The following is a 72089-nucleotide window of genomic DNA, read 5'->3' on the forward strand; positions in this document are numbered from 1 at the left end:
TAATAGCTAACATTGGGAGAAGTTCAGTGGATTGAGAGTCAGACCTAGAGGTCCTGGCCTCAAACACTTCCTCCTTGTGTGACCCTGGACAATTCACTTAACTTCTACCACTCTTCTGCCTTGGAACAAATATTCAGGTTGATTCTAAGATGGAAAGTAAGGGTTTTTGAAAAAATAAATAATAGCTAACATTTATAAAGTATTTTGTGTGCATTAGACAGACATACAGAAGGATAGATAAGCAGATAGAGAAGATAAATAGCTAAAGCACTTATTAAACACAATGTGCAGAAACTGTACTAAATGCTTGGGATATAAACACAAATAAGCAAGACAATCCTTGCCCTCAATGAGCTTACAGTCTAATGGAAGAAGACAACACACAAAGAGGAGCTAGAAAGTGGGTGAAGAAGAGATTTATACTTTTTTGACATCATGTGGAAATGTCTGAGTCGTGATGTGGAGGTTCTGGGCAAAATATCACATTGGAGACTGAAAATGAAAGCAACCAGGCAATATATTTTTTTGGAAACATCTCCTTTTTTTGTGTCTTTTCATTTTAGATTATATTCATGTCCAAATATATCCTTCCCCTTCTCCTAATGTGTAAATAGAATTAGCTCTAGCCATTCATAGCTAAACTCTTACTTAACCTAGGCATAGAAATGATGTCATTCTCACCTTCCTTAGTGGGGAGGGGAGATGAGTTACCCACACATGACAATAAGTAACAAATCAAGAACAAGGGACTGCCCTTTGGGTAGTCCAAATCAATGTAGAGGCTGCCATTTGTCCACTTGAATTAGAGGTGGACCCATGTGAAGTGACGAAAGACACTATCTCTTCAAGTATGTTGGTTACTTCCTGTGGAGGCAGTTCCCTCCTTGAACTTGGTGCTGAAGAAGCTCCTGAGACCACAGACAGCTTCTACTCTGTATTGTCACGTGGGTAAGTTAGGCTGACTTCCTTGGCCTACCTAGGCCGCTTCCAAACTCTGCCTTAAGTAGGCACTAGCCTATCTGGTTGCTAGGCCTTGAGGCTTGCAGCCTAATTTATTTAGCCTTTTAACCTTCTCTCTCGTCCAGGCCTCTGCAGGCCTGGACTAGCCTCTCCCTTTCTCTTTATTCCTATACCTTTACCTTCCTAATTGAAATATAAAACTGCCTTAACCCAATGCTGACTTGGGTCTGATTTAATTACGGAATCAATCTGAATTGTTGATTCCTGGCAGCCACACTTTAAATACATATCTATAAATACCTAAATTTCCCTCTTACACTAATAAGGAAATCATCTCATTTAACATAAGTACAAAAAAGGAAGAGAAAAAAAAGTTGAGCACAAACTAGCATATCTACTGAGTTTGACAGTATATATGATATTTCACTTCCATAGCCAGCCACCTCTACAATGAAGAGAGGGAGAGAAATTTTCAACTCTTCTCCAGGATCAAGTTTGGTCATTAAAATGGTGTGGCATTCATTTTTATTGTTTTTATTTCCATTTACAATTTTGTTGTCATTGTGCATATTGTTTTCCTGCATTTGTTTATTTTCATTCCATTAAATTTGCTTTCCTGTACTATGAATTCTTCATATTAATAATTCTTCATTTTCATAGTAACATCCAATTACATTCATGCAATTTATTTAGGATTTGGCACAGTAGATAGAGCACAATAAGGAAGACTTATCTTCATGAGATCAAATTCTGCCTCAGACACTTCTTAACTAGGTGACCCTGGGCAAGTCACTTCACCCTATTTGCCTCACTTTCTTTACCTGTGAAATGAGCTAGAGAAGGAAATAGCAAGAAGTTCCAGTAACTTTGCCAAGAAAACTACAAAAAGAGTCACAAAGAGTTCTACAAGTCTTAACAACTACATTTGATGGGGCAGCTGGGTAGCTCAGTGGATTGAGAAGCCAGACCTAGAGATGGGAGGTCCTAGGTTCAAATCTGACCTCAGACACTTCCCAGCTGTGTGACCCTGGGCAAGTCACTTGACCCCCATTGCCTAGCTCTCACCACTCTTCTGCCTTGGAGCCAATAAACAGTATTGATTCCAAGAGGGAAGGGAAGGGTTTAAAACAAACAAACAACAACAACAACAACAACAACAAAAACCTACACTTGATGAGCAACTATTTTGTTTCAAGTTCTTTACTACCACACAAAAAAAGCTATTTCTAATTTGTCTTTGACCTCCTTGAGGTATGTTCCAAAGAATGAGACCTCTGGGTCAAAGATTATGAACAGATTATATTACAAAGTGGTCACAATAACATTTCAAAATGGACATACAGGTCTTGTTATTGTCCTCACATTACAGATTCAGAAACTGAGCAGCAAAAAAGCAAAATGACCTGCCTGTGATTATACAAGACATGTTAGTATTGAAGTCAGAATTTGAAAGTGCCCTTTGGGGCAGGTGGCTCGTACAGTGGATAGAGCCCTAAATTTAGAGTCTGGAGGAGCTGGGTTCCAATCTGGTCTCAGATACTTCCTAGCTCTCTGTCCCTGGACAAGTCACTTAATCCCATTGGTTTAGTCCTTGCCCTTCACTCTTAGAGTGTTTTACTAAGTTATATAGTAAGCTTTTCAAAATGAAAAGAAAGTATCCCTCAATGCTAGGCAACTGCCTACTGAGTCCAAATATAAGTTTCAGCTATGAGAAACTGCCATTAGGATGCCACAGTCTTTATTTTGTTTATTGACAACAGGATGGGCCAAATGCAGTCTTTTAAAATTATTACTGCTGCAAAGATGTTGTTTCCCTGAGAGATGTGAATGGTTCTGAACAGAGAGGTATTTAAGTACCCAACTTCAGTGAATCATCTCTTCTGTCCTCAGCTCCCAGATGACTAATTATGCATGGTTTTAAAAGCAATCAATTACACTATGAACTAATACAAATCCTTTGACTCTACCGTGGTGTGCTGTGCAAACACTGTACACAGCCAGGGCTAAAGCTTTGGAAAGTTTCTCCATGTTGAATAAATGGACTGAATAAAATGTTTGCGACATTGGCAGAAGTGTTGTGTTCATGAGACTAATGCCATATGCCAGGTAGCAGCTTGGGAATCTTTTTCTTTCTTTTTGGCTGAGTTCCAGGCCTGTTGAATGGGTATTTATAATTAGAGTGTCATCTCAGCCTTAATTATAGCAGTATAGCCCAGTGATAATGTTCCTGTTGTTGTCAACTCTGTCTTTCATCCCCTTATTACATCATTTCCCCCAAACATTTATTTAACCTATATAAATCTGTGTTTACCATGAGTTTTATGGTTATTAAATAAGAGGAAAAAGAAACAGGGGGCAGCTGGGTAGCTCAGTGGATTGAGAGCTAGGCCTAGAGACAGGAGGTCCTAGGTTCAAATCTGGCCTCAGACACTTCCCAGCTGTGTGACCCTGGGCAAGTCACTTGACCCCCATTGCCTACCCTTACCAATCTTCCACCTATAAGTCAATACACAGAAGTTAAGGGTTTAAAATAAAAAAAAAAGAAACATTATTCTGAGCCATAGAGTTGGAAAAGGGATTCTAGAAGTTACTTGCTCTAATTCCCTCATATTAAAGAGGGGAAACTGAGGCAGAGATCAAGTATCTTGCCAAAGTCATGCCACCATTTAGCTTTTCAAAGGGGATTAGAACTCTATTTTTCGGTTATTCATGTTTCCTAGAGTTAATTCACATTGTTTCAAATACTAAATGTACCTCTGATATTATTAGTACCCAAGATCTCATGGGAAATCATACAATAACAAATTTGTTTTACTTAGTCAATAAACTTTACAAATTTTTCCATCATAAAAAACCTTTTAAAATAGAGTATTCTTTTTTTGGATGAAATGATTTGTTTTATTCAATTTGACATTGAGTTTGTAAAACTTGGACAGTTATTTTAATTCTTTATCATGAAAACACATCGCATTGGTTGATAAATATACTTTTGTCAAACCTGAGAACCAGCTGTAAAATATACTGGGTGAGTGACCCTATGCAAGTCATTTAATTTCACAGTGTTCTAGGCAATTCTTTAAGACTAAAACTTATAGAGCAGGTGCTAACCTCCATTCATAGCAGGTCTCTTCTCATCTGGGAGTTTTCTATAGCAATGAAGTCTCAAGTTTCTAAATCTATCCTTTTGACAAATTGTTCATTTAAAAACCCTAGCCTTGATTATAGAACCTGGTTTTAATGAAGTTTAAATGAGATGAATTCCCAGGACATCAAGGAATATTTGCTTTTCAGTACATCAATTTATTTTTCACAGTTTATCATTTTCTCAGTGGGGACCAGATCTCCAGATTAAATAAAAAGAACAAATTTTCCTCAAATTTTATGGGTATTTTTACAGTCTGATGAATAATAATTCTTAGCTTTTATATAACATATTAATGTCTAGAAAATTATTCATATATGCTCTCTTATTGGATGCTTGCAACAACTCTGTGAGGTAGTTACTATCACTTCTACTTTACAGACAAAAAAAACTCAGGCTGAAAGTCAGATAACTAATACATTACTGAATAAGTATTTGAGCTAAAGTTCAGTTCAGAACTACCTACTTTATGTCCACTTCTCTATCTACTATATCACTGAAGTTTGTTGTATATCCATATATGTTATATGTAACTTACCTGGACTTCTTCTTACAACAGTTATTGTGTGCTGATCAAAGAAAACAGAATTTTCATGAGTAAAAATAGCTTTTTTTCCATTCTTTAGTACTCCAGTCTTTGTAATGTCTTGCCCATGATGCCCATTAAAAAAATTGTTGTTGATGCTCTTCCATCTTCAAGTAATCTGCACCACACTGTAATCAGTAATAAATATCTCCACCAATTTCTAGGTCCCTCTAAAGGTCTTTATTTGCTTCCTGAGAATTAATTATGCTGTTTTACAGCAATAGTTTGTCGATTCTTATCAGTTTCCTTTGTATTTTGGTGTGATTCATCTTGTTAAATCATAGGCTTGAGAGATCCTTGAAATGTTTGACTTCTGCATACCAGTAGATGATGCACTATCTCTAATACTCACTTAAGTAAGCTATTTAGAAATTGTATCTTTAGCACATTTCCTTGGAGCAATAGCTATTCTTAAAATCCACAGTATTAAATACATAATAAAAAAGTATAATGAAACTATGAATGTATAAAATCGAACACTCAGTTGATAGTGAACTAACTAAAGGCAGAGAAACCAATTCAAATTGGTTTTGTGTGATTGTTAGATATTCCTAGCATAGAATTGGTTGAAGCACACATGCATTGCTTGTATACTACTGTCACAAAATGAAACCATATCAAAAGTATTGTTTGTCTTAAGTCAACAGCACTGTTCTGCACGTAAATCTTAGGGAGATGCTTGAGATGTGCAGATTTTTAGTGAGTTGCCCAGTTAATAACTGTCAGAAGCATGATTTGAAACCAAATTATCCTGACTCCAAGGTCATCCATCATATTATCTACTAAAGCAATGATGTCAGACTCAAAGAGTAGATTGATTTAGAAAACTACAAATTAACATTATCTATGTTATATATTATATACTTATTTCTTAACATTTCCCTTTTCCATTTTAATCTGGTTCTGGCTAGTTTTGCAGGCTGAAAGTTTGATACTGACAACTCTGCACTGTATCATACTGCTTCTGTAAGTCAAATTTAATAATTTAAAAATATCTTGTTGAAGGGGACTAAGAGATAAGGAACAAAACACCAGATATGGAGGTGGGAAAGGAAAAATATAGAGTGGAGATAGTCTGTAATTCTGTGTTCCTTCAGAGTAGTTTACTGAGGCTGACAACATTCTGGCAGGCACTTAATAAAGTCCTTGACAACTTGTTATTTTCCAGGGTTATAGTGTTGTTTTTCATGAGCTGCTCAGAACTCTTCTAGGAATAGATTATTGCATTATTGCCTTATAGATTATTGCATAATAACATTACTTCATTGACTGCCTAGAAAAACAAACTGAAGCTAGGAAAGAATATATATGCATATATATATATATATATTTCATTGTCTGAGATTATATGGAGTAGATCATTAAGGAATATATGCTTCTTTTTTGTTATAAAACATGTGGACTAATGCCATGCATTCAGGCAGTACATTTTGACCATGCTTTGGGAACCTGATTTTCCTCATTTGTAATATAATGAATTGGAGCAGATCTCTTCTGAGATTCCTTCCACCAGTAGATCTATTATTCTGTGAGTAGGGATCATATGGCAATTGGATAGATTAGGCCTTTAGTTTCAGTGCTATATTTTACTCCTGGATGATGAAATTTCTTCCAAAGCAGGTTGATACCTTTTTTGCAATTTATATTCTTAGATAATTGAGTGTCAAACTCAATGGGGATGAGTATGTTCTGAAACAGATTAAAATGTATTTAATTAAGAAATGTTTATCAAAATAAATAAAAATACAATACAATATAGATAATGCTAATTTGTAGTTTTCCAAATCAATATATGGTACCTTCAACCATCCATTCTACTTGAGTTTGGTATCATTGCTCTAATACATGGAAAGCTTTAGTAATTTGCCCAGAGTCTCACTGCCAGTATATATCAGAGGTAGGGCTCTAACACAGACCTTCTGGGCTTCCTGGTGAGCTCTTTATCCATGAGGCCATGTTGCCTCTATGAATGAAAAGTACTATTATCCCCATTTCACAAAAAAGGAAATAATAACAGAAAGGTAAAAGGAGGACTAAAGTAATCTTGGGTAGAGCTTGGTTTGAACCCACTGTGTCCTGACACCAGATCTAGTTATCTTTCTATCATATCTTGCTGGAAAGATGAACCATAAAATCCCTTAGGGAATGAATTGCAGACTTGTATAAGTAAGCTTTGATAATAACACTGTCTTGACGCAAAGAATGTAAGATAACTAACTGGTTTCTGATTCTTTGGCTAACTTATTCTTCTCAGAGGGTTTCTTAAGAAAATAAAACAAAACAAAATAAACCTAGACTTATATTTATTTTCCATGATAGGCTAGACCTCCATGGAATAGACCTATTATTTTAACTCTCCATGGACACCTGGGTTAAAATACCAGAAGTCTCCAATGTTTACTTTTCTCTGTCACATTACTCTTTAAAGACTTAGTATGTGCCCAGTTTTCTTGGCCAAATGTTTTGAAAGTTCTAGCTGATTCTAACTTTTGTGTAAAAAAAAAACAGCTGGAAAAACTGAATATGATTCAAATACCTCAAGAAGATATCACTTCTGGGTGTGAATAGCAGAGGGAAAGCCAAGGTTTGGAGCATTGTGACTCTAAGCCTAATGATGGTGAATATGCATAGTATCTGTAGGAAAAATATGCTTAATCCTTAAGTAAAGAGGTAGTAAAGCATATGTATAGGATACATTTCTGACTCCTGGTACATTAAAATATTTTTTCTAGATTACATATCTATATAATTTTTTTTATTCACGGAATTTATTTCCCACTATCACATCTTTCTCCTCCCCACATTAATGAAGGCATCATCTGGTAAACAGATCTGTGTGTGTGTGTATATATCTATATCTATATCTATATCTATATCTATATCTATATCTATATCTATATAATGCTTATCATGTTTCTTTTCAGTTCTTTTTCTGGGGGTGAAGATTCACAAATTATTCTTCAAATATTAAATCAGTAGCTGTATATAATGTTCTCTTGGTTCAACTTATTTCACTCTTCATTATCTAATGTAGTTCTTCTGGCACAGAAGTATTCCATCACTATCATATGCCACAATTTGTTTATCCATTTCCCCAGTTGATGGACATTTCCAGGTTTTTACCACCACAAAGAGAGAGATCTACCATACATATTTTTGAACATTTAGATTCTTTTCCTTTTTCCCAGATCTTCTTGGGAAACAGATCCAGCAATAATATTACACAGATTTATAACTCTCTGGGTTTATTCCAAATTGCTCTCCAAAACAGTTGAATCAGTTCATATTGCCACCAACTGTGTATTAGTGTCTTCATTTTTCTACATCCCTTTCAACATTTGTCATTTTTCCCTTTTGTCATTTTAGCCAGTCTGGTGGGTGTGAGATGATACTTCAGATTTGGTTTGGTTTGCACTTTTCTAATGAGTAGTTATTTAGATAATTTTTTCCTTTATATTATATAAGGTTTTGATTTTTTATCCAAAAACTGTATGTTCATATCTTTTGCCCATTTATTAATTGGAGGATCCTCTTATTCCCATAAATTTGACAAAGTTCTGTATATATTTTAGGCACGAGATCTTTATCTGAGATACCATCTGAAAAAATTCCCCCAATTTTCTGCTTTCCTTCTAATCTTGGCAGCATTTGTTTTATTTGTACATTTAATTTAATATATTAAAATTATTCATTTTATATCTCACAGTGCTCTCCATCTTTTGATTCCTCAAATGCTTTTTCCATCAATAAATCTGATAGGTAATATGTTCCCTGGTCTTCTAATTTGTTTATCTTATCTTCATTTATTTCTAGATCATGTATCCATTTTGATCTTATTTTGTAAGTTGTACAAAATATTGGTCTGTAGAGCAATATCTAATTCCTACCAAACCACTTTCTTGGTCTTCCAGAAATTTTTACCAAATAGTTCTTATTCCAGTAGTTTGGATCTATATTTATATCAAATACAAGATTACCATAACCTTTTACTACTGCCTGTTGTATGTTTGAACTGTTCTAACTTTTCAAACTATTGATTTACCTTTCTCTTTTGTATCTAGTATAAGATAGTTTTGCTAATTACTACTTTATAAATATAGTTAAAAGTCTAGTACTGCTAGACTTTCTTTCTTTACATTTTTTAACCAATTCTTTCAATATTTTGTTATTCTAAATGAATTTTGCTAGTTTTTTTTATCTCAATAAGATAATTTTATGGTAATTTTATTGGAATGGCATTAAATAGATTAGTTTAGATAGGATTGTCATTTTAATTATATTGGCTCTGCCCATCCATGAAAAATTAATATTTTTCCAATTATTTAGATCTGACTTAATTTTGTAAAAAATGTTCTCTAATTATGTTCATTTAGTTCAGTGTTTCCCAAAGTGGGTGCCACCACCCCCTGGTGGGTGCTGCAGCAATCCAGGAGGGCGGTGATGGCCACAGGTGCATTTGGGGGCAATGAATAACTGTAAGGGGGCAGTGATAGTATGTGACAGGGGGTGCTAAGTAATATTTTTTCTGGAAAGGGGGCAGTAGGCCAAAAAAGTTTGGGAACCACTGATTTAGTTCCTTGGTTTGTTTTGGCAGGTATACTCCCAGGTATTTTATTCTAGCTGTGATTATTTTAAATGGGCTATTTCTTTTCTATCTCTGCTATAAGGACCTTTAAAGTTATATATAAAAATGATTATGATTTATGTGAATTTATTTTATATCTTCATACTTTGCTAAAATTATTGATAGTTTCAACTAATGTTTTAATCAAAGCTCTATGATTTTCCAAATATGCCATCATATTGCCACCAAAAAGAGAGTTTTATTACCTCTCTGTTCATTATGATTCTTTCAATTTCTTTTTCTTTTTTTATTACTATTGCTAGCATTTCTAAGACTACATTAAATAATATTAGTGATAATTGGTTTTCTTGTTTCATTCATGATCTTATCGGGGAATGTAGTGTTCTAGCTTTTCCTCATTACAAATAGTACTTACTGATGGTTTTAGGTAAATGCTTCATATCACTTTAAGAAAAATTCCATTTATACTTATGCTTTCCAGTGTTTTTAATAGGAATGAGTATTGTTTTTATCACAGGTTTTTTTTAATGAATCTTTTGATATAATCACATGATTCTGATTTCTTTTGTTATTAATATGATAAATTATGTTGATAGTTTTCCTTACATTAAACCATCTCTGCATTTCTGGTATAAATCCTGTTTGGTTACAATGTATAATCTTTGTTTATATTGTTGTAGTCTTCTTGCTAGCATTTTATTTAGAATTTTTCATCCATATTCACTAATGAAATTGGTCTATAATTTTCTACATACAACTTAAATTTAAAAAATTATTTTAAATATTCATTTCTTTTTAAATTTTGAGTTTTAAATTTTCTCCCTCCCTCCCATACCTTCCCCTTCCACTGAGAAGGTGAGCAAAATGATATCAATTATACATGTGAAATCATGTGAAATACATCTCTATATTAATTACTTTTTTTAAAGCAAGAAAAATAAAGTGAGAAAATTGTATTTCAACTCACATATAGAGTTCATCAGGTCTCTCTATGGGTAAGGATAGCATTTTTTCATCGTGAGTACTTTGGAATTGTTTGTAATCATTGTACTGATTGGAATAGCCAAATCTTTCAAAGTTGATCATGTTTTCCTGAAACCACTCTTCTCATTTGAGATGCCTCGACTCGTTTAGTCATTCCTCAAGTGATGAGGATGCCCTCAATTTCCAACTCTTAGTTACCACAAAAAAGAGCTGCTATAAATATTTTTGTACATATAAATCCTTTTCTTTTTTCTTCAATCTCTTTGGTATACAACCTTAGTAGTGCCATTGTTAGGTCAAAGGGTATGCAACAGATTTATAGCAATTTGGACATAGTTCCAAATTGTTTTCCAGAATAGTTGAACTAGTTTACTACTCCACCAAAAGCATATTAGTATACCCATTCCCCCCCCCCCACCTTGTCCCTTCTAACATTTGTCATTTCTCTTGGGTGTGAAGTGATACTTCAAAGTTTTTTTTAAGTTTTCTTTTGTGTAATCATTAGTAAAACATTTTTTTCATCTGACTATAGGTGGTGTTTATTTGTTTTCTTCTGAAAACTACCTGTTCATATTCTTTGGCCATTTATCAGTTGGGAAATGGCTCTATATAAATTTGACTCAATTCTCTGTCCATACAACTTTCAAAAATTGTTTTTTGACATTCTTCAATCCGTGTTTCTGCCTAGCATCACATAGCTAGGAAGTGTCTGAGGCCACGTTTGACTCCGGGCCTGGTACTCTATCCACTGAGTCACCTAGCTGCCCCAATTTAATAAAATATTAACACCTTGTATATTTATTCTAAACCTTCTGTGACTACATCAATTGAGTTGGCAATTGGAACCCCTCTTCTTGCCTTTGGTTTCCAGGCACTGTCCAATCATATCCTTGTTATCCTGATTATTTCTAATGCATAAAGGCAGATAAGAGAAGGCTAGTACAGTTGTTGTTTGATTCTGTGAGTCACTGTTTTCACCTGCTTAGTGTTGCTGCTGCCAGTGAGTTCTTGCTGTGGGAATGGCATCTTGGAGCCAATTTAGATCCCAATCGATGACACTAGACTACGCCTGACATGGCATCTTCTTCCTCCCCCTCATCACTTGCTTTCCTTTACTGGCACACCCTACCTAGGAGCTTTTTTGCTTTTGTGCTCTAGTGTTAACAGTGCAGGATTTTTCTCAGAAGCCAAAATCACCCATCCTAATTCTGCTACTGATTGCTTGTGTGACTTTGGGAACTCAATCATCCAGTCAATCAATATGCATTTATTAAGCACTTACTGTGTGACAGGCACCAGAGATACCAAAATAAAAATGAAACATTCAGATCCCTAAAGGAATGTATATTCTAATTGAGGAGATGATATTTATTGAAGTATATTCAAAATATGTATGTAGTATGTGTGTGGTATTAATTAGCTGCAGTGTAGCCATGGCACCCAACATGGTACTCTGCTTCCTTTTACTCTCTCTGAGATGGCTCATTCACATTAAGCTGCCTTCATAGTGGCAGATCTTGGGATGAGCATTCTCAAAGGGAGATAGCCACGACCCACGTTGCTACAATTTACTCTTAGAATTCTAGGAGTACCCAGCTGTGTGACCCTGGGCAAGTCACTTGACCCCCATTGCCCACCCTTACCAATCTTCCACTTATGAGACAATACACCGAAGTACAAGGGTTAAAAAAAAAAAGAATTCTAGGAGTAATCCTAGAATTGGGAATACATGCATCTACTCTTATGGCCACAGCTCCTGATTCCCCACCAGTGTGCTTCCTGCTTTCACAAACCAATCAACATTGATTTTTAAATGTGAAATATTTACTAAATGAGAAAACGGAAAAAACCAGAAGTAATTATGATATTTATTCAATAGATGGAAAAATAATGAATAATCAAAAATATAAAACAGCCTATATGTTCAGATGAGTCATACTCTACCATCAATGTATATAGAGTCTCCACTCAAATGTGATATTTTTAAATTACTTAGCATAGTTTCTGGAAAATGATAAGTACTTAATAAATGCTTGTTCCCTTTTCTTCCTCTTTCCTGGCAGAAATCTAGCAATGAGACATATGAGCATGGAAGTCCATGTGCTTTGGGAAACTTATGACTCCACACTGAAAGCCTGGATGTTTGTGGTTTCACGTGTGGAATAATCTATATTGCATTTTAACTCCATTTAAAAAAACTTTTCTCTCCAGCTGACCAAAGTTTCTTTCCTGCTATCTTTTCGTCTTGGATGCAGTGTTCTATTTTTCCTTTTAGTAAAGCAGCAGGATTGAAGTCGTTCAGTGAAACAGAAGGCTGTCTGGAGTCTATAGATTTCTAGGTCTGTATCCTAGATTATTTCTCTTAAGCTGGAGAATTGGGAAGCTCAAAGCTGCTCTCTGGGCCCTAAGGAATTTACTTACTTCAACCCATAAGTGGTGCTACAGAGCAGCACAGAGAAGCCCAGTCAGCTCTTTACATAGCAGAAATATTCTTTCATCAATGAGCTCCCATCAATTTTTTTTAAACCCTTAACTTCTGTGTATTGGCTCATGGGTGGAAGTGTGGTAAGGGTGGGCAATGGGGGTCAAGTGACTTGCCCAGGGTCACAAAGCAGGATAGTGTCTGAGACTGGATTTGAACCTAGGACCTCCCATCTCTAGGCCTGACTCTCAATCCACTAAGCTACCCAGCTGCCCCCCTCCCATTAATTTTTAAAAATCTCCCACACTAGTTATAGACATTGTTTGCCCTTGATAACTCTCAAGTTGTAGGTGGCACTTAATAACAGTATAGAAAAGCCTGGTCAGTTCTTCTCACAGTGGCATTCTGTTTTCTTCAATGAGTTCTCCATAACAATTAGATAGATCCTGTCAAGGGACAGTTATGGGGCACAGTCTGGGTCAGCTGCTCTAGTTTTCTGATTTTCTACCACTCTCTTTCCAGCAGCAGGAAGCAATCTCCATTCTCTCCTCTCTCTCTCTCCCTCTCTCCCCCTCTCTCCTTTTCCTATCACCTCCCCCCCTCTCTTTCTCTCTCTCTGTCTGTCTCTGTCTCTGTTGTCCCCTCTCTCCTGGTTTCCTTATTTTTCTGATATCTGGCTCTCTATCCTCTCATCTGGCTTTTCATTGTAAATGGTCAGTAAATTGCTTATGGAATCATTTATTGTGATTCATGGAATAGTGGGGGCAGGCTTGCCCAGCTCTTTGGAGACACACCAAGAAAGACCACAGTGTCAGCAAGTGGGGAGTAATGTTTCAATTGTCCTTCAATAAAGCACATTGAGTACAGAGGAAAAAGGCTTGGAAGGTTTAGGGCAGAGGTTACTGAGGTAAATGGTATGAGGACAGGGAATTAAGTGGTAGAGGGAGGCAAGCAGACAGCATGGGGAAGAAAAGGAGAGAGGGAGAAGCACAGGGGACCACTAAAATAACCATGGACCAAAGCTTAGAATGTGTGGACCCACAATAGGTGGAAGAGTACTTAATGGGGAGGGGAGGCAGGAGTTTGGGGTCTCATTTTTATAAGAGGACAGACTAATTTATTCTTCTTTAGGATTAGTTCGTTAACATATCCAATTTTCTCAAAATTACCAGCAACAGCATAGTGTTAGTTCATTAATATTATGGGGGCTTTCAAAACCAAACAGAATTTTATTTTAGATTCTGGAGGCAACAGAGAACCGCAAAACTTGATTGAACAGAGTTTTGTACAGGAGATTTGTGTGAAAGCTATACCTAAGGCAAAATCAACATTATGTAGCATATCTGTATCATCTCATTGTTATCAACAATTTCTAATGTTCTGCTGGTCTTTCTGCAGATATCTATAGTTTATCTGAGGCTTACAGACCATGAGCAGCTAACAGGATGGAGGGGCTCTTATTGTAAGAAAGGCTGAGCTGGTTTCCCCAGATTTTGTATATAATTTAAAGATGTACTTTTAGTTAATTTATGAAAGAGTTTGCAAGTAACTTTTATGCTCCCTCAAACTGAGACAGGTTCCAAGTGTCTCCTAGGTTTCCCATTGCAATTGTTCTTCCTGTTATTGCTATTTAATACTGACTACTTACCATACTAGCCAGAAGGGGTGATAAATATGGGTACCAGAACAAGATACAATTTTAACACAGTCAGGGCCTCCATCTGAGGAGTGACTCATCTCTAAATTAGGTTGAGGAACCAAAAATCCCAAATTCAATCCCTATGATATGAACCAAAAACAGTTTTAGTTTTCAAGCATGTCTTCAAATTTATAGTTTTTCATCTATATTCTTTAAATTGATGGAAAAATATACATTGCAGCCATTCCCACTTTCATTCAGTACTTTGAGGGGCATGCTTTCACTCATATCTTCTCAAATTGAGTATGCCCCTCCTTAAATATTTGTATCTAAGAGACCTTGTTACTCAGTTGTTTTTATCCATGTTCCTCATGCAGTGGGCTTTCACCACTGCTTTTGCTCAATAAAATGTCCATACACAAAAGGAGAAATATTATATATGTACAAAATGATTGTAAAGTCATTTATATGTGTGTGTGTAAGTGTAGGACAACTAATAACTACAGACGTCAGAAAAGGAAGCTTTAGGTTGAAGAGGACACATCAGAAAAAATTTTCTAAGTATTCTCATATGCCATGAGAATATATTTCAAGCATGGGGGATAACCAGTATAAAATTGCAGTACTGGGAAATGAAGTGTCACTTGTAAAGAATAGTAAGAAGGTCCTTAGACAATAGAGTACAAAAAGAGTATTAATATAGAATAAGACTTAGTTAATGGGAGTGCCAGGTTGTGAAGTGCTTTAAAATGAAATAAAGAGCAGGTTTTCCCTTTTCTCTAGGCCTCAGTGTCCTTCTCTGTAAAATCAAGCAATTTCATTCACTGATTTTTAAGGTGCAAGCTTTAAAAATCTAGTGATACCACTGATAAAAATATCTGATTTCTTTCCTTCATTATTAATTGCTATACATCATGAATCTTCTTAGTCCAGAGAACCATAAAAATCCCATATAAAATCCATGAAATCAACTGGCTTCCTAACTCACTGATCCCATAGAAAGGATGATGGAATGGATTATCCTTTTGGTGCTTCCAGCTATTTTAAATCAATGGCTTCCAACATATTATTTAGTGCATAGCAATCTACCAAAGCTCCAGCTTTCCTTTGCTGTCACTCTCTGCTTGCTGTGTGAAGAGCCTCCCATAGTAAGGGGGAAATTTTGAAGAAATAGCTTAATAGTGAGTTTTTACAATCAAAGAAAAATATCCAAAGGGACATTAGAATAGGGAATATTTTTATTCCACTCATTCCTCATGGATTTTTCTATTCTGAAAAAAAAAAAGATTCTTGCTTTCTTTCTCCTTTTGTTTCTTACTTTCTCCTAACTTCATTCATTCAATAAACATTTTTAAGTGCCTACTATATGCCAGATACTATACTAAGCACTGGGGATAGTAACTTCCTATTTCCTTCTCTGTTCTCATTTCTTCTTTTCTTTTCCCCTGCCTTTCTCCCTCCTAATTCCTTCTCACCTCATTTATTCTCTCCTATTCTTTTTAGCTTTCCCTTCTTTCTTCCTTCCTCTTCTCATCAATTATTTTTAACGTTCCTCTCTTACTCTCTTTTTCTTTTTTAACTACCTACCTTATCATAGGTAGAGATATTAGTCAGTTAGGAGGCAATTCTAATAATATAAGAGGAAGGTGATGTAAGCCTCAACAAATGTGGTATTCTTGCCAATTGACAAGCTTTTATTAAAGGGTCAGTATTTGTAGTAAGCACCAGAGAGATGAAGAAAGGCAAACACAGCCACTGATCTCAAGGAGCTCATAGTCTAGTGGGAGAGACAACATTCATTAGGATATGCAAACAAGACACATGCAGGGTAAATTAGAGACAACCTCAGATAAAAGGCACTAAAATTAAAGAGGACTGGGAAAAGTTTCTTGTAGAAAGTGGAACTTTAGCTGACACTTTAAAGAAGCCAGAAAAGGTAGGAGATAGAGATGAGAAGGGGAAGCATTCCAGGCATGGGAGGTAGAGGGCAGTCAATGAAAATGCCTAGAGTTGGGAGATACAGTATTTTGTTTGGAGAACATCATGGAAGCCAGTATCCCAAGACTGAAAGAGGTAGGGGTGTAAGGTTTAAGAAAGCTAGACAAATAGAAAGGGCCAAATTATAGAGGCTTTCAAAACCAAATTGAGTTTTATTTTAAATTCTGATGGCAATAGGGAGCCATAGAAGTTCATTTAAACAGTTTTGAACAGGTGATTTATTTGAAAAATATTATTAAGGCAAAATAAACAGAATTTGACAACTCTTAATGTTTTAACCCAAGGGGAGTTGGGAGGATGGGTGGCACCATTAAAAGAAATAGTGAAATTTGGAGCAGGGGAAAGTTTTAAAGGGGAAATGATTAGTTCAGTTTAGGACATATTGAGTTTGTGAAAATGTTCAACAGGGTAGAAATATTAGAATTCAGGGAAAAGATTGGAATCATTTATATGAATTGTGCATCCTCTGTGTAGAACATTTAAAAACTTTTTTTTACTTAAATTTAACCAAATTTAAATATTTTTGTGTCAGGGACCCTTTTGGTAGTCTAGTGGAGCCAATGTATATCTTCTCTGAATAAGGTTTTTAATGCTTAAAATAGCACATATGATTACAAAGAAAACCAATTATATTAAATATTGAAATATTTTTAAAATTATGGGCCCTACATTAAAAATATTTGGCAGAGAGGGAATAATTAAGTGGCTGAAAACATCAATGAGGAGACTATAGAGAAAAGAGAATATTAAACAACAGGCTTAGTAACAGAGGCCAAGGAGACATTTGTACCTAGGGAATAACTAATATAGGACATGAAATCACTAAAAGAGACTAAGAAGGGATGGCCAGACAAACAGGAAAATCAGAAGAGCAGAGCCCTGGATTACCCAGAAAAAGATGGTCAGTGGTATCAAATACTATTTCAATGACAAGGAGAATGAAAAAAGGAGAAATTGCAATTAAGAAGCCATAAATAATTTTTGAGAGAGAAATTTTTTTAGAATGGCATAGTAGAAAGCCATATTTTAATGAGTTGAGAAATGAAAGCTTGGTAAAAAAATGTAGGTAGTGAGTGTCATCTATTTTATTCTTTCTAGACACTGGCAGTGAAGAGGAGGAGAGATGGAATAATAATTTGCTTGGATGATAGGGCCAAAAGAAGGTTCAGTAAGGCAGTGGCTGGATCTAGAAGATTTGGTCTTTATGATCAGAGACGGGATTTTCAGTGTACACAATGAAGATCTCAAAATTGAAAGGTTCCTCAGTATCCATGATTCTATAGTCTCTGCTAAATATATTCTATAAAGGGAAACCCATTTCCTTCCAAGGCAGCAAATCTTACTTATGGACAGTTCTAAATAGCAAGAATTCTCTTCACAGCAAGCTTTAATTTACTTCGTTGCAATTTCAATAAAATAATAAGCATTATTTTGCCTATTATGTGTCAGGGGTGGACTAATGCACTAGGCAACTGGGAATATTGATACAAAAGGGAGACTGTGCTTGCCCCCAAAGAGGTCAACTTCTCCTCCTCTTTCTGCCTTATGGGACTCTATAAATACCTAAAGCTAAATGTCATATGTCCTTGTCCTCCCACAAGCATTTTCTCTTTCCCAAGCTAAGCATTCTATATTCTTTCAACTGCTCTTCATGTAATAGGGGCTCAAGGTCCCTCACCATTCTGACTCTCCTCCTCTGAACACTGTCCAGGATAAGTGTCCTTTTTAAATTGCGGTGCCCAGAACTGAACACAGTTCTCCAGATGTGGTCTGATCCTGGTGGTTTCCAAATTCAATGGCCATTTCTCAGTCTTCATTCTCCTTAACTTTTCTGCAGCCTGTTAACACTATTGATGACCCTTTCCTCCTTGATACTCTCTTCTTTCTAGGTTTTTGAGACACTGTTCTCTCTTGAATCAATTTCTGAATGTCTGACCACTTCTTAGGCTCCTTTGCTGCATCCTCTTCCAGATTGTGCCCTCTAACTGTAGTTTAGGAAATTTTCCTGGGGCCCCTTCTCTTCTTCTTTTGTACTACTTCACTCATTTGTTTCAACAGCTTTCATGGATTTAATTATCAGCTCTTTGATGAGGATTCTCAAATCTACCTCATCTGACCTAACCTCTCTGCTGCCTCTAGTCTCAGCTCCAATTGCCTTTCAAACATCTTGAACTGGATGTTCAATAGCTATTTTAATCCCAACATGTACAAAACAGAATTCATGATGTTTCCTTCTAAAGCCTCCCTAACTCCCACCTTCCCTAATACTGTAAAAGGGCAACATTATCATCTCAGTCCATCAGTTTTTAAATTTAAAAGCCTTCATCTATTCTTCATTCTCTCACCTCTTCATTCCAATGCAGTACCAAGCTCTGTCAATTTTACCTTTGCAGTATCTCTTGTATATGCCCCCTTCTCTCTTCTAGTGCTATCACCACTCTAGAGCCTACTCTCATACCTCACACCTGGACTATTGCAATAGCATGCAGGTGAGTCTACCTGTCTCAAGTATCTTCCTATTCCACTCCATCTTCCATTCAGCCAACAAAGTGATTTTCCTTAAAAAAACGTCCTGACCATGTTACTCCCAAACTCAACAAGCTCCATTGGGTCTCTCTAGCCTCCAGAATAAAATGAAAATGGTCTATTTGGCATTCAAATCTCTTAATGTCCCCCTACTACCTTTCTTATACCTTAACTCCTACCTCATGCTCTTTGATCCAGTGACACTGAACTCCTGGCTATTCCATGAACAATATACTCCTTTTCTGACTTCAGAAATTTTCCTTGACTATCTGGAGTATTCTTCCTCCTCTGCCCTAACTTGCCTGGCTTCCTTTAATACCTAACTAAATTCCGATCTTTTACAGGATACTTTTCCCAAACCCTCTTGATTCTAATGCCTTCCCTCTGTTGATAGTTTTCTACTTCTCATATAGGTATCTTTCTTTGAATATATTTGTTTGCATGTTGTCTCTCTCTTTCTCCCATTAGATGTTAAGATCCTTAAGGGGAGGGACTGTCTTTTGTCTCTTTTCTGTTTCTTCAGTGTGCTTGGCATTAATAGGCACTTAGCATATGTTTACTGATGAAATTATTTCTGATGGATCTATCTCTGTGACTTAGTCAGAGTTGAGATGGAGAACATAGCAAAAAAAAAAAAAAAAGGCAGAAAACTGTAAGGCTAGGTGTCTAGCTTTATCTATTAGCCTATCCCAAATGCCACCTCTTTCCATGGTCCACTGAAAAAAGTATACTGGCTTTTGAGGCAGCAGACCTGAATTCTAATCTTGATCTTAGCCCTTCCCTAATTAGCTCTGTGACCTTGAGAACTAGTCCACAAAACTCCCAGGCCTCATTTTTCATATGTAAAACAGGGTGATTAGACCAGATGGTATGAATGAAAGAAATTTTTAAGTGCTTACCTTGCACAAAAGCCCAGTGGATACAAACAGAACAGAACCCTGTTGTCAAGGATCTCATTAATTCCAATGGGGATATCTCACTTATCAGGTATATGATTTTTGGCAAGTTCCTTAAACTCTTGGGATCTTAGTTTTCTTATCTGTAAAATAGGGTTGGATTTGATTGTCTATAAATTCCTTCCACTTCTAAATCTATATTCCTTTACTAATTCCCCCTAGTTAGCATAGAATCTCTTCCCTTGCATATCTCATAATATTGTATATTGCAGTTATTACTACTTGTACTTTTATTCTCTACTTGACTATAAGCTCCATGAGGGCAGGGACTATATTTTATCTAAATTTTATTTTTCCCTCAATACACAGTTAGTACTTAAATTTTAGTGGTGTAAAACTGAGTAAAAAATGTATATTTAAAATTAATCCAAGAAGGAAATCTATTGTCCCTAAGATAATTTAAGGCATGTTTGGTGTATGAGAGAGAGCTTGTGATGAATTCTTCTGGGATGAACATTTGGAAACTTAAAGACCACCTGAGCTGGATGTTAAGTGGAGTTGAAATGATAAATAATCACTGTAGATAACCCCCTCTCACAGATGTTTTACTAAAGGAAGCAAGGGAATGAAGGAGCTTCTTCCTTAATGGCTTCAAAGGAAAGATAAATGACATTTATTTATGGCTCTGCTTTTAAAAGTTTTATATGCTTCTCTCACTGGTGTATTGTAGAAACAGATAAAACAATTTAAAGGATTCCAATAAAAGCGTCTGGGCTTTGATTTATCATCACATTCAGCCAGCTTGCTCTCCTGTGTCAAAAATCCCCCAGGGTGGTATAATCAAAAATGGAGATTGCTTACAGATTTTTGTCCTTACTCTTGGGTGAGTTGTCTTGGCTTCAGGGTGACTCTCCAGGTGGCCTAGCAATGCTGAAAGAAGCATCCAGGTCATTATTTTAGGATCAAAGCAACAAGAACAGAATTGATTTTGAGAAAATCATAATCATTCTCAGTTCCACCTCAAAAGAGCAGCTCTGTGAGGACAATTAACCCTTCCCTTCTCTCCTCTCCCCCATCCCCCAAAAGACATAGGAATTGAGTCAATGTGATGTAGTGGGAAGAGTACTAAAATTAGAAGGCTTAGGTCCTGGTCCTAGTTATCTCCTAACTAAGACTGTGTGACCCTGCTAGCCCTGCTAGCCTAATTTTTAATATGTAAAACAGGGTGATTAGATCAGACATGAATGAAACACTTATTAAGTGCTTACCATGCACTAAGCCCAGAGGATGCAGATAGTATAGCATGATAGACTCTGCTCTCAAGGATCTCACTAATTCTAATGGCGTTGTTGACCTTGACTCAGAATAACTAAACCTGAAGAGTTAGCTATAAATTGAGTCTTTAATTGGACAAAGCCAAGGGATGAGCATACCAGGACCCCACAGGTACAGTTATATCAGAGTACCAAAATCCAATTACAGCATAGGGGCTTTTAAAGCAAAAATCAACAAGGGGGAAGGGGAGAGAGAGGGGCACCCAGAGCACAGAACAGGGTGAATGACATCATGGGATTAAGTACAAATGACTGGTTACAGAGCTGAGGAACAGGGGACAATATGAGGGATTAGAAGTTCGACAACTGAGGCAAGCCACATACTTCTTCTTTTTCCCCACAGGACTAAGAAGATCTTAATTGTTGGAGTCCAGATGCCATATAGCAGCCCAAATTTTTGGATAGCAAAACAGACATCAGTGAAAAATAGCTTGGTGGCCTAAGATGCCAGGCCATTCCTTTCTTTCTCACACAGCCCATCAAGGCCAGCAAAACATTCCTTGTTCAGGAAAAGATATATGGTTAGCAGGAGAACTGGATTTCTAAACTTAACCCATTATAGACTAGCTGAACTCAGAATTTTGTTCAGAAACACAGAGCCATAATTTAAGCAATTATAGGAAACAGATAAAAGCAAGATTTTAGGCTTGTGACTGGTCAGTCTTAAAGCTTCTTTGAAAAATGGTAATTCTGCTAGGAGAATGACAGGATTAAGTTCATTTTCATAGGGAGATAACACATATGGAACATTTCAGCTGCAAATCAGATATATTTAAGACAATTTCCGCTCTGATGCTCAATGACTCCTTTAGGGTATGGCTATGTTAGTTAGGTGACTGTGAGGGTTGTTTGTAAAAGGTAGAACAATTTCATTTCTAGAATTATAGGAAGAGAAGTATACTCACCTCCTCCCTTAGCTATCACCCTAAGAATAGGGTAAGGGTTGTCCACCTCCCACCAATAGTGATCTGCTCTCTAGTCATCTCATTTGGCTTTACTCCTACAGAGGAATTTCTAGACATCAAGGAAAATAATAGATAAGGAAGTATGACCACATATCCCCTAATGCATAGTTACTGCTATTTTTGTCTCTTGGTGAAGAATTAGGGATCCATGTTTACTCCATTTTGGGAGGTTTATAAAAATAGAAAACTAGTATCAATGAGATTCTCACAAAGAGAGGGCCCCCAGCTAGGAATATTTCCCCCTAACAATTAAGGCAGAGAGTCCCTTTCAATTTTGTTTGTCTACATAACCCTTGCTATCACTATGCCTTTCCCCCATTTTCTTTGTCTCACCCTTCATTGCAATGAAGCACACAGATCAGAAATGGTTTTATTGAACAAATATTTGGCATTAGTAGCCAGAATTAGTTCTAATGTAAACAGAAAGCATAAAAGTATTAATGTAATTTTAGAGAACAGGAATTTGGACTGATGCTCACATAGGCATTAAGAATTGGTGTGATGGGGAGACACAGAGCACAACACCAACCTTTAACACATCTTCTGGAGAGAAAAGTTCTATAAGTGTTCGTCTGTTCTTGCTCCTCATGCGTCCAACAGGTAAAGGCAGTTGTGGCATCAGTAGCAGAGGCTGCCAGGAGCCTCTATTTCATTCTTCACTTCTCTCCTTTCTCTTCACCTCTCCTGAATTGTCTTCATGAACTGTTTTTCCCACATTCTCACTCATTCCTTCAATATGGTGCCACCTCTTAAAATAGTTTCTCCAGGAGGGGAGAAATTGCTGTGTCTGTTTATGGCTCTGCCTGATCATCAGGGAGTACATTCAACTCAACCACAAGCAATGGGTGTTTGCGAAGAATTGATTGTCTTTGCAGGTCCTCTGTCAGTCTTTGGGGCAACTTTGAACTGGGCAAAATTATGGTTTAGTCTTGCCATGACCAAGAATGAAATAGCTTTCCATGTATCTGGAACTCATGTGTCCCATGAAAACAAAATTTCATAGCAAGGGGGGCAGCTGGGTGGCTCAATGGATTGAGAGCCAGGCCCAGAGACAGGAGGTCCTAGGTTCAAATCTGACCTCAGACACTTGCTAGCTTGTGTGACTTTGGGCAAGTCACTTAACCCCCCATTGCTTAGCCCTTACCACTCTTCTGCCTTGAAGCCAATACACAGTATTGGTAAGGTAAGGGTTTAAAAAAAATAAAATAAAATTTCATAGCAAAACTTTTGCTCTGATTAAAAAAAATGGTCATCTTATTATCATCTGATTTTGCCAGCCCTGTTCTGAACTGATACTGCAGCAGAAATCTTCCTTTAGCTTCTCTCTCAGCTGAAATATATATTGATTATGAATAATCTTCATTCTCTCCATCTTCAGAGATTCCAAAGCATACATTGACAGGCAGACCTAATCACCTAATCACCACATACTTAATTACCAACCTAATCACCAATAGGTAGGATATAAAGATTGTGGCAATATTTATGATAGAATTGTATATTATTCATAGTGGAGTTGTATGCCTATAGTAGGGAAGTAACATGGCAGTTCCAATAAATGTTTTGTTCTAGTATCATTGTCTCTAACATGCTAATGAGAATGCCATTTAGACTTTGGATCTTGTCGAGGTTGGTAAGATATAATTCTATACTTCTTGATACCAGCCAAAAGTGATACTTCCCATAATGTACCTCTCCATTCTTCCATGGGTGATCCCTAACTTTAGTATTCCATATTCCATAACCATATAACATAAAAAATTATTGGTATTAACCAAGTGGGTTTTTTAGAAGGATTTGACATCATTTAAAGGACTTCACCTCCCCCCCCCACAAGGCAAACCAGCCTGATTTTCTGCTTCTGCTCACTTCTGAGCTAAAGTTATTTTCCATTTGTATTATCTAAGATACTTAAATCTATACCTATCTATATATCTCATATGTACATAGGGATATGTTATATAGTATATGTATCTATATAATATATAGAGATATAGACATAGGTGATAAAGATATAGATATAGATATTGATATAGAAGCATTTATATATCAGCATTAACCTATCAAGAAAATATACATAGACACATAAGGTGAAAAGGAGATAGAAACTTTATAGGTTAAATTGCTTTGGAAAGTTTGTTATCTCTGGCAAAATGTTAATTAATGCTCAATGGGTTTCACAATGATTACTTAATCTATTGTGGACTGTCTTCCTTTTCCTTATACCTTATGAACTTAGGTTATACTAATTAATTTTTAAAAACACCCAAGTTCATCCTCCACAACATCCTGTGTTGATGCTTCATTGTTGTATGAAGGGGATTCTGGATTCTTAGAGGCTATGCTTACAAAGTATAAGCTCTGAAATTTCTTCTAGTGCATCTAATATAATCTTAGCAACAGACAGAATCTTCTCTGTGAGGAACATTCTAGAAAACTACAGAAAGACTCTTACTGGTTCTGTTCACCTCTTAATAAATTCTTTGACCATAGCAATCCACAGAGTAAAGCAAAATACAAATTGACCCTGAATCCTGTACGGTCCTTACTGATGCTGCAATGATGATAGCAAAATGGCCAAAAACATGGAAGCAGTGCTAAGAATTAGTGTTTGTTAAAGGGACAATTAACTTTGAATCTACTTATGACTGTTAAAATTATATCCTTTTCCAATGATCAATGTGAGAGGACATTACTGGATGAACTGAATCATATCAATCTTGACAATGTTGATATAAATGAAATTAGGAGAAGGAAGCTGCAGCTAAATGGAAAGGTGGTGTATAGGTTCTACTTGGTAAATAAAAACTTGTCAGCCAGAGACAATATAAAGCATCATTTCATGGGACATATGGTAATCTCTTATTGCAATGTTTGTGATAAATGTTTGGAAAAAATCCCATAAAATAATTGTAGCTTATGTATCAACATCTGTTGTAGAGAATAAAGACATAGAGAAATTCATAATTAACTTAATAAGACCCTTCAAATTGAATTGACATGTCCTCAGATATTCAGAGACTAATAAAAATGTGAGAACAGGCAGGAATGACAAGAAATATTGGAAAATGTGTATCAGGAATAAGTCATAAGTTTTCAGAGTACCTGGAAACTTCATCATTATTATGTTCTTTGAAACAGAATTGGAAGAACCTAGAAAGACTAATATGAAGTGATACAAAGTGAAGCCAACAGAACCAGGAGAACTTTGTACACAGTAACATCAATAATATATGATGATCAGCTGTGAATGACAACTATTATTAAGGCAAGAATCCAAGACAACTCCAAGGAACTCATGACAAAAAAAGGATATCCATCTTCATAGAAGGAGCAGATGGAGCCCAAATGTAGACTGAAACAAAATTCTTCACTTTATTTCCTCTGTGAATTTTTCTCTAATATAAGCAATGTGAGTCTTGTTTTACAACATGATGAACACGAAAGTATGGGTTATATAATAACATATGTAAAACATATATCATCTTACCTGCTTTCTTAGGGAAGGAACTAGGGTAAGAGAGAAGGAGAAAATGTGGATTGCAAAAAATAAAAAACAAATATTAAAAATTACATCAAAATATAATCTAGTAAAAATAAAAACATAATTTTAAAAGAATTAGAGGTTGAATATGATGAGTGCCAAATGAAATTCTACAAAAGAAGAAATTGATTATATTTTAATAATAAATCAACAAATATTTACTATGCACTTACTTTGTGCCGAGCATTGTGCTAGGTGATGGAAATAAAAACACATGGAGTGAAAACAGTACTTCTCCAGAAGCACAAGGCATAACTTATTACACATGTGGGAGCCATTCATTACTAAATTAGCTAACTTTATATCTTGCAGAATTGACTTAGAGCAAAGATGAATATAAGTATAATTCTAAAAGAATAGGAGAGAGAAAAATGAGAGTGTTCATTTAAAGCAATTCCATTCTGGCATGTTTAAGTAAGTTTGATGATGTGAAATGGGATAGAGACAGAAGAAAGAAAGGATATAGACACAGAGAACTTAACTTTTCAAACTCTAGATTATCTTCCCTGGGACTTTACTGCCCTGATTTGTTAGCCTTACATGGCATAGGATGTTTAGATTGATCTCATGCTTGCTTCACTCCACATCCTGGCTATCTACATACTCAAGATTAGAGACCATGTCAGTATTGTCATCATTTCTGGAGAGAGTGTATCATCTACTCTCCAATAGCTCACAACTCCTGTATTTGTATGGCCCTCATATTTAGAATATGAGCTTGAGGGCAGGGACTTTCTCACATGTGTGTATGCCAATAGTTGAAATACATACAGTAAGAGCTTAATATATAATTTCTAAAACTTCATTGATTTACATTTGTCATTTTGATCTAGAAGACACAGTATACTTAATTTTGAAGTGAGATATTTTCACTCATCAATCGGCAATAACACCTCAAACACTACCTTGAGTAAGCTTGATAACAATATTATCACCAAGAGTAAATCTGATAATCCTTCCTTTTTGGCCATTTTTATTTTTCCCTGCCTCCCTTGCCCACCCAAGTCACCTTATATTTTTGTACATTTTAAAATATATTGTGTATACGTATTATAATTTCAAATAGAATGTAAGCTCCTTGAGGAGAGGGTCTCCTTTATTTTTGCTTTTATATTCTCAGTGGCCAGAAGTATGCTGGAACCAATTCAGTTGAGTTGATTGTTAAATATTCCATATAAGCATTTAAACTTTGAAAATTGGTAAATGTAACAGATTAGGGCTTTGTTATTGTTTTGCTGATTTTCTACTTTGTTGGGAAAAAAGATCCTAATGCAAATGAAACTTAAAAGTTTGTTACAAATACATTTTTTCCCCAGAGAGCTGGTTGTTAATCATTTTCCAATATGTCCCTGCCAATGCTGTACATATGCAGTGATCCCTCACCTATCGAGGGAGCTACGTTCCAGAAACCCCTATGATAAGTGAAAATCTACAAAGTAGCGGGGTATTGTATTTCCACTGTGTACAGTATGGTATCCATCTGCAAAAATCTCACAATATAGTGAAAACTTCATGATACAGAATTAGATATATATTTTTTAAAAACCCATGATAACAGTGAAGCCATGATAAGTGAAATGCAATATAGTGAGGCATGACTGAAGTAGGTCCTTAATATATGCTTGTTGTGTAATAATTAAACTTATGAGGCTGCTAGTAGCTTTATAACTTTATTAAATCAAAGTAGTAGTAGTAAAGACAAGGAAAGTAGGGGAGAAGTTGAGAGATACTTACCTTATTAATCTATTGGCCACCATGATGGACTGAAGCTAAGTTCCAACCAGGGTTCCTAAGCTTTCCATGATCCAGCCAGAAGACTCCCAAAAGATCAGCTGGTCACCAATTATAAGCTCTTTTCTCCACCCATTAGCTCTCACATGTCACATCTCAGTATCCAGCCATAGTTTCTTAATTTACCTGGACCACTCAGAGGGGCAGTGCCTGTGGAATCAATTTCCTATCTTGTTGGTTCCTTGGTTTTTTAACTTCCTTTAACTTCCTTTCTCTGAGGGCTTATCTATACCTGAATTTATTCAGTGGTCTTTGACCTACAGGTCACTGAGAGATGATGTTAAAAAAAAAAGAAAAGGAGACACAATGGAGAGAGAAATTTACTTACAACAGATGATTGACAAATTCACTCATAACTTTCCCGAAAATAAACTTTATACACACAGATCTCTTTAGAGAACAGGTAGAATTCCATTACTTATACCTATAGGTGAAAACAAAAAAACAAACAAAAAAACCCAACTTATTGATTATTTTAGGGAAGTATTAGCTTAATCTAAACCCACCAGTCATTAAAAATAGCTTCTAATGATGGAGGAATTTAAATTCTAATATGAATGGAATTGAATTGTATCTCACTAAGAGCTCCACTCAGATGCCAGGTTTTAAGGCTGTTAACTTGGAAAAAACACAGAACTACTATAGTAGTCAGAAAAACCAAGTCTTTAATCAGGAAAGAGATAGATCCAATATTTGGCCGCTACGCAGAGTCCAATACCGAGAACTTTACAGGTACACACACTCTGGGAATATATGCCTGGAAGAAGACACCATGCTAGATGCTTTCTCTGAAGAGTGACAGAACTTGGGGTTCTTTTATACCCTCAGGAGAACCAGGTACAGCATGCATAGACAAACTGCAAGCAGGCTGCAAAGAGGTTGCAGCCAGCCTTAGGGGTATCAGAGAGTGGTCAGCTATAACAAATATAAAGGAATGGGTCAAACCAAGAGCTGACCTTTCTGAGAGAGGACTTTAATACAATGGGAAAAGCTTCTAAAACAAATAAAGGTACTCAACATTAGACTATGTCTATTAATCCCACCTAAACTAGGATCCCCAAATACATCAAGGTCTATAGTTCAGCCCAAAACAGATGTGCCTGGTACTGGGGTTTCTCAAAGGGCAGGGACAAACTTGGGGTGTCTAGATTTCAAGTTGACAGGGACGAACAGCTCAAATGTTCAGTTATCTTGGATCCTACCCAATATTTGCACCCATTGTCCTTTAGCCATGTGAATGTAGATCTAAGCTATAAAGGAGGACTAGGAAGCTAAAGAAAAACAGAGCACATGAATGTAGTCTGGAATATAATTCTCAAGAGAGTGAGAAGAAGTTCAAGACAGTGTCCAAATGTCCAATTCCACCAAGCTACCACATGGCTATATCTGGGTTCAGAGAATTAGACCTTGCTACCTATGATCTGTTTCTTTATAGGTAAAAGAGAATGAAAGATAACTATTTGCCTCACCTCCCTCTATTCACTCCTTCCCTCAAACAAGAAAAAAGGAGAGGAAAGTAGAGAAAGAAGTGTGTACTACCAAAATCTTCATAGAATGATAGGACTTGAGAGTTGGGAGAGACCTCTGCAACCATCTAGTATAGTCCATAGTGGAAAGAGCACTGATTCTGGAGTCAGATAACTTGAATTTGAATTCCCAATCTGCCATTTAATACTTGTATGATCTTGGGCAAATCACTTCCCATCTCTGATCTTTGAGGAGGTAACATCAAACCAACAAGCACTTTAAAACACTTACTGTGTTCTTGGCACTGTGCCAAGTGCTGATGATGTAAAGAAAGGCAAAAGAATTTCTACCATCAAAGAACAGGGTAGGCAACATGAGGGAAACAGCATGGAAATAGTTTCTATGATCACAGGTTCTCAGGGGCAGAACATTCTCAGATGCTCTTTAGTCAAACCTCTGAGCAAATATTTTCTCTTTATAATATCCAACAGGTGGTCATTTAGTATTTGAAGACTTTTTTACCATGCTGCATTGGTAATAGGTAAATTTATATGGTTCCAACCACATGCTTTATTGGCAGTCTCCAGTGATGGGTCTCTCAAAATTTAGATCTACTGGTCCTAGGACAAGGCACAGTCTGTCCCTAGCACCTTGCTAGTGTTTCCCTGTAAATAGATGGAGCTGTAATTAGTCCGAGGATGGTCTAGGTTTTGTCCCAGGTCACTTAATTTTAGAGTAATAGGACTTTGCTCATTTGGCAGATAGAAGCAATGGCACTTAGCCATAATTAGTAGGAATAATGAGCTAAAATAGGCTCCCTCAGCAATATACACAAAGACTACAGCAATGTTAATAAAAATTAGATAAAATGAAGCAAAAAAAAACAATACCTATGAGATGATAATGATTAACCTTGTCTACATCCAGAGAATGACAGAATCATAGAATCACTGAATGCTAGTTAGAAAAGACCTTAGAGACCATTGTGGTGGGTAAAAGATGAAATGACTTAAGAAACAAAAGTTTGATCTTATGAGCATATCAATTTATTAAGAAATGCAAGCCAATTGCTTAACAAATCAAGACTAAGCCCCTTCCTCATCTTAGGGTTGAAACTCAAATATAGGAGGAGACAGATTTTTATACATTAGAAATAACCAAATAAGACCTATTCCAAATAAAGAAACAATATATTTGATAATTTTATTTCCAATTGGTTGAAAGATTGGGGATTTTCCAATTTGAGAAAGTGAGAGTGAATAGATACAATTCCCTAAATTCAGGAAAAAGAGGTGTTCCATGCTCTCCAATTATCTACGAACAATTAAAGGAATGTTGAAACAACTGATTGATCGATATGGGGTGAGTTTTCAGATAAGACATATGGGTTGCTTGAGATGTATAATTATGAGAAAAATCCTTGCATCAATCTTGGGATCTGGCTGGGTTTCTGATAAGCAAAACATAGTTCCTTAGTATAAACAGCTGACACAGGTAGTCCAGTTTCTAACTGTGCAGGGCTAGGTTCAAACAATGCAATGAATTTTTCTCCCAATTCCTACAATTAAATAAAAATTTCTTACAGGACAGAAGTTGGATTATTCCCATAATCTAATAGAAAGGGAATTGAGTTAGCTCCAGCATTGTGCCAATGTGGTTCACTCAATTGCCTCTATTCCTACTTGTTTTCCTAATCCCCTCAAATTTCCTTACCATGTAGTCTAAACCATACCTAAAAGCAATTTCTGCTAGAATATGCCTCACAAATGGTTGTTCATATAGCATTTGCTAAAAGACTTTCAATGAGGAAGGGACCCACTATATCTTCAACCAATTCCTTTCACTTTTTGTTGTTGTTGAGTCATTTTAGTCATGTCTGACTCTTCAGGACTCCATTTTGGGGTTTTCTTGGCAAAGATGCTGGAGTGATTTGCCACTTCATTTTCCAGGTCATTTTAGAACTGAGGAGACTGAGGCAAATAGGGTTAATACTTGCCCAGGATCACATTGTCTGAGGTAGGATTTGAACTCATGAAGATGAGCCTTCTTGATTCCAAGCCCAATTCTCAGTCTATTGCACCCATCTCTATTCCCTCTTTCATTTTTGGATAGCTTTGATTGTTCAAGTTTTCCAGGCATTAAATTTAAATCTGCCACTAATCAACTTCCACCCCATTGTCTTTGGTTTTGAACTCTGAGACCAAACACAAATTAAATTCAGTGTCTCTTCCACATAATATGAAATCCTTGAAGACAGATATAAATGATTTCTCCAGAATAAATGGGTCCAAATCCTTCAATTGATACTCACATGACATGGCCCTTATCCCATTCTGGTTGCCTTCTTCTCCTTGCCTTGTCCTGCTTTTAATATGGCCTGATTAAAGGAGAATACAATGAGATCCTCATCTCCTTAGTACTGGAATCTATTCCTTTCTTGACGCAACCAAAATTGCATTAGCTTCTTTTGGGGACTTATATTGAGTTTAAGTCTACTAAAGCCCTCAAAACTTTTCAGATCAACTATTGTTTAACTACATTTCCTCCATCATGTACTTTTGAAATTGGTTTTCTGACTCTATCCTGTTAGCTTTAGCTGAGAACTCTAGTCTGGAAAAATCTTTTTGGTTAATGACTCTTGTCAGCCAGTGTGTTAGCTCTCTCTCCCAACTTTACATCACTATCAAGTTTGAAGATCATGCCACCTATTCCTTTATCCAAGGCAGTGACAAAAATGTTATTCAACAGAAGACCAGTCATTGGAGTATTCCACTGAAGATTACTTGTTGAGTTGATATCAAACCATTAACTATTCTTTGAGTCTGGCCATTCAGCTAGTTATGAAATCACCAAATTATAGTTCTCTTTGGTCATCATTGCTCAGCATCTTTTAACAAGAATACTAACAGATTCTCTAACAAGTGCTTTAGTAAAATCCAGGTGAAAATATCTATAGCAAGTGTTCTAAACTTAGGGTCTATGAACTTAAAAAATTTGACAATTATATTACAATATGGGAACAGTTAGTTGTTGCAGCAAATTGAGTGTCTGGTTTGTAGTCATAGAGATCTAAGTTCAAATCAAACCTCAAACACTAGCTGACCCTAGGTGAGTAATTTAACCCCGTTTGCTTTAGTTTCCTCATCTGTAAAATGAGCTGGAGAAGGAAATGGCCAATTGCTACAATATCTTTACCAACAAAACCTCATAAGAGATCATAAAGAGTTGGATATGACTGACCACTACTAACAAATATTTCAACATAGTTAATATTGAATTGATTAATAACTATATTTCAGTATTGTATTTTATTTCATATAGTCTGAGAAGAGATTAAATCAATAAGCTTTACAAGACTTTCAGTGGGATCCACATGCCCCAAAAGATTAAGAACCCTTCATCTATCATAGACCCCTAATCTATAAGTTTAGAAATCCTGTCAAAAAAGGGAAATGGCATGATTTGATGAAGTCATGCTGAGTTTTTGTAATCACTGCTTCTTTTTCTATATATTCACTAAACATCTCTTTAATCATTTGTTCTATAATTTTCCCAAGAATCAAAGTCAAGTTCATTGATTCATATTTTATCTACTCTGTTCTTCCTCCTTATTTAAAAAAATTGGAACATTTCCCCTTTTCTATGTAGTGGCTCTTTTGTTTTCTATGAGTTTTCAGATATTACTAACAGTAGCTTAGCAATCATGCTTGCCAACTCTTAAATTTTTGAGGAAATTGTTCTGAACCCCTTTATCTGAATTCATTAAGAGCTACTGGGGGTGGGCAGCTGGGTAGCTCAGTGGATTGAGAGTCAGGCCTAGAGATGGGAGGTCCTAGATTCAAATCTGACCTCAGACACTTCTCAGCTGTGTGACCCTGGGCAAGTCACTTGACCCCCATTGCCTACCCTTACCACTCTTCTGCCTTGGAGCCAATATACAGTATTGACTCCAAGACAAAAGGTAAGGGTTTTATTTAAAAAAAAAAGAGCTACTGGGAGTTCTTTATTTCGCTTTAGTTATATTGATTGTTGCTTCTGTATCAACCATCTTTGTTCTATTATTTCCATTGCAAATGATGCAGAAAATAGAAAGGATTGAGCAGCCAGGTCTTCTCCCTGTGTCATTTACTAATTAGATCATCATCCCATCTACCCTCAGCAAAAGTTCTATTCCCTTCTTTATCTTCCTTTTCTCATCCATGTAGCAACTTCCCCAGAAAACCTTAACCCTATCCTCCATCATATTATTGTTGACCTTAACTTCTTTCAACTCAACCTGACTCTAGCACTCCTGAAATTTTATAGGACAGTATCATGTTATTTCATCCCCTGATACTTACCTTTCCACTTTCTGTTCAAATCTTTTAAAAAAATGTCCTAAATTTTTGGCATGTTCCCAATGTATCTACATTTATCTCGTCAGTCAACTTGTGTCTTTCTTCCTCATGAAAAATAATTTTATTTAGTGTGTTCAGAATTTCATTCTTGAGTTTCCCTTTTTGTTTCTAGGTTGATTTCTTTTATATAGTTTTATACAGAACTACTATAAGGTAGTTCATAGTATCCTACCTATTTTTTTCTTGAATCCTTTTCAATTCTAAGAAGTTAAAAAATATACGTATCCTTTTGTTGAAGAAGTAAGAGACTTCAGGGTTGATATGACATTTGATTTTGCTTAACTGTTTCCTTCTTTCTCACAAGAGCAGATTCATTGGGTAGGGTAGTATATGACAGTTTTGTTGTAAAAAAACGAGTTATTAAAAACAAACAAAAATAGGGTTCCTTCCATTTGTTACTCTCTAGTCCAGCCCTGGGCTTCCCAAATCACCAGTGTCCACTTGTTGTTGCTTTGTCATTTTTCAGTCATGTCCAGATTTTCAAAAATCCATTTGGGGTTTTCTTGGCAAAGATATTAATGTGGTTTGCCATTTCCTCTTCCAGTTCATTTCACAAGTAAAGAAAATGAGGGGCTTGCCCATAGTCCTACAACTAGTAAGTGTATGATTCCAGATTTGAACCCGGGTCCTCCTGAATAATATATCAACTGTACCACCTATTGCTCCAATGTCTTACTTCCTTCCAAATAGTCTGAAATGATGAGATTGGTCCCTTCATTGGATGTGGGGCCCAATATCTGAAGTCTCTCTACAACTAAATTTGCCCCTTAAAAATGGATATAAACTAATTTTCTTGTGACTTCTTTTGTATTTTTTATAGCATTTGTGCCACATGCCAGCATTATTAGTTAGGACCCTACAGATAGAACTTAGATTATCTCAGTCCCAGGGTCACCTCCACAGTACCAGAAAATGATTTAGTTTGGGTCTCAACAATTGCAGAAATTTCATTTTTATGCCAGTTTTTGCTTTTCCAAAGCAGTTCACACATCCATAAGTGGGATTTTAAATAATGATAAGTCTGTGCTGTCAGAGACTCAGATAACATTCTCTGAATCCTATCCTTCAGGACAAGGTTAAAGGGACACAGAGTTGGTAAGCTGAAAGTTTCTAACTATCTTTTTTCTGTGCTTTTAAAGCAGGGTTCCAGAATTCTTGCAGGAAAAATAAAATAGAAGTTGAATGCTTCAATGCTGGTTTTTCTCGCTGAAAAACTAGTGATAATTCCAGAATTGTGCAGAAACAGATCCACGTGTATATGTATGTGTGCATAGGCCATGTGAGTGAGCTAGAAACAAAATTCAGTTCTTTCCATTAAGTGAATAGAAAAATTAATCAGGACTTTTGATTAATTTTGAAGGGACTGTGACATGACTTTTAAAAAAATTTAAAGTAAAATTTAAAAAAATTTACATGTCATTTTGTGGGTATTTTGCATTAGTACCTTTGCACGAACATTTCATATTTTTGTAGAATCACTATTTAGACATTTACTGTGAGAGATGATCTTCCACTTTTACAAAAGCAAATAGGAAGAGATGGGTCAGCTGTTGAATACCAATTGTCAAATTCAAGGCAAACGTTCAGTTAGGAAACTCAAATGTGTAAACCTTGCTCAAAAAATAATATTAATACCTTCCATTTACCTATCACCTAATCATTTGCATAGCCTTCTAAGTATATTGTTCTATTTTATCCTCATAATAGACAATACAGATATTAATGTTTCCATTTTACTGCCCATCTGAACTCCTCAAAAAGGTGCTTAACAACTGTCTGCCTTTTGATCCAGCCATATGACTGCTGGGTTTGTACCCCAAAGAGATCATAAGGAAAAACACATGTACAAAAATATTTATAGCCACACTTTTTGTGGTGGCAAAAAATCGGAAAATGAGGGTATGCCCTTCAATTGGGGAATGGCTGAACAAATTGTTTTATCTGCTGGTGATGGAATACTATTGTGCTAAAAGGAATAATGAACTGGAGGAATTCCATGTGAACTGGAAAGACCTCCAGGAACTGATGCAGAGTGAAAGGAGCAGAACCAGGAGAATATTGTACACAGAGACTGATACACTGTGGCACAATCGAATGTGATGGACTTCTCTACTAGCAGCAATGCAATAATCCAGGACAATTCTGAGGGTCTTAAGAGAAAGTACACTATCCATATTCAGAGAAAGAACTGTGAAAGTAGAAATACAGAAGATAAACAACTGCTTGATCACATGGGCAGATGGGGATATGATTTGGGATGCAGACTCTAGTGCAATTATCAATAATATGGAACTAGGTCTTGATCAAAGGCACATGTAAAACCCAGTGGAATTGTGCGTTGGCTACAGGAGGGAGTTGGAGAGAGGGGAGGGAAAGAACGTGAATCTTGTAATCATGGAAAAATATTCTAAATTAATCAATTCAATAAATTTTTTTTTAAAAAGGGTGCTTAACAGATTTTCTCATTTTGACTTTCACTTCTCTCTCCCAAGGTCCAAAGAGGGTAAGAAACTAGCCCATTCTTTATGGAAGTATGTTTTTAAAGTATACTATAAATCTTATGCTATCACTCCTGAGCTCTAAACGCTTCAATGATTCCATATGTCAACTGTGTAAGGTTTCATTTTTTTTCCTATTCCAGGCTGTAAAAGATAATGTATATTTTAATTAAGACATACTCGTTATTTTATTAATATGATGTGTGCATTTAACTTCTGCATATAATCCCCTTGGATGGCCAGTATTCTAAGAAGCTGTAATCGTAATAGAATTAATAATAAAGAATACCATCAATTATTCATTGATTGAATAATTGTGTATGAGGATCGGTAATCCATAATCATATTATGAGTAAAAATCACAAAGAAGATTTTCTGAAATGCCTTGGCAAGATATCCTTGCCAAGAGGATCTGTGCAAATACATCTAACATCCTGGAAGGTATCAGCTAGTATGATATCTCAGTTGGCTTTTACCATCTATGAATTTGAAGAACCTTCTCTGGTCACCCCTCTTGGCAGAGATGTTCAGAAGACCACTCCCCTTTTAAGAGGGGCCAGGAGTCCTGCGTAATTTGTCTCTATCCCAGCGATGTATAAACACTGGGTCTTTGGGCAGAGCTGGGATGGACTCAGACCCTGGCATTTTGTCATTCACAACTTTCTACAAATAAATGTCTGTCTGGCTCAGATAATTATTTCTCAGTATCTGTTTTTCTTTTTTTTTTTTTTTTACATGGCTTTCTTCAGGCTGGCACTACCATACCTCCTTAGCCTAATCATTAGAATGTAGGCTTTTTGAACGCAGGGACTGTTCGTTGTTTCTTCTCTGCATCCTCAGCCTTTAGCCCCTCAATACACATAGTAAGAGTTTAATAAACACAGATGGATTGATTGATTGTAGTTTCTTTACCTTGTCAGAAGGGAATTCTTAATTCAAACACATTCATAGAAAATTGTGGAGATGAAACAACTTCCAAAGCTGTTCCAAAACACATTGTGGTTTAGATAATGTGCTTCCATCTTTCTGATCTGATTAGTGAAGAGTTGATTCTTTCATAAGGTATCCTCTTCCTCAGGCTTCTCCTGTATGTCAGACATGGACCCGGGTATTTTGATTATATCTTACATTTTTCACTTCTTTATAATTCCCAGAGAAATCAAGCTGGGGCTTTGGTTCTCGGTATTTCTTTTCAAAGATTTCGTGCCTTACTTCTCTTTACATTGGGAGGGAGATGATATTTCCTTTATGTATTTTTCTCTTGTTGTTTCATTTCATGTTCTGTGGGTGACTTCTGTGGGTAATTGTCTCTTGGTGCTAAAAATGAAAGAACTTACATTGTATTTTTCTGTGCTTGTATTTGCAGAGGCCATCTCCAACACAGGTATATACACTTGATCTGAGAGGGTTTTCAGTCAAGCTGAGCAAAAGGCTTGCTTGAAGAAGCCCAAAGTGGTGCCTAAAAGTATCTTCTAAGGGAATGGAGCGGCCCTGGAAATCCTCAGAAACTTAGTAGTCTCTTGAATGTTTCACACAGAGAATTCATAACCGGCTTTGCAAGTTCCTACTGTGTTATGTTTGTATACTGCAGAGTCAAGAGTGAGATGGATCTTTGCTTGGATTTCCATTCTTTGGGGATCAAATAAAATAACCTAACTCCTTCCCTGCTTCCCCCATGTGGCTAGAGCCAGAATCAAGTGAGACAACATATGTAAAAAATGCTTTGTGGGCCATAAAACTTTGTGTAAATGCCAGCTGTTGTTATGGACCTGAGAGGCAACAGAAAATAATGGACTAAACTTGTAAAGAGGAAAGGTGTGCCTTTGGATCCCAACTCTAACATTTCTAAGCTACAGGAATTTGGGCAACTCATGATCTCTCTGAATTTCAATTTGACCACCTGTAAAAAGGGGATAATAATCTTTGTATTATCTTCCTGAGAGGCAGTGAGCTTGATGGATAGAAAGTCAATTTAAGAGCCATAAATTCACGGGTTCAAGTCTTGCTTTGGACACATCCTGGCTATGTGACCCTGGGAGAGTTAGCTAATCCCTCACTTCTCTAAACAAACCTCTAAGGCTTTAAGGTTCAGAGAAGTGGCCCACCTGCCTTGCCAGAGGGCATTAAATCCCCCAAAGTTCCCTAAACTAATGAAATCCCAAGTCTAATCCCTAAACTAATGAAATCCCAAATCTAATTCTTATCTATTATTTTCTTCAGTGTTGCTCTGGGGAATGTTGTTATTTAGTCATTTCAGTCATGTCTGATTCCTTGTGCCTAATTTTGAGGTTTTCATGGCAAAGATAGTGGTGTGGTTTGCTATTTCCTTCTCCAGCTTATTTTACAGATGAAGAAACTAAGGCAAACAGGATTATCCTGTGATTTTTCCCAGAGTCACCTAGCTATAAAGTGTCTGAGGTCAGATCTGAACTCCTGAAGATGTCTTCCTGATTCCAAGCTCAGTGCTCTCTCCACCTAGCTTCCCATGTTCTGAGGAAAGCATTTTGTCAAACTTAAAGACCCAGATAAATACTTGTTATTCTTATTAATAAGATACAATGAAGGGAAGTGTTAAATAGAGACTAAGTGGAAGTGGGAAAGAGTATTCAGTGTGGAATCAGAGGATCGGGGCCTGAATCCTGGCGGCACTACTTAAAAATTCTGTGATCTTGGACAAGTCACTTGTCTGGGCCCTAGTTTTTGGACTAGGCCTAGATGTCTTGCTTTATTCCTTCCAAGTTTAATATTTTATGATCAGCACTTTATATTTCCTTTGTCTAAAACAGTACCCGGCACACAATAAAAACTCGATACATACTTGTTGAGTCGAATAGAATCTCTTCTTTGATCATCCTTTAGTTTCTGACTAGTTGGATTAAAAAGCAAATTCCTTCAAGCAAACAGCTCTTATATTTTTAGAATAAGCCCTCTCTCTAGTTCCAAGACACAACTTTTGACATCTTTATAAGAAGGATTATAAAATCTAGAGCTAGAAGGATTCAATGAAATGAGTAACTATAATCTAGGGTTAATCCCTTTGTGTCCCTTCCTTTCTTTGCTTTCTTCTTCACCACTGCATTCTCATTCACAAGTTAGGTTCCAGAGAATGGCAGCTGCCAAAGGGTTCAATTCTTAAAAGGTTGGGGCAGCTGGGCAGCTCAGTAGATTGAGAACCAGGCCATGAGACAGAAGGTCCTGGGTTCAAATTTGGCCTGGGCAAGTCACTTAACCCCATTTGCCTAATTGCCCAATTTACCACTCTATTGCCCTGGAACCATCAATTCCAAAGGCAAAGTTTTTTTTTTTTAAGTCTTAAAAGGATTTAAAAAAAAAATCTTAAAAGGTAAATTTTCTATTAGTAGTCATTGACTCATTGTTAATCAGTTGTTTCAGGCATTTCTGACTCTTTAGGGTTTTCTCTGCAAAGATATTGGAGGAGTTTTCCATTTCCTTCTCCAGCTCACTTTACAAACTAGGAAACTGTGGCAAACAGGGTAAAAGTGACTTGCCCAGGGTCACAAAACTAACCACTAAATGTCTGAGGTTGGATTTAAATTCAGGAAGATGAGATTTACTGACTTCAAGCTTCGTATTCTTTCTACTGGGCCACTTCACTTCCTGATAAATGTATTAGTTCTTAGCAAATGCTTTTGCTAAGTTAGCATAGTAAAAACAGTAACTATAAAGTATTTCCCTCCCCTTTAAAATTAGGTTACACTTTTCTATTAACAAATATAGTGTCTGTAGAAAAGATACATGCAGATAATATGATGATAGTGAGACATATTTAGAAAACACGTGGGTCAAAGCAATTCAGCTTTAGAAGTGCAGAACCTGGAATTCCTTTAGCTATTTAATCTCTTTAGTCCAACTTTTGATTGGATTAATTTGATTTTTATAAAGCCAAATAGACCATTGTTTTATGGCAGATCATCTGGGTGACTGATCCCCAGCAATCCTTTAGTAGCCAAATTCAGAATTCTACTTGTTAAACTTCTGGTTGTTATTATGTTTAAAAGATTAGATTTAGAGCTAGCAAGGCCATCCATCCAACCCTCTAGTTTCATAAATAAGGAAACTGAGATCAAGGGAAAGTAAAGACTAACCCAAAATCTTACTGGTAAGCATCAGAGGCAATACATGAATCCAGGGCCTCTGACTCCCGTCAGTCCTTTTCCTCTTACCAGGCTATTTATTGGTTGCGTGATTTCTTTTTCTAAACTTCATAATTATTAAAGGTGTCTTTAGGAAATTTATCAAAATAGGAACAAGTTTCTAAAAACGCCTACTCCCAATCCTTTAGTGTGTTGTGCAAATATTAATTGCCTAACAAATTGAAATGGATGGTCAAATAAAGATTTTTACATATATTTTCACTGATTAGGTCCTCCTGATTCTAAATCTAGCCTTCTATCTGCAGTACCATTACTGCCTTTCTGTCATCCTATTCTACCTTTTTAACATAAGTGAAAATAGCTCATAAATGGAAACACTATATACACGTACAGTCATGTTTTCTGATTGCGTGGCTTTCATATCTAAAAGAATCTGACTCAGCCCATAGTTCCATTTCCTTTTGCACAATAAGCAGGGATGACTGTAGTATTAAGCAAAGTCCCTTGGCTAAGCAGTGATTGAGCTTGCAAACAAATCTTTAAATTTTTTTTAAATCTTTAAAAAAATCTGTCTAGTTCTGCTTATGCATGTGACCAGGTAGAACCCCAAAAGGACTTATAGTGCCCCCCTCCTGCAGCACATATAAAAAACAGGAGTTGTATGAAAATCTGAAGGAAGATTTCTGTAAGTACCCTGTAGCAAATCCTTTATTTTTCAGTTAATTTTGCCTTAGGCATAAAAGGAGTTAGAGAGATCAGGGGAGGGTTATAAGCTTTTATGATGCCCAAATCCCTAGTTTTGGTTACCTTGATGTGGAATCCATTAAGGCCATAGTTACTATTCTCTTGAAATGGTTCTATTTCAGAACCATTCTGTCTGAAAAATAATGATTCAATCTCATGGACAAATCTGCATTTTCTTAAGGTTAGTTTGCTTATCAATCAGTACCCAAGGAATAGACATCACTATTTTATCTTAGACATTTCAGAAATTTCTTATCATTCAAATAATCAAGTACAAGAGAGCATTTATTAAGCTTCTACTACATGCCAGGTATTGTACTAGATCCAGGGGATAGAAAAACAAAGAAAGGAAACAGTTTCTGCTCTCAAGGAGCTTACATTCTATTGAATAAATAAAGTGAACTGGTTGTCTATTTCAGAGACTCTTAGGGACACTTGGTGAAGCTGAGAAAGTGAGCAAAAAGCTCAAAACTGGGAAAGCAATAGACCTTTTTTTAAAAAAAGTATTTACCTTTCTTAGAATATCATATGGCTTGGCTTTTAAAAATCACAAACATTTTTCTAAATTACATTACTCTCAAAAAAAATGTTTTCATGTTTTTGAAGGTTGCTGTATTTTTCTTCCTTGGCTGGGAGATCCTTGAGAAGAACTCAGGCTTTTTCATTTATCCTGGTCTGTTTCCCATCTGTTCTATACTATGTGTCTTGCATCTTCAAAACACTACTCAATTCTCCCTTTCCTATGAATATTTCTCTATGTAGAGTAAACTTGCTATTGGACTTTATCAGATTCCAGGTAATAAGGATGACTTTTCCCTAACCAACAGCTTTGGTTTTAGGGTGCTAGGGCAAGGTGAACTTTGGGTCTGGGATTTATTCAGTGCAGGAAACTTCAAGTGGAGAGGATTCCTTTACTACACAAATCCACAGAGCATAGCTTCAGTACTTCCTGGGGCATACTAGATAGTTAGGAGAATTTTACAAAGTCACAGAGCTCTTTTCTTGAAACCGTGTCTTACTGACACTGAAATCTGTACAGACTTGGGCAAATGACAAACTCCTCACACTCCTCATTTGTAAGATGAAGGGACTGGACCAGATGGCTTCTGAGGTCCCCAGCAGCTCTATGATCCTCTCAGGGTCACATCCTTTCTATACTGTCTCCTTCTATCTCAAAATACCTACTAGAGAGCAGAAGTCAAGCCACACAAAGGGATGGGGGTAGGAGTGGGGGGCAGCTAAGTGGCTCAGGGGATAGAGAGTCAAGACTGGAGACAGGAGGTCCAGGGTTTAAATACCACCTCAGTCACTTCCTAGCTCTGTATCCCTGGGCAAATCACTTAACCCCATTTGCCTAACCAGTACTCACTTCTGCATTGGAGTCAATATTTAGTATCACTGCTGTGAAAGAAGATAAGGGTTTTTAAAAAAAGTTATGGGTCTTTGAGGCAATTTTTCCTTATATTTGCATGTGAGGAAGAAAACAGAACTAAAGTTAACTAAATAGAGGGATTTGACAGCTTCTAATGTAGTTGGTATGCCTTATTGGGAGCAAGGGAAAGTTTGTATTTCTATCTTATCAAATTGCAGATGACATTAAGCTGGAAGGGAATAACTTACCTGCTGAATGACAGTGCCAAGATCCAAAATGATCTTTCCAGACTAGAGGCCTGGGCTGAATTTAATAAAGAAATCCAGTAGAGATGAATATAAAGTGTTTCAATTTGAATAAAAAATCAATTACATCTCTCTCGTTTTCTCTCTCTCTCTCTCTCTCTTTCTCTCTCTCTCTTTCTCTCTCTCTCTCTCTCTCTCTCTCTCTCTCTCTCTCTCTCTCTCTTTCTCGGCTTCTAGGTGACACAATGGATAAAGTATTGGGCCTGAAGTCAGGAGGACCCATATTCCTGAGTTAAAATATGGCATTAGATACTTATTCGCTGTGTGACCCTGGTTAAGTTACTTAACTCTGCTTGTCTCAGTTTCCTCAGACATAAAATGAGCTAGAGAAGGAAATGGCAAACCACTTCAATATCTTTGCCAAGAAAACCCCAAATAGGGTCAGGAAAAATCAGACATGATGGGAAAAGAAGACTAAAAAGTAGCAAAGGTTCAAGAATAATTTGTCTGAAAAAGATCTGGGGATTCTAGTGGAACACAAAAATGAGTCAGAAGTAATGTGTGACCACTGAAAAAAGTAGTTGACTTTCAGACTATATTAAATGGGCAAAAAAAATTCTGACTACTGACTTCTGTTTTGGTGAGTACAAGTTAAGAAGGACATCAATAACCTGAACAAATCAAAGGAGTGGTGATCACACAATGGTAAAGGTCCTTGAGACCATCTCACATGAGGGTTGGTTGAAGGAACTGGTATATTTAGCCTGGAGAATGGAAAATTCAGAAAGAGGTCATGAGAGTTGTTATGAAATAATGGCAAAGTCAATGGACCTGTAATGAGAAGAAGACCTTGTTTCAAGTGCCAACTATTCTGCTTATCAGCTGTGTATCATTGTTATATTACTTCACCTCTCTGGGCTTTAGGCTGTAATATTAAGAGGCTGGCCTGGGTGATCTCTAAAGCCCTTTTCAACTTCAACATTCTATGGTTATCCTATTTTAAATATGTGAAGGTAGCAGAAGCAATATGTTTTTTTTTAAAAAGTGACAAGGATCTTCAAAGTAGATTAGTTTTATCCTGTCTAGAAAAACATACACTTCAGACAGAAAAGCGAATGTGCTATTAAGTGATTTTGGTCAAATAATTACTTGACACTGAATTGTTCCTTGGAAGCTGCTCCAAAATGAAGGCTTTTTTTTTTTCCAGTCTGCCTGTCTTACCTGACTACCTGACAAATGGATGGTGATAGTGGGGAGGGGGAAATGAGACATCTGATTCAGAACAAAGCTGTCTTTCACCTGGGAATCAGTTTTACTTGTTCCTTAAACCACAAACAACAGTCTGAAGGAGGGCTAAGAGCCAGGTAACTGTTTCATTCTGTAATATCAAACATGATGATCACATTTAAAGCTTAAAGGGCATATGATTTCACTGTCTCCAACATGTTTGGGGGTTTGTCTGCCATTTTTAAAAGAGCAATTTGGCTGCTCCCATTAGGATTTGTTAACTATTCTAATTTTTGTCTCTGAGAAAGTATTATATATTTACTATTATCTCTGGTATCACCAGAGTTTGAAGAATGTTTTCATTATGCCTTTTTAAATATCGTTCAAACCAAGGGAGTTCATTAGAGAGGCAGTATGTTGTGATGGATAAAGGACCAGCCTTGGAGGCAAAAAGGCCTAGATTAAAATACTGCTTCTGAAACACTGGAGAAACATGGTTGTGGGCAAGTCACTTGACCTTATAGTACCTAAGTCAAGTTTCTAAGACTAGTATTAGTAAACAGAGTTATCTACATTGATGAAATCACATTTTTTAAAAAATCCACTCAAAAGTAATTATCTGAAATGTTTTCAGTATTGAATGTTCATCTAAAAACAAAAAAAATTAAGCTGGAAGAAATTTTGGTTGCAATCTACTCCAACTCCTTAATTTTACATAAATGGAAAGAATTTTAGGAAGTTGTTCAAGGTCAGACAGGTAGCCATTGGATGAGCCAGGACTTAGACTAAAGATTTTTAATGCAGAGAACAATATTGTTTTTTTCTCCAGTCCATGCTGCTATTGACTATTAGCTCTGACTTTTTTGCATTAAGATGAGAGATCGTATCCTACATTGATATCCTTTTTTCCAACATGGACATGCCCATATCATTTAAGAAAGACAGCCATGCATAAGTCAACTAAGAGAGATGGACGTGTACAGGTCAATGAAAATAATTCAGTTCTTAATAATTTTGCCCCAATATAAGAACATAGTGTTGAAGTAATTCTTCAATTCTCAAAAGCTATGCCAACAGGCTTCAAGCCTTGTTAGGTTCTTCTAAGACAGAAAGGGGTCAAGTATGGTCCTATCAAAAAGACTGTATAGTATGTGCTTCAGAGGACCAGTAAAAAGACCAGCTGAGTAAAATAAAAAGAAACTAATAGTCGTTTTCCAATTATTAAGTAGTCAAGTGACAGCAATAAGTAATTTTTAGAGGAAAAAGATCTAAGCTGTCAATAGCCATATGCAAAAAATTATCTAAATCACTAATAGTTAGAGAAATGTAAATTAAAACAACTTTAAGGTATTATCTCAAATACATCGGATTAACAAAATTGATGAAAAGGAGAAATAACAAATGTTGGAAAGGTTGTGGTAAAACAAATATTTTAATGTACTGTCGATGAATGTAAACAGGTCTAGCCATTCTGGAATGCAATTTGGAACTATGCCTCCAAAGCTATTAAATTGTGCATATATTTTGACTCAATGAAACATCTCTTAGGTCTATACACCAATGAAATCAAAGGAAGAGGAGAAGGTTTTTTTTCCCCTTTTCTAAACCCTTGTACTTCGGTGTATTGTCTCATAGATGGAAGATTGGTAAGGGTGGGCAATGGGGGTCAAGTGACTTGCCCAGGGTCACACAGCTGGGAAGTGGCTGAGGCCGGGTTTGAACCTAGAGGAGAAGGTTTTATACAATATGTACAAATATTTTTTTTGTAGCAACTCTTTTTGTAATGGCAAAGCATTAAAACTTGAGTGGTATCTACCAATTAGAAAATGACTGAAAAAGTTACTACATAAAGATGATTGAGTACTACTGTATTATAAGAAATGATGAGAGATAGCTTCAATAAAGAAAAACATGAGAAAACTTGTATAATTGATACAAACTGAAATGTGCAGCACCATCAGAATAATATATCCAATAGTAATAATAATGTAAAGATAAACAACTATGAAAGATTTAAGAACTCTGATAGCACTATGACCAACCAAAAATCCAAAGTATTCATGACAAGACATACCATCTGCTTCCACATAGAGAAATAATGGACTCAGAGTGCAGATGAAAACCTTTTGTTTGGTGTGTGTGCTTGATTAGTGCTTGGCACATAGTAAGCATGTAAAAATGCTTATTGAATAGAATTATGCATCCTTTGACTCCATGAATGATGAATTTATTGTATGGTGTTAAATAGATTTTCTTAATCTCTCCCTCTGACTCTTTAAGAGGCAGGAACAGAAGCTTTCTGAGTAAGAGCAGCAGAAAGACAGAAGTCTGTGTGGGAAAGTGGAATATTCCATTATCTAGGAGATGAGGAGGTTAAAGAAAGAGACAGTTGGGAGTTTGGAGGCTTTTTCCTCTGAACCCGGAGGGAGCAGGAGGGCAGTATCTCAGTCTCTCTCAGTCAAGAGTCGCTACTGACAGTTGTTACTACTGACAATTGGGATAGAGAAATGGATTTAAAGAGTTTGTAGGTGATGAATGTTTATTTATTAGCATAGGTAGGTAGTTAGTGAATAAATTTCTAGGTAGAGTAGATCGATTAGGCCTGGCCTAGCCTGACCAGGCAGAAGAACCTGTCTTTGAAGACAGTTAGAGTAGGTTTTTTTAGACATTTTAGTTAGGATTAAGAATTTAGGTATAGTTATAAGGTATTAGAGTAATACTCTTTCTTTCGTTCTTTCTATTTTCTATCTATACTTCTCAAATTAAAGTAAGTGTTTTATCAAAATACTCTCCTCACTTTTGCCAAACTCCCACAAATTAACCCTTACAATAGTATAGACTAGTAAGAGAAGCATTGAGGCATAGTAGAAATCTTTACTTCCTGGGTTCCCTGGCTTCCTTCAAGTATCAACTAAAGTTGTACCTTCTGCAGGATTTTTTTCCATCCTCCCAAGTGTCTTCTCTCTAAGATAACCTCCAATTTATCCTGTATACATCTTGTTTGTACATCACTGTTTGCATGATGTTTCCCCCATTACCATCTCCTTGAAAGCAGGGAATATTGTTTGGCTAGTGTATGGCACATAGTAGATACTTAATAAATGTTAGTTAGTTGGGAGGGCACCTAGTGGTTCAATGGATTAAGAGCCAGGGTGAGAGGTACTGGTTTCAAATTTTGCCTCAGACACCTCCTGGCTGTTTGATCATGGGCAAATCACTTGACCCCCTTTGCCTAGCCCTTACTACTCTTCTGCCTTGGAACCAATACACAATATTAATTCTAAGGCAGAAAATAAGGACATTTTTAAAAAAAGAAAAAAATGTTAGTTGTTTATTTGGATAATGATGGCTTCTTAGAGTCAGGGAAGAAAACCCCAACAACTTGGGTTAAGTCCTGTCTTTGGCATGTACTGACCATGTAATCTTGGGTAAGTTCCTAAACATCCCAATGCCCCAGGTAACTGGTACTTTATGTTGCAGGGAAAATATGCATCTCCATTAGCAGATAGAATTTCTACATTTGGAGTTCTTTGTGCAAAAGAAATCACAACTTTGGTCTCCCTCAGAATTGGAGCAAGAAAAGTGACAGTGATTCATAGATGCGAGGGGTATTGCTAAGGTGCATGAACCTTATTTCAAACATTGCATACTTAGTAGAGGAGGGTTGGAGGGATTTAGTGCTAATACAGTAGCACAAGCTAAGATAATTCTTATAATAGGCCTAACTAATGAAGCATAAATCCATCTGATAAATCAAAGACAATTAATATAATCATAGACATATGGAGAGGATCACCAGTACTTGGTGGGTTAATCAATTCTAACCTATGTAAATCTTATTCCTCCAGTATTAACTAACATAAGTAACTCAAATTTAATTCTGTTTAACTTACTAATTCACTCACTGATACTTATTAAATCACAATGAATTGAATAAATACTGATTAATACTAAATAAATGCTAAATTAAGTAAGAGTATCAAAATTATTTTCAGAATTTCTTAAAAAACCTTTACCTAGGCAGTTGGAGTTAAGCAACTTGTCCAAAGTCTCATTGCTAAAAGGGTCTGAAACCAGATTTGAACTCAGATTCTCCTAACTCTAGGGATGGCACTACTCACAGTGCTACCTAAATGTCCTTAATTTTCCTAATTTGAACTCTGGTCTTCCTAATTCAAGGTCTGGTATTCTATATAGTGTGCCACATTAGCTACTCCATGATGAGCTATTTGATTTTAAATGCTGTTGTATCAGAAAAGTTATCTGTGCTCAGTTTTGTCTGACAGAAATTTATTGAATGAATGAGTGAGTGAATGTATGAATGACCTTGTTGCACTTGGAGAATGTCCTGGTCCTAGGTGGAACCCTGCCTTACTTAGCCAATTGCTTATGAGATAGTGGATCTGAGAATTCTTCCCTGTTCACTATTGCTCTGGCATTAGGGGGCATAGTAAATATAAATTTGAATCTTTTTCCTGCTGCTTACTTAAGACTTCCCTCTAAGTTTCAATCATAAGAAAAGGAATAGGGAGAAATAAATATGTAGGATCTCCAAGAATGTCTAAATACCAAGACAAGCAAATTGTCAATGTGCACTAAAGTATAGCAATAAAAGGCATCAATTTAACATCTACTGAGGAACATGAAATTCAATTAAAATGTACTTTCTGGCCATCATTTGGCTAATACATAAAACTCCATGTGAAGTGTATTAGTGACATGCAGAATAAAGTAATATGTGGGGTCTGAGGGAGAAGTCATATTATTCACTGGGCATATCAGGAAAAGCTTTGTGCAGAATGTGGCATTTGAGATGGTATTTAAAGAATGGGTTGCCATTTGGGAGGTAAAGAAAAAAAAAGAAGATGATTCTAGTTGGTCAGTGTGATCAAAGCCATCAAACTGTGAATCAATGAAAGCATTTGCTAGTTCCAGCCACGAGTGATATAACAACAAAATAAAATGTATCTACCATATTGAAAATTATAGGTTTCAGTTATGTACATGGAAAGAAAATAGCATGCTCTTTTCTGGATCCCTGTTAGCATGAAACACCTATATGCTTTAAGATTCTACTGTTCCAGGATCATTCTAATGTGCTTGGGGCTATTTTCTGGATGGATTGGCACCAACCCATTCCCTTGTGGTATCTTTTCCCTTAAATGGCACATCCTGAGGCAGAAAGGCAGTCTGAAGCTAGCAAAGGAAGCGAAGGGACCAGCCTACACAGAATAAGAACACATGATCCACATCTCAAAAGCACTGTGGTCAAACTAGCTGAGACAATAGAAACATGTATGGGCAAGTCTTGAGATTTCTGCCTTTTAAAGGATGGGGAAGTGTGCCAGTCATTTCAATGTCAAGGATTATACATAAGGCAAAGATTACTGAATATGGAGCCAGAAGACCCAGGACTTTTTACTTAAGTCATCAGTTTCCTAATCCATAAAATGAAAAGGTTGGATTAAATGATCTCTCAGTTTCTTTCTAGCTTTCTAGATGCTATATCCTACACAGAGACTATATTTGAGCTAGAAAGATATAGTTGAGCATAAGGAATCTTTTGAGGTATTTTTTGTTTTATGGTTCTCTTTCATACTTAGATTTTTTTATATTTGTGTTTTCATTTCCAAATAATGATCCTCCACCTTCTTCTACACAGCTAGCTATACTTTAGAACAATTTATTTTTTATTTATTTTTATTTTTTAATTTTAATTTTGAAAATTTTCCCATAGTTACATGTTTCATGTTCTTTCCCTCTCTCCCAACCCCCCCCCCCCCAACTTCCCTTAGCAGACACAATTCCCCTGGGTTTTACATGTATCATTGATAAATGTAAATTCCATATTATTGATAGTTGGACTAGAGTGATCGTTTAGTGTCTACATCCTCAATAATAACTCCATCAGCCCATGTGTTCAATCAGTTGCTTTCCTTCTCCACCCACATAGAATAATTTTTTTAAAGGAGAAAAAAAAGAAATTTGGTTAAATCAACCAGCCCATCAACTATGCTTGATTGTATATATTGTACTCTTTATACACTGCTCCCCCCCCCACATTAGCAAAGAAGATAAGGAAGTAAGTGCATTTCCTCAGTTATTCTTCAGGGTCAAGTTTCTTCATTGTTATGATTACACATTGTTCAATTTCATTTTATTATTTTTTCTGTTTAAATTATTGCAGTAATATGTACATATTATATTATATAAAATTGTCTTGGCCCTCTTTAGCTTTTTTCCATCAGTTCATGCAAGTTTTCTTATGTCTCAGTTCTTCATATTTGCCATTTTAAATATATAATAATATTTCACATTATTGTGTATATATGTACATAAAGAAAGAGAAAGACAGAGAGACAGAGACAGAGAGGCACTGAGAGAGAATATTTTTGAAGTAATTTGCACAAAGTCTGGCATAGAGTATGTTGTTAATCCTCACTCCCTTTCATGTTGTTTACCATAATTTATTTGTTCATTTCCAAGTTGATTGTGTTGCAGAAATTTACCCACCACCCTGATATAGACAATTTAGGTAAATAAAGTCAAAAAGCCAAATTTCTCCAAGTCAAAGTAGAATTTTAGAGTTTATTGGAAGAGGGCCATGTCTCCCAGAAAAACCTGGTTGCTGCATGTAATTATATAGTTAGAAACCAGCAAACTACAAATGTCCAGCAACAGATACCTGGTTTATATACTAGACAGTAACAAAGTGAATATTTCCAAACAAGGTTTATGTTCCAAAGAAGGTTTATGGCATATCATAAGACACAGCGCCATGTAGACCTTTTTTAGAAACTGTTACCCAACTACACAGTTGATTGGTGAATTCATTTAGGAAAACTCATATTAGTCTAAAAGGTCAAATAATAAGACAATACCCTTATTTAGAGAAGAGTGATGACCATTACCTCAGACTCATCTGATCTGGGGGGGAAATGGTTATTTCCAAATAGAGAAGGCTGTGTACACTTGCACCATATCAGGACATGAAACACAGATAGTCAGAGGGGAAGTACAAACTTAGGGAGGGGTAGGAAATCCCCTTAGAAGCAGTTTTATGAATTATACTAATTGTAATTAAGATTCTAATGGAGTTTTATATCCCAATGGATAGTATAGTTACTCTTCCCTCTCCGGGTTGATTACACTGAGAGTAAGGTTTAAATATTACCTCTTAATGCTCTCTTCCTCTCCTTCTTATAATAGTATTTGTCCCCTCTCCTTCCCATGCCCTCTTTGTATGTAATATAATATCCTATTTTTCTTATTCTCTCAAGTTTCTCTTGGTGTCCCCTACTATTCACCCCCTCTTTCCCACCCACCTTGTCATCTTAGACCATTTAGTATTCTACCCTCTCCCTGTGAATTATTATTCTGATTACTATAATAGTGAATACTATAATAGTGAATAGAGTTCACTACAGAGAATTATACATAGCATTTCTCCACATAGGAATACAGATAATTAGATCTTACTGAGGCCCTTAAAAAGGCAAATTTAAAAATCATGAGTTTTGTTTCTTTCCCCTCTGTTTCTTATTTACCTTTTCATGTTTCTCTCGATTTTTGTGGTTGGATATCAAACTTTCCATTTAGCCCTGGTCTTTTCACACCCTACACGAAGATAAATTCAGAATGGGTGAATGACTTGAACATAAAGAGGGAAACCATAAATAAGTTAAGTGAACACAGAATAGTATACTTGTCAGATCTCTTGGAAAGGAAAGACTTTAAAACCAAGCAAGAGTTAGAGAAAACTACAAAATGTAAATTAAATGGTTTTGATTATATTAAACTAAAAAGCTTTTGTACAAACAAAAATAATGTAGTCAAAATCAGAAGGGAAACAACAAATTGGGAAAAAATCTTTATAATGAAAAACTCTGACAGGGGTCTAATTACTCAAATATACAGGGAGTTAAATCAATTGTATAAAAAATCAAGCCATTCCCCAATTGATAAATGGGCAAGAGACATGAATAGGCAATTTTCAGGTAAAGAAATCAAAAGTATCAATAAGCACATGAGAAAGTGTTCCAAATCTCTAATAATTAGAGAAATGCAAATCAAAACAACTCTGAGGTATCACCTCACACCTAGCAGATTGGCTANAAAGAAAAAAAATATGGAGTGGTACATGGGAGAAAGAAAGTTATTTTATGCCTACAGACTGAGTAAAGTCCCAGAATTTGGAGAGAGATGGGACTATACACCAAACAAAGAAACTAGATTGTTTGACAAAAGTATAGCATTTGTTATGGAAGAAAGGAGCACAGGCTATTTTCAGTGCTCTGTGTTTTACCTTTCCTTTAAGGAGAAGTTTAGGGCCATTTAAAGCACTGTTTCTCAAAAGAAATCCAAGCCACTCTTTCCTTCCTTTTTCAACTTTGAATGAAGGTCATTGTTCATCTATGGTAGATCTGTCTCTCTGTACCATCCATCTAACTATATGCCAAAGGCTAGTCTTGATGATATGCATTATTTTTTGTTCACTTAGGTTTTCCCGTGAAGATAATTAAGAAAAAAGGCTTTAGAAGCTGGAGAAATGACAAAAGTCATCTCAAAGAAATATATGACCAGACAAGGTTATACTGGAAAAAGGGCTATTTGTTACAATGAATGTGAAGATTAATTCATGAAAATTTTGAGGAAAGGCTCAGGCTGGCCCACTTTCATTCCTCTTCCACATATGCTTCTGACTTTCTAGATTTTAATGCCTCCCAAACGCCTTTCTCCCATTGCTGAATCCTCCTTGGGGCCTCTGTTTTGAGGTGAAGCTCATACCTTCAATGCACCTTTTCTCTCCCTCTCTAACTCTCACAGAACAGAATATTGTTTAACCTCGTTAAATTGTAAGCTACAAGAGGGCAGAGATTGTTTTTCTCTTAGCTTGTATTTCTCTTGCCAGTGCTTAATTCAAAGCCTGGCAAATGCTCATTGAATGTTTGGTTTGTTTCCTTGTTTTGCTTTGGATAAAACAGCTACTCCATTGATTCCCACACAAAATCAAGAAGCCTAGAAGAAAAGCTTCAGTATGTTGGGAAGTGGGAGACATACTCAGCCACCTACCCACACACACACACACACACACATACACACACACACACACACACACACATACTGTAGGATTTATGTAAAGACATGGATAAAAATCATGCACGATGAGAAAGTAGAAATGAATTTTGATCTATGTAGTTGGAAGGATTACCCATATTGATAAGGTCTAGAAATGTTTATTTCATTTTCAATCTACTATATAATAAAACTGTAAGTTGGAAAAGATCTTATAAATCATCTAATTACAGCCTTTTTGTTTTGCAGTTGAGAGAATTGAGCCTCAGAGAAAATCAATATAATTCAATTGAATTCCCCAAATATTTATTAAGTGCCTACTCTGTGCAAAACTACATATTAGATGTTGGAGATACAAATGTAAAAACCCAAGTTCTTTTCTCTTGAGGAGGATACATTGTCCTGAGAGATACATGTAAATAGCAAAGTAAAATATAAGATTATGTGAGATAAAGAGTGTTAATAGCTTAGGGATCCAAGGAAAGCTTTGCAGAGAAAATGGCAGCTGAACTGAGCTTAGAAGGAAGCTAAGGATTCTAAGGAAGCTAAGGAGGAGGAAACACATTCCATACTATGGGACAGCTTATGCAAAGCCCGAAAAGCAAGAAATGGAATTCTGATGGAACAGCAAGTTGTCCAGTTTGGCTGAGCTATAGAATATTTACAAGGGAATAATGTAAAATGTCTGGATTGATAGACTGGAATGAGTTTTTCAGGGGCATTAAATTGAAGATAAAGAATTTATATTTTAGGCTAGAGGAAAAAAGGAGTGCTTGAAGGTTTTTAATTAGAGGAGAGGCATATTACTCTAGGAGACTGAGGAAGTCCTTGAAACTTAGGTTTTGAGATTTTGAAAACAATTGACCCAATACAAGCAAAGATTATTTGCTTAGCTCATAAAAATACAGTTTTATTTGTTTTTTTTTAAATTATATTTGAGCAAAAGGCAAGGATACATGATGCAAGACTGAACTCAATAGCAGTTAGTGGAGGACTTTCATTGGCTTTTCACTATTAACCCATAGTGAGACTTGTTCCTAGTCCCAATCTCACAGAAACAGAGATCTTTCTTAGTGTGAAGAGTTTCTTTCTCCATGCAATTGAATTCATCCCCAAATGCTGCATCAGCTTAGGAGACACTCGAGCAATTATCAAGACAGGGTCTGTGTAACTTGAGGAATTATATTACCTCTAGCAAACTTGCTTTTCTGACTCTTCTCTCACTCCCTTTTTAGGAAACTCCCTCTTACTCCCAATCACTCTTCCCTCCCCCAGATATATTTTTACTCTGTTCTCTTCCCTCAGTGGGTAGGTGTCACTGAACCTGGTCAAACACCACCATACATATACCTGTTTTCTAGGAAGACTATTTTGGAAACTGTGTGGAAACTGGAAGCAGGAAGTCTAATTAGGAGCTTATTACAATATGTGATATATGTTACATTCCAAGCTGCATTAGCCTTGTGAGCTGAGACATGATTGGTATAAATGTCTTCCCGTGGCAGAGGGGACACTCAAAAATTACTCTGAAGTTGTAATTTGTAGTGGATGGCATTTCCTAGCACAGACTTTTGAATGAAACTGGGTCAGTTTGTTCCCTTTCTTGGTACACAAATGATATAATTTCTTTAAGGCTCAGCTCCATTCTCAACTCCTTCTTCCAAGTCTTCTTTAACTATTTCATCTCCAAGTGATCTCATTTCTGGACTATGATCTACACCACATGATTTCGCTGCTGGCTCATACAGAGGAAGTGTTTAGTGGAAAGAACTCTGCATTGGAAATTAGGAGGTCTGATTTCTTATTACCTATGTGACTGGGCAAACCACTTAGTCTTTCTGGTACTCAGTTTCCTTTCCTATAAAATCAGGGGGTTGGATGACCTCTGAGGTACTTTCTAGTTCCAAATCTAAGATCTCGTATTTTCCTATTTGGGATCATGTTACTATATCTTGTCTCATCCTGAATATTTCCAGTTTTATTATTATTTAAAACTTATATTAATTATATTATATTATACTATGTTATGCTATGCTATATTATATTATATTATTATATTATTATAATATTACATTATATTAATTATATAAAAGAAAAATCCAAGCCATGGCTTATCCCTGGACCTTCTCAGAAACAGTATCTCTCTTTACTTTCTTTATTCTGTTTATTCACAAAATTTCCCTCTTTTTACTATGAAGGCTTCTCAACTTTCACCTTAATTAAGCATTTTGATATTTGTCTCATTAACTAGTTGGTTTTTTTTTAACTATCACCTTCTGTCTTTGAATCACTACTGTGTATTGACTCCAAGTCAGAAGAGTGGTAAGGGCTAGGCAATGGGGATTGAGTGACTTGCTCAGGGTCATACAGCTAGGAAGTGTCTGAGGTCAGATTTGAACCCTGGACCTCCTATCTCTAGGTCTGACTCTCAGTCTACTGAGCCACCCAGCTGCTCCACCATTAACTAGTTTTTTAAATTTTTTGTCATGAATTCCCTCTCTTTATTGCCTTTAGTGTCACTGATTCTCTTTCTAATTGGCCTTCTTTAATGCTTCAGGGCTTGAATCAGGAAGAGCTTGTTTAGACAATGTCTTTATAGATACATATTCGAGATGAATCCTCAAATAATTTTATAGAACACTGTTTTCAGGACATTTGGTGTCTCTGGACAGCCATGATTTTCTTACTTTTTTTTTTTTTTTGGTGATTTCTGATCAAGGTTGGTGGAAGCTCCTTCAGAGAACTTTTAATTTTTGTCTTGGTATTCTTATTCCAGGAATAGTGCCTGGCATGTATTGGATGGTAAATAAATGCTCGTTGATTGACTGATGGATTGATGTCACAGGCAGAGCTAAGACTTAGAGGCAGGAAGATATGCATTTGTAACTCACTAGCTAGTTGATCAAAATCAAGTCCCTTAATCTAATTCTCAATATCCTCATTTGTAAAATGATATCATCTATTTCACAAATTTATTATGAAGCCTGAATGACTGACTACATATATATATACACACATATGTACATACATACATATGTGTATATATATGTATATATAGTATAACTACAAACATATACATTATATGTGGAGAGAAAGTGCTTTGGATATAAATTTATTATTATGATATTAATAATTAATAACCTGTATTTAGAGATGTGGCCAGAGGGAGAGGGAAAAATATCTCTCCTCCATATGATCTCTTTTCTATAAATCTCCCCAAGTCCCAAATTTATATTTGTTTAAGGTTCAAACTCAATTTAATCTTTGTAACTCACCCAATACTTAGCAAAGATATCTGCAATTAGTAGGTATTTAATAAATGTTTGTGGAATTGAATATTGAATTAATAAACTAAAAAAATAGGAAGCATCTATATGAAGGATAGTTTAATACTGGCAGTATTTAACAATAATCTATTGATTTCCTTATGTTCTTTATTTTTCATAGGTCTGTCTGAATTTTATGCCTATCTTCATTTCTGTCTTTGTTTAGATGAGGGTCAATAAAGTGGCCATTTCAACTAAATTGACCAGACAAGGTAGTCAAATAAAAGGTTAGGTTGACTTCCTCTGAATTATGTAGTTTAACTGAGTTAATGGAGTTGATGGCTGTTCTAGTGTGTAATTGGTGCAACAAATAATTAAATAGCAACTATTCACATAGCCCTTAATTTGGTGTCTAGAATACAAGAATAAAAACTACAGAGTCTTTGCCTTTAAAGAAGTTAAAGGCAAGTCAAGAGGTGGGGAGATATGACATATAGATGAATCTGATACAAGGTAAGATCGCTGTAGAACTGGAATAAAGGAAATATATACAACTCATGCTAACTAAATTTGAAAGGGGGTGGATAACAATTACTTTTAGTTATGGGAGTTAGCTAAGCTTTGAAGGAAGAAAAGGATTTCAATGACTATTATCACATTGTAGGTTCTTAATAAATGTTTACTTTTTTTACATGTCAATACAATTTTTAATCATTGTTTTCTGATCATTTGTGAACCATGTTCTCTTTCCCACTCTTCCTCCCTTTGCAAGACAGCAGGTAATATCACATAGGTTGTGCATGTTCTATCATATAATATATATTTCTATGTTCCTTATGTTGTGAAAGAAGACACATATTGCTTATACTAGAGAAAAATCCATGGAGTGGGGCAGGTAGGTGACTCAGTGGATTGAGCTCCAAGTATAGATACAGGAGGTCCTGGGTTCAAATTTGACCTCAGATACTTCCTATCTGTGACCCTGGGCAAGCTACTTAACCTCCATTGCTTAGCCCTTACCACTCTTCTGCCTAAGAACCAATACACAGTATTTATTCTAAGATGGAAGGTAAGGGTTTAAAAAAATTCATGGAGGAAATAAAGTGAAGAATAGTATGTTTCAATCTGTATTTGGACTCTATTTGTTCCTTCTATGTAGTAGACAGCCTTTTTCATCATAGAATCTCTTAGATCTTTGCATTGATGATAATAGATAATTATTCACAGCTGATCGTAGTACATTATTGCTGTTACTTAATAGGTGTTTATGAAGTGAATGTTGGAAAGGAAAGATTGTGAGCAAAAGCATTCCAGGAATAGCAGATGGCTTTTGTGAAGGCATGGAGTCTTTGGAGACAAGATGAGTTTGGCGAAGAGCTAATATTTAGTGTAGTTTGACTGTAACATAGAGTCAAGAAGAGAAAATGCCCTGAAATAAGACTAGAAATGTAGATTTGATCCACATTGTGGAGAGCCTTAAATTGGTTTCAAAATCTGGTCTAGACACTTCTTGACTTCGTGACCCGGGGCAAGTCATTTAACCCGCAATGCCTAGTCCTTATCATTCTTCTGCCATAACACCAATACAAGGTATGGATTCTAACATGGAAAGTAAGGCTTAAAAAAAAAAGAATCCTTTAAGGTACACAATTCATATCTTTGTGATTCAAGAAGTTATAAAACTCTCTTAAATTTCTTCACAATAAAATGACTACTTTCACTGGTGTCAGAGTAATATTCCTAATATATAGGTCTGATTATGCTACTCAATTATTCGAAAAACTTCAAGAGCTTCCTATTGCCTAAATAATAATATAGAAGGTTTTTAGTCTGGAATTTATAGCCTCTACAACCTAGTAGAGGAAGCTAAATGATATAGAGTGCCCAGTCTGGAGTCCAGAAGTCTTATTCCTTAGTTCAAATCATCCTCAGATATTTTCTAGCTGTATGACCCTGGACAAATCACTTAACCCTGTTTGCATCAGTTTCCTCATCTATAAAGTAAGTTGGAGTAGGAAATGGCAAGCCAATCCAGTATCTTTCCTACAAAAACCCCAAATAGAGTCACAAAGTCAGTCACAACTAAACAACAGCACAACCTGTTACTTATTGGTAACTTGACAAGAGAAGTATATCAGAGAGAATTTGGATGAAGGTCAACAGAGGAAGAAACAAGAAATGTTATTGTGGGCATATCTGGAGATCTTAGTCCACTTTTCTACCACATCCTTTGGCCTCACCTATAACTCTTTGTGCTTCTCTTTAGTATATCTAGTATAATCACAGCTTTTTGCCTTATCCTCTACCAGTATTGGATTATAAATTTAATCTGGTCAGTGATTAAATCTTATTTAATTCTCCTTACATTTCACTACTTTTCATGGACTCTAATAGAGTCCATAATGTTCAATAAATATTGTTGAATAATGAGCATTGGACATTGGCTGCAGTGCTTTCCCTAACCAGCCTTCTTTACCCTCCCAGGTAAGATATAGACATCCTTGCTTTATTCTGTTCTAAAGCTATTAAGTGACTAAGAACTACTGTATTGTGATAGGTATGTGGAAAGTAGATAAAATCTCTTTCCAGTGCTTGCCTGTTGCCAAATCATAAGTATGGGAAAAAGGAAGCAAAATTGACAGGAAAAAGTGATTAATTTCATTTCTCATCCGTCAACACAGTCCTTGGGTCTATGGGAGAATGTATAATATATGAAATATCCAGACTCAAATACTAGTCTTGTCACTTATTACTTAGGGTTACTATGGACACATGTGTTGCTTCTTCTTTTACAAAATAAAAAGTTTGGACTAGATAATTGCTAACTTTCCTTCCATCTAAAATTGACTTTACAGCAAGCATAAGAAGGTTGATGTTGTATGGCTGCATCTCCACTTCTTTCTATGACTTGCATAAAGAGGAAATGGTATAATTTATTATCACAGAAAGTCACAGCATTCTTTTGGCCATTAGCTACTTTCTGTTTCTCTTTGAGAGCCCTAGATTTAGGGGCATGTTTGTGTTGGGTACTGACTTGATTTCAAATGCTGGGACAGCTTTTTCTACTCTTCTTTCAGGGTGATGGCATTAGCATCTCATTTGCAGACAGTCTAGCCAGGTAAGAACATACTCTTTGCCCTGATTAGCACAAGAAAAGTATTGGAATAGGGGAAAAGGGACATCAGAATGGATGATCCTGCAGTAAGATCATCATTCTCTAATTACAGCTAATTAGGGTTTTTCCTGTCATAAACTCCCCAATCAGACACAAAGATGATAAAAAATATATGCCTTAGAGTGGGGATCCATGGGGTTTTCAGAGCCCCTTTTAAACATTTTCCTCCCTTGGAGAAGCCTTATTAAGCAAAAGGACAGGAGCTTGTGATCACTAATTAGCACTTAGTTTTGATTCTATCACAAAAGTATGTGCTTAAAGACAAAGAACAGAACTCGCCTTTTGAAATCTCATTTCATAGAATATATGAAGTAAGAGGCATTAAAGAGAGAATCTAGGCCAAAGTTTAAAAACTTTTTTTTTCTTTCATGGACACCTTTGGCACTGTGGTAAAACTATGGGCACCTTTTCAGAATGATTTTTTTAAAGGCATAAAATACATAGTATTACAGAAGCCAATTGTACTGAAATTCAGTTAACAAAATCCTTTAAAAATAAAACAAACAAGACCCTAGGTTAAGAACCCCATAATCTAGGCTAATCCTCTTTTTTTACAGATGGGAGAAAATGCAAACCAGGGAGAAGAGGTAGCTTAAAGAGGCATCATGGTATGTAGAATTGAAAGATAGACTTTAAGTCTGAAGCTTGAGTCATAATCTTAGCTCTATTACTTGCTGTCTGATACTTGCCTTCTCTGATCTTGGTATCTCAAGAGGCAGCGTGGGACAGTGGTGAGACCCATGGACCAGGAATCAGAAGACCTGGGTTCAAATATCATGTTTATTGCCTTTATGACCTAGGGTGATTTACTTAACCTCCCTAGCCTCAGTTTATTTATCTGTATAATAAATTTGGATGAAGGAATAAAGGAAGGAAATAAATATTTATAAAGTACCTACTATGTGCCAGGCACTATGCTGGGCATTTTACAAATTATCTAATTTGATGCAATGCGGATGAAAGGATGAAAGATGAGATGACATCTGAGTTCTCATTCAGCTTGAAATCAATGCATGATCTGTTGAGTACTTGTTCTAGTTATCTTATAGCCTTGTTGTGAATAAAATGGAGATAATTCTATTCCCTCTCCCCAATAGGTCTTCCCATCTACCTCTATTTATTGAACTACAGCTTTTCCCTGGAGCTGAACATGTGGTTGGTTTCTTATTGTGGGCTGGCCCCTTACTAAGGGATCTGTGCAACTCTAAGCCTTCATTTAACCTCTTGGGCAACTCTTACTCTTCTCCCAGAAATACAATAAAGAGGATTAACCAACAAGCAAGAAAAGCTACCCATTTACTAGATGCAAAAGGGAAAGAATAGCTTCTGTTCCTACTTTTCTGTATGTGTCTTAGGATTCTGACAATTCTCCTTTATACTATTTTATTTGAATTATTAACACTCCTCCCATCCCCAACAATGTTGACTGCTCACCCATGGTAGTGAGTGCATGTATTTGTCCATGCAAGCTTTAGTAGCACAACAGTGTCTTCTGCTTTGTATTTTCCCTTGTAAGAATAGAGGGATAAGGGATAAGGGAAAATGCAAAATTGTCTCTAAAAGGGAGAGAGGAGAATTTAGCCATGAACCTTGGGAAAAGATTCTAGAAAGAGAAGGAGTTAACTGAGTTAACTGTCACTACACAATGGTCCTGTCCTTGAGCTGGAAGGGAAAACAGCTGCTCCATCAGCTCCTGTAACCTGACTAGTTTTGTGAAGAAACGTGGAGGGTTTGGGCTTGGAAGATACCTAGAAGGAGATTTGGATTTCCCAGCAGTGCTAGGGACAATTTGGCTGGGGAAATTTGGGTTAAATCAAAGGGTTTAACATCTGAGACTTTGGGTGTTTTACTTAAGAAGCCAACTCCAGTCTTGGGGAAAGACTCAGTCCACTTGTCAATCCATTCTCACTACCCCTTTTAAGGACAATTAAGGTTAGTTGATTAACAATCCAAGATATTTAGAATAGGTACTCAGTTGGTTTTGGGGGGTTAGATAAGATCAGGGAGCTGATAAGAAAGGTTGTAGAAGATAAGAAGAGCTAGAGAGGTGTAGGAAGTAGGTGGAAATAGACCTTTGTATTGTCAGGGACATATTGAATCTTAACCATCAGTTCCCTAACCTTAATAAGCAAAATAAACTTGTTTTTTTCATATAGTCTCAAGGGGTTTTGTGCTTCACTGGCCCTGGGAAGGTCCCTATGTGGGTTTTTAATCACTAATCCATCTGGGTCCTTCTCTATCCACATATCTCCTTTTGGAAATACATTTCTTTTTCACCCTGGGTGCTAGTAACTATTTAGTTATTCTTAGAGTTTAAATCTTAAGCAGCAAGAGATTGTCCTCCGGGTTCTTTCCTGAGATAAAAGTATAAAGAAGCAGAAAGAAAAATGAAAAAAGCAAAAACAAAAAACATTATTCCCCTTTTTAGAGAACAGGCTTTCCTATAACTGAATCTGAATCTACATGAACCCAGGGTTGGGGCTCCTTAGGAGGAAGGGGTACCCATTTCCCAACCTTTTGAGAAAGTGGTTCTTTAAATTAGGAATGACACTTTGTAAACTCTAAAGTGATTTTCAAATGTGTCATTATTAGTGCCACTGAAAAATTCCTCAGTCTGGAATCAGTGGACTAGGCATTAAATTCTGTTTCTGCATTATATTACTTGTAAGATAGATCTTAGACAACTTACCTAACTTCTTTGAATTTTATTTTTCATATTTTTAAAACAAGGGGGTTGGAATAGATAACCTTTATAACACCTTCCAATTCCAAATCTGTGGCCCAGGAATTTCTCTATCTTAAAATTTCTTCTTCCTAAACTAAAGGGGCTGGACTATGTTACTCATAAAACCAATGGTTCTATGACCTCGTCTAAGGGTACAAAACTCAGTGAGCTGAAGAGCTTGAACTAAGGTTCTGATGTCTTGTCCTAATCCAGGCCCTTTCCCACCATGCCACTCTGTCTCCTAATGGCCTAAAAATATGACTAGCTTCATAAACAGTCAGAAATGCCTTCAGAGTCTCAGTTCTGTTGAACCTAAAGGACATCAGATACAGCCCCTGGCAAGGAGAAAATGATTTTGATCACTGTAGTATATCCTTAGAAGAAGTGATAGTGTCTCAAAATTTTTTCTTTAAATCCTTATATTTTAAAGTGTTAAAAATATTTGAAGTTTGTGGAAAGGAAAAAGGAAAAGTAAACATATCAGTTTTTTTCATCATTTTTAATTATCAGACACAACTGGGAAAAGTTAATTAAAAAAAACCAAAAAGTAAGTATGGTAACATCCATAAACTAACAAAAAAAATGTTGGGACTTTGGCAGCTTGCCCAAGATCATATTGCATGGTAGACATCCCCTGATAGACGACGGGTGCCAGGTGTTTTACGCTGACTAGAAATAATCTACGTGCAAAGCAAGGAAAGATAGATGATAAAAATTAGTAACTCATAAAATATGGAGATAGGATATAAGAGGCTATGACTGATAGGGGAGGTCTCTTTCATCAAGAAGGATACTGAAACAAGCAGAACCAAGAGAACATTACATATAGCAAAATAAATAATGCTTGAAGAATGACTTGTGCATGTCTGCCTCCAGAAAAAAAAGTGATAAATAGAAATGTCAGAGCCAGCTTATATATATATATATATATATATATNGAGACCCATGGACCAGGAATCAGAAGACCTGGGTTCAAATATCATGTTTATTGCCTTTATGACCTAGGGTGATTTACTTAACCTCCCTAGCCTCAGTTTATTTATCTGTATAATAAATTTGGATGAAGGAATAAAGGAAGGAAATAAATATTTATAAAGTACCTACTATGTGCCAGGCACTATGCTGGGCATTTTACAAATTATCTAATTTGATGCAATGCGGATGAAAGGATGAAAGATGAGATGACATCTGAGTTCTCATTCAGCTTGAAATCAATGCATGATCTGTTGAGTACTTGTTCTAGTTATCTTATAGCCTTGTTGTGAATAAAATGGAGATAATTCTATTCCCTCTCCCCAATAGGTCTTCCCATCTACCTCTATTTATTGAACTACAGCTTTTCCCTGGAGCTGAACATGTGGTTGGTTTCTTATTGTGGGCTGGCCCCTTACTAAGGGATCTGTGCAACTCTAAGCCTTCATTTAACCTCTTGGGCAACTCTTACTCTTCTCCCAGAAATACAATAAAGAGGATTAACCAACAAGCAAGAAAAGCTACCCATTTACTAGATGCAAAAGGGAAAGAATAGCTTCTGTTCCTACTTTTCTGTATGTGTCTTAGGATTCTGACAATTCTCCTTTATACTATTTTATTTGAATTATTAACACTCCTCCCATCCCCAACAATGTTGACTGCTCACCCATGGTAGTGAGTGCATGTATTTGTCCATGCAAGCTTTAGTAGCACAACAGTGTCTTCTGCTTTGTATTTTCCCTTGTAAGAATAGAGGGATAAGGGATAAGGGAAAATGCAAAATTGTCTCTAAAAGGGAGAGAGGAGAATTTAGCCATGAACCTTGGGAAAAGATTCTAGAAAGAGAAGGAGTTAACTGAGTTAACTGTCACTACACAATGGTCCTGTCCTTGAGCTGGAAGGGAAAACAGCTGCTCCATCAGCTCCTGTAACCTGACTAGTTTTGTGAAGAAACGTGGAGGGTTTGGGCTTGGAAGATACCTAGAAGGAGATTTGGATTTCCCAGCAGTGCTAGGGACAATTTGGCTGGGGAAATTTGGGTTAAATCAAAGGGTTTAACATCTGAGACTTTGGGTGTTTTACTTAAGAAGCCAACTCCAGTCTTGGGGAAAGACTCAGTCCACTTGTCAATCCATTCTCACTACCCCTTTTAAGGACAATTAAGGTTAGTTGATTAACAATCCAAGATATTTAGAATAGGTACTCAGTTGGTTTTGGGGGGTTAGATAAGATCAGGGAGCTGATAAGAAAGGTTGTAGAAGATAAGAAGAGCTAGAGAGGTGTAGGAAGTAGGTGGAAATAGACCTTTGTATTGTCAGGGACATATTGAATCTTAACCATCAGTTCCCTAACCTTAATAAGCAAAATAAACTTGTTTTTTTCATATAGTCTCAAGGGGTTTTGTGCTTCACTGGCCCTGGGAAGGTCCCTATGTGGGTTTTTAATCACTAATCCATCTGGGTCCTTCTCTATCCACATATCTCCTTTTGGAAATACATTTCTTTTTCACCCTGGGTGCTAGTAACTATTTAGTTATTCTTAGAGTTTAAATCTTAAGCAGCAAGAGATTGTCCTCCGGGTTCTTTCCTGAGATAAAAGTATAAAGAAGCAGAAAGAAAAATGAAAAAAGCAAAAACAAAAAACATTATTCCCCTTTTTAGAGAACAGGCTTTCCTATAACTGAACCTGAATCTACATGAACCCAGGGTTGGGGCTCCTTAGGAGGAAGGGGTACCCATTTCCCAACCTTTTGAGAAAGTGGTTCTTTAAATTAGGAATGACACTTTGTAAACTCTAAAGTGATTTTCAAATGTGTCATTATTAGTGCCACTGAAAAATTCCTCAGTCTGGAATCAGTGGACTAGGCATTAAATTCTGTTTCTGCATTATATTACTTGTAAGATAGATCTTAGACAACTTACCTAACTTCTTTGAATTTTATTTTTCATATTTTTAAAACAAGGGGGTTGGAATAGATAACCTTTATAACACCTTCCAATTCCAAATCTGTGGCCCAGGAATTTCTCTATCTTAAAATTTCTTCTTCCTAAACTAAAGGGGCTGGACTATGTTACTCATAAAACCAATGGTTCTATGACCTCGTCTAAGGGTACAAAACTCAGTGAGCTGAAGAGCTTGAACTAAGGTTCTGATGTCTTGTCCTAATCCAGGCCCTTTCCCACCATGCCACTCTGTCTCCTAATGGCCTAAAAATATGACTAGCTTCATAAACAGTCAGAAATGCCTTCAGAGTCTCAGTTCTGTTGAACCTAAAGGACATCAGATACAGCCCCTGGCAAGGAGAAAATGATTTTGATCACTGTAGTATATCCTTAGAAGAAGTGATAGTGTCTCAAAATTTTTTCTTTAAATCCTTATATTTTAAAGTGTTAAAAATATTTGAAGTTTGTGGAAAGGAAAAAGGAAAAGTAAACATATCAGTTTTTTTCATCATTTTTAATTATCAGACACAACTGGGAAAAGTTAATTAAAAAAAACCAAAAAGTAAGTATGGTAACATCCATAAACTAACAAAAAAAATGTTGGGACTTTGGCAGCTTGCCCAAGATCATATTGCATGGTAGACATCCCCTGATAGACGACGGGTGCCAGGTGTTTTACGCTGACTAGAAATAATCTACGTGCAAAGCAAGGAAAGATAGATGATAAAAATTAGTAACTCATAAAATATGGAGATAGGATATAAGAGGCTATGACTGATAGGGGAGGTCTCTTTCATCAAGAAGGATACTGAAACAAGCAGAACCAAGAGAACATTACATATAGCAAAATAAATAATGCTTGAAGAATGACTTGTGCATGTCTGCCTCCAGAAAAAAAAGTGATAAATAGAAATGTCAGAGCCAGCTTATATATATATATATATATATATATATATACAAACATATATATAAACATATATATAAACGTATGTATATATTTGCCAAATGATGCCTTCTCTAATGGGGGGTAACTCAGATATTTTAATGTAACAAACAAACAAATACATTTTTTAGAAAGAATGCTACTCAGCAGAAATATTGGTAACATCTTTCAAAAAGAAGACATTTTTAATTTTTTAAAAATTTTATTTTTTAAAGATTATATGTTAATATAATTTCTAGTTATTAATTTTCTGACATTTTACAATTCATGTTCTTTCTCTCTCTTTCCCTCTAATTCTTCCTCCTCTCTCCAAGAAGGCAAGATTATGATATAGGTTGTATGTGAATTATAATATAATACATTTTTCCATGAAAATTATGTGTCAGAAAAGATGCATATTGCTTACACTGGACAAAAAATCAGGGAGGAAACAAAGTAAAGAATGGTATGTTTCAATTTCCAGATTCCATCACTTCTTTCTATGTCAGTGCATAGTCTTTTTTGTCACCAATCTCTTGGATTTGTCCTGGATCCTTGTCTTGATGATTATAGTTGTAATTTGCAATTGATCATTGTATATTATTATTGTTACTGTGTACAACATTCTCTTGATTCTGTTCACTTTTCTTGGCACACTTTATGGAGGTCTTTCCAGGGTTTTTTGTGATCATCTTGTTTATCATTTCTTATGGCACAATGATATTTCATTATCAGTATATACCACAACTTGTTCAGTCATTTCCCAACTGATGAACATTCCTTCAGTTTCCAGTTCTTTGTTTCATAATGTGTCATTTAAAATTATTGTAAGCCCTGTAAGACTACATCTCTCAGGACTCTTTGTTACAACTTCCACTGACACCTCCCACTCCACTTCCTTTGTGGGAGGTGTCAGAGAAAGTATAAAAGAGAAAGTTTGGTGCCTTTTTAGGGGCTCTGCTCTTTGCTCTCTCCAGCCCAGAGGCTGGCTGACTCTCTCTAATACTGGACTCTCTCTACCCAAGAGACCCTTTTCCCCTATCTAACTTTTCCCTTTCCTACTCTAAATAAAACCTACCTATTCTAAACCCTAAGTTGCTCTCTGATCTTTTATTTGAGCCCCAAAAGGCTCTGGTCAATTTTGCTCTGCTAGGGCTGAGACCACTGCCTTTCTTTCCCTTCCTCTACCTTCCTCTCTCCTGTCACCCATCTATCCTCCCTCCTATCAACCTTCCCTTCTCTACCTCATATTTATTTGGTGACCAGATGGACCTGAACCTGCCTGCTAACTATCCTGCCTGCCTTACTGCCTAACCCAGCCCAGCGGGGGTCCCTTCCCCTACTAAACCCCTGACTGGCTCCTCTGCTTCAGCAGGGATGCTAGATCTAAATCCCACCCCCCCCCAGCCCAGGAGCCTTAACCCTATTCCCCTTCATCCTTGCTGAGCTAAAACCCAGCAGGGGGTCTGCCGGCAAAAACCAGCAGCGGTCTGGAAAAACCCCAGTCCCTCTCTGCCTTCCATCCACCCCAGCCAAAACTCCCTACTGTCCCCTACTATGTCCAATCTCTCCCTCTGCAGAGATTTTGCCTTTTTAAAAGGCAACACTAAAAACCCCAAATACTAAAAAAAAACCCACTTATCTTGATTATCAGCCTGAGAGTTTTCATTGTCCATTTCAGCTTTGACTATTTCAGCTTTAATTCTACATCACTTGTGTTACTGAATCTTGGCCACTAGAGGCCAGTACTGAGCACTCAGTGTGTGCCCCACTTCCTTCTTCTTACTGAGCTTTAGTGCTGTATCTTGGCCACTAGAGGCCAGCACTGAACACTCAGTGTGTCCCCCCTCCCTTTTTTTCTGATAAGCTGCAATGCTACCTTTCTGCCATTAGAGGCAGTACCAAAAATACATAATATATAGCAAAACGAAACAAATAAAAGAATATTTGTGTGCAGTTTAAACTAAATCAATCCATCAAAAATCATAAATAAATAACTATAATGAACAAACAAATAAGTAAATAATTGAAGCTCTCTGACTAAATAAATAAATCAATAGAAGCTGCTCAATATGATTGCTTCTATACAGGAAAACTTTTTGGCTTTTGCCAAATTGGAAACTTTTATGGTTTCTGAATTCATCCTTCTTTTGATGCTTCTGGGAAATTTTCTTTTTTTAATTTCCAATAACATGCAGAAGGCTACAAATAGGAAAATGCAGGACCAGATCCAAGCAGCAGTACGAATCCAGTTGGACAATTTCAAATACTCTATGCATGATTCACTGAAAAAGGAGGATCCAATTCAAAGATCTGATTCAAAATTTTGGGAGTATACAATTCAAAAATCTGATTCCAAATTTAGCAAGGCTGTTCCCAAAATACTCAGGGAGGGAAGTGCTATTTCTCATGAAATAGAGGACACTGAAACTCCTCTCTCATTTTGTGCATCTCTTGGCCAACCCTCCATCCCTTGCTACTTCTCCTGACACCCCGACCTCTCCTTTCCCTTCTCCCCACCTACAACCAACCCCAACTGAGACTGTTATCAGTTCCTACCCATGCCACAGTAAGCAGGCAAATACCCCAAAAGACCTGTTCTGCCACAGTAAGCACCAAAACGACTCAAAAGAAACCAAAAACATGTCATAATTCTGATTCATATGATTCTGATTCCTGTGATGGCCTTTTCCCCTTAAGAGAAGTGCCTACATTAGACCAATCTGGGCATGTGATAAATTTAACACATCATATTCCATTCACTCCTCAAGATATCAAAGAATTTAAAAAAGATGTTCCAAATTATAACGACAAACCCAAAGCTGTAATGAAAAGGATGGAAGACATATTTTTCCAATACAATCCTTCCTATTAGGATGTGGAAAAATTACTCCAGATCTTCCTGACAGAGAGAGAAAGAAACAAAATCATCTCTCATATAAATAAGGACCCAAGATAAAATGCAGTACATTGGTCAAGCGAGGATCCTCACTGGAATTACAATGACACAGAAGAACATTTGCAGTTAAATAATACTAGGGCTACAATATTAAAAGCAATGAAAGAATGTGCAGAATGTCCAGACAACTGAACCAAATTTGATTACCTAATGCAAAATGATGATGAAACTCCCTCTCAGTTTATGAACAGGCTTATTGAATTGGGAGCTCGATATTTGGATTTGGATTTATCAACAGAGCAAGGAATACGACAAATAAGGTGACAATTTGTAAACAATTCTAGCAGAGTGGTCCAGGATTACTTTAAGATGCATTGTCCCAAATGGCCAGAAATGGATCTGGACAAAATATGGAGAATAGCTGTGTATGTCACTAAAGGACATGAAGAGACAAAGGTATAAACTAATGATCTATGATACCATACAAAAAGAACTGAAATTATTATGAAATAAAATAGAAAAATAGGAAAGAGGGCATGATGATGCTACACCAATACCACTTGCCCCTCTCAGAGAGTCTAATTATCAATCTTTGACCTGCCACTTCTATAACAAGAAGGGCCACTTAATGATGCATTTCAGGAATCTGTTACAGGCAACTAGGTATAATAATAACTACAACAAGTTCAGGAACAATACTAATTTCAGAAACAATAACTATAGGAATCACGATTTTAGGACTGATAATCAGGCACATAACTCACAACAAATCGCCACACCACAACAGTATCTTTTGAGTGGAGCTTGTCCATGTACAAATCAAGGTACTACTGCCTCTCCACATGGGGCAGAAGGAGGTACCCCTTAAAACTCTATTGCTTGGGGCAGCTGGGTAGCTCAGTGGATTGAGAGCTAGGCCTAGAGACAGAAGGTCCTAGGTTCAAATCAGGCCTCAGACACTTCCCAACTGTGTGACCCTGGACAAGTCACTTGACCCCCATTGCCTACCCTTACTAATCTTCCACCTATAAGTCAATACACAGAAGTTAAGGGTTTAAAAAATTAAAAAAAAAACTATATTGCTTTTGTTATTTTGTTGCTATTAACCCTTTTCAGTTTTTTCTCCCTCAAAATAGCAAAGAAGAAGAAGCAGATTTTACAATATAGTCCTTATCTACCCCCTTAACTTCATTTGTGCCATCCGGTATTTGACATGTGCCTTTGTATTGATAATTTGGAAAATTTGTATTTTGTGTATTTTGAAAAATTTGAACATATATTGAAGGAAACCTGTATTTGTATTGAATTTATTTGTATTTTGTGCTTTTTGCAAAATTTTTGTATTTTCTTCAATGTATCATTGCTTTTATGCTCCATTGTTTTACCTCATTTGCACTCACACTGTGGATCATGGCTTAGCTAAGAGGAAATGCATCTAAATTCTTGGATAAGAACCTTTATACTCTACCCCTCCTTAACATGAATTGCAACATACATATGCATATATTTTTTCTCATTGTCACTGATTATAGGAGATTTATATTTGAATTTTTAGCACATTTTTAAAATTGCATGTGCAATTTATGTATTCGAAGACCATGTTATCTAAATTGAAAGAGTTTTTGATTATTAGATTAGTGTAGGTTTAGTATATCCATTTATTCTAACTATAATTGCTTGCCCAAAAGCCTTAGACTACTGAAACTGCCATTGATATTTAACCAATATGGGACTTAGTACATATGTCTGATTTGATGAAATGGGATCAACAAAAGAGCACAGATTTCATCAATACAGTGCCAAAGATGCATGCTATTGACAGTTGGAACTTCACCTCTAACATCAAAAAACACAAGTCAACACAACAGAACATCAGTTCCAGTGCAAGATGACAAGCACGTGGGTAACATCAAACAATACAAGTGAAGCATTGCTGACTTCACAGATCATCACAAGAACAGCAAACCTGAGGACTACAAAAAACATCCGTAATCAAATACACAATTGGTGTATGGAACAACAAACCACACTGTGAAGAAGAGCATCGGAACAGCTTTGGACCCATGCATTTGAAAAACATAACTTACACCCAACAGAATTCTCACTGCATCCAACACTTTAGATTCCATCCACACAGTACATACACTTTGAAGAATTCCGGTGGAGTAGGTATGTAACACTTTATTACACGGAAAGGTCACACTAGACAACACATAGAACATTTTCTGACTTCGCATCTACATGTGAAACATAAACTTACACTTAAGAGAGAAGAGCTTGTCTGCCTTAGCACAGAGTTTTCCTCTTACTTTGGTTTGGACACCTTCTATTCAAATCACCTAACATTTCTTGTAAATAATGTATATATGTAAATATTTGCTTACTAATCCTTAGCAATAAGTTTTACTAACACACAGGGACAGGTAGTTAGTTTGATAAGTTAGAACAGGGACAGAATTTTCTTAACTTTCTTTGTAAATACTGTACATAGATTAAGTCTATAGTTTAACCAAAAGAATTACAAAGAATATTAGTCTTACTTATTCTTACTAACATTTCTAACATAGGCATAAGTGTACTAACATATTCATATACTAACTTTAGAAAGTGAATTAGAATTTAGAAACTTAGATTGCAGAAATTTTTCTTAATTGATACTTTTGTTGTTAGTTCATGAAATTAGATAAGTACATTGATAGAATTTATTACTTTGTTTTAGTTAACAAATGTTAGCTTTGAGACTGCTTGTGAATGTTTGCATTAATCTGCTTTTCCTTTCTATTCAAAAATTTTTGCAAAACAGAAACCCCATTCCTTTCCTATGACTTTCCCATGACCCATCTTAGTTTTAACTTAGACTAGCATTAGCATAGTTTAGGAGTGAGCAACCCTTTTTGTTATTTTACAAAACTTAGATAGGGATAAGAGCATAGTTACCTTTAGCTTAGAATAAGAGTAGTAACCCTTTAGATCTTAGCAACCAGAAAATGTTGCAAGGTGTAAATTTTCAAAAAAAAACAAAAACAAAAACAAATGAGTAGATTGTAATGCAAGGTGGCTAACAGAAACCTTTGCTTCTGTAACTTCTAATGGTCCCAAAAAGTCAGTTAAAGATCTTAGAATCTTCAGAAAGTCAGTTAGAACTTGAAGCTATAAATAGAGGTGAAGTTCCAACTGACAGGGCTTTTGCCTTCTCACTTTCACTGTGGCTGGAGGCTTTTGCTTTGGCTTAGCCTGTTGGCTTAGGCCTTTCGGCTTGGCTTTGACCTAATTGCTTCAGCCTTGGCCTGTGCTTATCTTGTCTTGGGGAAATTTAGACCTATCTCATTTCTCTGGACCTCTCCCTGATCTCTCCATCTATATCCCTCCCCTTCCCCTGAATTTCCCTTGGGCCCTGGGTGGAAGGGAGGGTTGGGTGATTGGACATTGTGGGTTTAGTTTCTATAGACAAGTAGAGTATCCTCTAATAAGTTACCCCTAGTTTTAGTAATTTCATAAAGACTTTAGTTAAAAGGCAGTCAAATCTTCCTGACTGGGAGAGCAGGCTCTCTCAGTCTAAACTTCTCCTGCAACCCTTCCCCCACCATCACCCTCTCCTGTTATATTGAATCTCTGGGAGCTAGGAGTTCACTCTGTGATTGACAGATGGATCTCTTGGATGTCGGAATGTTCCCA

The sequence above is a fragment of the Gracilinanus agilis genome, chromosome 2 (genome assembly GCF_016433145.1).
Source record: "Gracilinanus agilis isolate LMUSP501 chromosome 2, AgileGrace, whole genome shotgun sequence".
Lineage (NCBI taxonomy): Eukaryota > Metazoa > Chordata > Mammalia > Didelphimorphia > Didelphidae > Gracilinanus > Gracilinanus agilis.